Below are 72,089 nucleotides of genomic sequence, written 5' to 3' on the forward strand. Positions count from 1 at the left end.
GAGAAAGGTAATTACTTGGGATTTGTATCCACCAAAACAAGTGCGAAAACAGGATTTGTGATATTTTCTCATAATTTTAGTGGTGCGAACACCGAGGGCCACTCCTATTTTTTTGTTTTTTTTTTGTTTTTTGCAAGCAGATCCGTTCGATTACTCATTCACAGTTGCATGAACATTCATACAAATTCCTGTAAACAAATATAAATGAATGGTTTTCGTTCAAACTGAGCTACAATGGCAGCATGTAACGTTGGAGCATAGCAATACCTAAGATGAAGTTAACTCTCAGGACAATAAAATAAGTTAATAGTGTTTTTGAAAGAAGGAGGAGCAAGATTTATTTAACGAAAATGGGAAAGGTGATGGGGAGGGCGTGTAGATTGGAAAAGGGGATACTCTGTGAGACTAGTCAGGTTTTTTTTTTGTAATAATAATTGTGGGGATCAGCTTCTTTCTTCTAGCACCTGCTGATAGTCATCACAACCATGTGATTTTTTTCGTGAATGGACTCTTGAGTTACGCTTCGGCAAACTGGGCCGAATTCGTTTTTCTGATACGAAAATGTTATTGTTTAAGGCAATGGCCTTAGGTGTGTCGTCCGACTCTGATAACTGGTGCAAGCGTCAACATAAAAAGTAAGAACAAATTACCGAATAAGACAATAAGGCTCTATGAGGCAATGATTACGTGAAAGATCGTCAAAAAAATATAAGCCACTACTACTTCACTGTGACTTCACATAAAGTGGCATCATACCCATCAAATAAAAAGGCAAAAGCACCGACCACCAAAGAAAAATGTAATGACGTTTCGGCGCCCCTCTGCGGTGATCTGATGGCTAAGGTACTCGGCCGCTGACCCGCAGGTTGCGGGTTCAAATCCCGGCTGCGGCGGCTGCAATTCCAATGGAGGTGGAAATGTTGTAGGCCCATGTGCTCAGATTTGGGTGCACGTTAAAGAACCCTAGGTGGTAGAAATTTCCGGAACCTCCACTACAGCGTCTCTCATAATCATATGGCGGTTTTGGGACGCTAAACCTCACATATCAATCAATCAATGACGTTTCGGCACCCAGAACGGGAGCCATGTTCATAATGACCTTGTGAACATGGTCATTGGGAACAAGGCTCCCGTGAACAAGGCTCCCGTTCCGGGTGCCAAAACGTCATTACATTTTTCTTTTGTGGTCGGCGTTTTTGCATTTTCATTCAATGTTCCTTCCCGACCAGACGGGCATGCGTCGAAGCCTTGATTCCATCATGCCCATTTTAGCATGGCCCAAACTAGGTTCTATAACAGAGGCAGTGCAAAATTAGGTTAGGCACAGTTATTTTCGGGAAATATGGGGCAAACTGCAATACATAATTCGACAAGATTCTATCCCAGAGTAAACGACGAGTTTACAACGCAGCCTGTAGTGCCCCTTTACTTTATTTGAGAGTATTACTTCCAAATCAACAGAAAATATGGTGTGGTAGACATGTAGCATGCAGGCAATAAAACTGGCACCTCCCGCTTTCATTGCACTAAGCATTGTTCAAAATATGCCTTCCCCAGTACTTCTTAACACGATCTTTTACAAATGCCACAACCTTACTCACGCGCTTTAAAAACCACCATGCATGCAAACAATTAAAAATGTTAGCGCACATCTCAGCTTGCCAAATTTCATCTAATGGCCATAGGTAATTCAAAGACAGCTGGCTCAATGTTTAGCCGCAGCCACGCTTCATTACACGTACCAAGTAAGTAGCTTTGCTGCATAATCCATCAATCCCCGAGGAACTTTTGACTTGCGTGTATGTATACATCATTTGTGACTTATCCCACTGAATATCAGAATTGTATTTTATCATTGCCTGTTTCAGGTATCCTGTGAAAGTATTTTCTTTGACACGTGCGCGTGGAGAAAAACAGGATAACTATCTCGAACATCATAACCAATAGTTTTACATTACACTGGCCTAAAACAAAATACGTCAGTATGTCTTCAACATTGCCTCAATGGCTTAGAGACCAAAGTTCTTCTGTGTAAGACAAGAAAACATTCGCTTTGTTTTCTTGATAATTATTTAGCCCAACGTATAAGCATATTGAATTTTTCTTTCACATTGAATATTCCGCCTCTGCTTTCGCTCTTAGAATGATCTCACCAAATTTAAGTTTGTGTCTAATAACCGTCCAAACTCTCTCTTTTTTACCGAAAAAACTCTGCAGTTGATTTCTGTCCACGTTACGCGAGACCTAGAGTCTACACTTCAGTACTATAGGATATCGTACTCGTTATTCTATGCAGTGTAGTACCCTGTCTAAATATGTCAAACTTGAACACAATGACCATATAGCGACATGTGCTGCCTAATTGGACACCGGCCATGTCTTCTTCAGCTGCATGTAATGATATATTTGCGTAGGTGACAACTTAGGAACACGTCAGCCTAATGCGTTTTGGTTCGATACATATAAGTTCATTCGGGTTGACTTATGCACACTTGTAAGTGCGTGCGCTAAGTTGTGACTTTCACAACACGTGTCTTAAGCATACCTCGTGGTGGTGCTTATGTCCGATGAAAACTGTGCACGTCAGCGTGAGAATCACCTGAGGTATCCGCTGAAGGTGCGTAAAAATTTGAGTGCTTATTTCGCCGTGCTGAGGATGAATACAGCCTACGTGTTTTACGTCTGTGCTCCACAATATGCTTCCCTTTTTATTTGCCCGTATTAACAATGATTTACACTCTTTCATAATTGCTGTGCTCTGGCATTGCTCAATATATATATTTATGAGTTGGACTTGTGTTAGTCATATGTTACCTATGCGGAAATATTGTTGCGAATGTGTTTACTACAATATTTATGCTCAGCAAATTTTTGAAATTACGATTTTGGGTGTATAATACAAAAGAATAAATACATGTATGTTCATATTTCAATAGGCACTCTTGGATCAAATGCGATACAACGTGGCATTTGCGGCTGCTCTATGTTCAATGACACTTCTGTTGGCAAGCGGGGCGCCTTGTGCGTATATTTCTTCCTATTTATCTCGCACGTTTTCTGCAGATCTTTATTCGATGTGAGAGACACATTTACAGCTACTGTTCATGTTTCCTTCCGTCCATCAACGGCAAGCAAAGCGATAGAAAATATTCTTGCCACTACAGACTTGTCATAATGAGACGCAGCAGGGAGCATAAACAAAAACAGCAACGCATCCCGTAAACCACCGTGGCAAGATGTGAACATGGACCAGTCTTACCGCTTGCTAATCAGGACATCATAGTTAATGTTTTTTTTACGGTTGGCTTAGATGCAACGTTTCACAGGAGTATTACATATTGATGACTTGCCTTCTACCACCCCCTGAGTGATTTTTTGCCCGCCGTGGCAGCCTATGTGCCTATATACAGCAATCACATGGCTTGTACCGAATTACCTTATTCAGATTCTTAAGATTACTATCCGTCATTCCCACTAAGGATTTTTCATCCTATTCTTGCTTCTTTACGTCGAGATTGTTTTAAATACTCCTTGTATTACTTAGTATAATCGTATTGGTGCTTCCTTCTAATTGAGCTCGAGTAGTCATTGTATATCTCTGTTCTGGTCGTTAGAAGAAGTCAATATTCGGAATATGTATTGTTTGATTACTGTCTGTGTCTGCGTTTTCTTGTTTCTTTTTTTCCTAATACTTTCTTAGAATGGTTTGATACTTAATATTTCCTGGCACTTTCATTACTCAAAATCTGACTGTCGGCTCACGATTTCAACAAAGTTTTAGTGGATTCAAGATTCCCATAGTCACCTTCGCGTATCTTTAATTACTGGATTTCATAACAATGCCTTTACGCAACCGAACGTCTGGCAAGCATGCTGTCCTAAGTATTCTAAAAAAGAAGGTTTCCCTTGGTGTCCACCACGAACACCCACCACTCTAATAATATTTGTTATTTTGGGAGCTTACAGTCCCGAAACCACCATATGATAACGTGAGATGTCGTAGGGCAGGGCTTCGGAAATTTCGACTACTTATTCTTCTTTACCGTGTGCCTAATTAGCTTCCACAATTCAGGCAAAAATCTATACACAACGCTATTGCGATAAATACTGCTAAATTTAAAAGCAGGTCGCGGTGAACTGAGTCACTGTCGTCTAGTGGTAGGACGCTCTTATACTGTGCATATTTTAATTGTGAAACCATGAAGCTTGCCGTAATAGCTATGCCAGAAACATAATACTATTGTCATCGTGAACCGACTGCCCCTCTTTTTTTTGCCATATTTTGCTTCGCTCCAAGAACACGCGCATGTTGACTTTTCCGTCATTTAGCGAGGAAATCGGGCAAAAAGACAGAGACCAAATGAATCGATATAAATAAAAATATTTAAAGAAAACCGATTCCTCGCAAAGTGGTGGGATTCGAACACTCGTACTCAGAATCTGCTCACCGAAATCTCAACTACTCGGCTACCCAGGAATGCAAAACAGAGCATATCATAGACTTGTATGTTATCGATTTGGCAAGGCGGTGTCAAATGGGAATCGGGGGGGGGGGGGAGCAGGGTACAGAGAGGAACACACAGCAGATATCAAATGAGAAACGGATAGATGGAGAACAATAACTGCATAAAGATCTACTGAAAGCCAAAGAGAGATAAAAAGCAAAAGAATGGAGAGAGAAACAGAGAACCAAGAACTAACAATGAAACTTAAGAGGGAAATGAAAGCCAGCAAAAAGATGCCAAGGGGAAAAAGCAGGAGAGTAATACATAGTAAAGAAAGAAAATATAAATAAATAGAAAATGAAACGAAAGAGAACGAAATAAAAGTTAACAGAAGCAAGAAACATAGAGTTTCCTAATATCCAGTAGAGGGAACTCTGGCGCTAGTGCCTAAAGGAGCTGCAACGCACGGCGCTTCAGCGAGCATGGAAATGATGGGTAGTACGTACATTTGTCTAATTTTCGTACATCTGGCCTGCTTCTGGCTCCGTGAGTTTTTGCGTTGCTTAGAGCTGTTATTTCACGAAAATAAATTAGCAAATGTTCAGCGTATGCGCTTCACAACCTTATTTTTTTAAGCTTACCATTCTGAATCGGGTCGCAAAGTTCAAAAGGGTTGACTCGTTTTTTTTTTTCAAAACAATACCGAAACACAGCAATAAACGAAGCCGCAAGTACGATTGGTCACCCGCAACTAAGGAGAGTAGGCAAATGCGTGTACTACCTATCATTCCCATGGTCGCTGAACGATCACAGCGCCAGAGTCCCCTCTAGATAATTTTAGGAAACTATATGGCTAGAAAGACATAGAAGACGTGGGAAAAAAAAGAAAGAACCAAAAATAGAAAAAACAAGCGCCTAGCTCTGAACTTCCTTCAGGCTTAGGATCACTGGCACAAAGCTCCCCATAAGCTCCTCTCTCCCCTTATCATATCGCCTCTACAGTGAGCTACGCGACTTTTTTTTTAATGCGAAGCCCTTCCTAGGTGCTATAAAATTAACTTCTAAGTGACTTTGTTCTGCAACACATGCTAATTTTGACGCAAGGTACGCTGGCAACTATAGTGGCCAGCCTCTCGAAGGAGCACAACTAAGTAGTTCAGTATGCGCGTGCTCTGATTTTTTTCTCTTTATTCCAAGAATAAACGCCTGGTTTTGGGTCCACGTCCTTGGGTACCTGCGACATTTTTAGGTGGTAGTGCTGGCTACGGTAGATGATACAGTCCCCAAAGAGCACCTCAGACGAAAGTTCATCGAGCAGCTCAACCAAGCTTACCCTTGTGCACGTACGTTCTTGTCATCGTCTCCAGGGACTCGATCCACAGCATGGTTTGCTATCTGAACGACAGAGAGTTTGAACCAAACACCCCCTACTTCACCACGTCAGCACCACCGCACCTGGTTGTCAACCAACCCAAGATGCCGACGTCATTTCACGGAGCTGGTTTTGAAGATGCCGATGACTGGCCAGAGCATTCGACGGGGTCGTCGTCATCAACGACTTCACCCAAGAGCGTAAGCTATGCTGTGTGTACAGCTTTCTGGAGGACTCCACGAAAACGTGGTTTCAGAACCACGAAGCAACACGGGATGAGTTTCGCCGGCAGTTCCTCAGGGCCTCTGCCAGAGCGGACAGGAAGAAGATAGCGTAAGGCAAGGGTTCAAGACTCTAACGAAAAGATGACGACCTACGCGGAGGACATGGATCACCTTTTAAGGCATGCGGAGTCCTCTACGTCTGAATCAAAAAAGTTTCGCCGCCTAATGCGTGGTATCAAAGCAGTGCTTTTTGCCCGTTTGATTCGCAACCCACCTGTGACACTTGCGGAGCAACTGCCATGGAGAGGGTCCTTCAACCACGTGCTAGGCATCATAAACATGATTTCGTACATCCAAGTGAGGCCACTTCTGTCACTGTCGGCAGTGACATCATCGTGTTGCGAGAGCTCCTCAGAGCTGCCATGTAGGAGGAGCTATGAAAGATACAGGTGACTGCTTGACCTGTAGGTTAGCTCTTCGTTGCGGAGATGATACACCTCGAGCTACGACATGCCGTTCACGCTCAGCAACAGTACGAGGCGCCACAACAGCGGCACTACGTCGAAATGAGCTACGCGGAAGCAGTGTGACGGCTTCCATCGTGCATTTTGCCCATTGGGTGGTAAGCCAATGAGAATTCTTCTCGTAAAACCGAGGTAGGCTTTAGTCATCGCGCTCGGTGAATTGTGTTTCCCGCAAATTTTTATTTTCGCTGAAGTTCAAAGGCTTACTGATTTTTATCTATACCATTTCATGAGGCTGTCCGTCTAAACTTTCGAAGCATATTATTTGCTTCGTGTCGTGGAAGGCTAGCGCACGCAGTTCGCGCCACTTAAATCTGCCGCTTCAACATTTTAGCATCCCGGCTGTGGCGGCTGCGTTTCCGATGGAGGCGGAAACGTTGTAGGCCCATGTGCTCAGATTTAAGCGCACGTTAAAGAACCCCAGGTGATCAAAATTTCCGGAGCCCTCCATTACGGCGTCTCTCATAATCATATGGTGGTTTTGGGACGTGAAACCCCACATATTGATCGAACATTCCAGCATGACTGGTTTATTTACAGGGCCCAGAAAAAGAGAAACAGTGTGGCCGCTTCTCCTAGAGGAGCGAAGCGCCGGAGAGGAGCTGATTGTAATGGTTACGCGTGATATTGTGTTACGCCTCCAAAGGGCTTCTCCACTTGCAAAAAATGTTCGGGTTGTCCGCATGTTTGATGTGGCTAACCTTACTAGCCATGTGAGTATTGCTTCTTTTTGCTTTCTTCAAGGTAGCACGTGAGGTTTTGTGCGTGAGCTCTTCTAATTAGTGAGAAGTCATTGGGTGCGTCAGTGCAAAGTGCATTTCTCTTTCAATGTTTTTATTCCTGACATGAGATATTTTTACGGGTCGCTTTTTGTTTGTTTGTTGAAATCAGCCGGAAGACATTCAAATAGAGTCACGTGAAGTATACGAACATGCAGAGTCTTCAACTGTGCTACTAATAACGACAGAAAAGGGACTCCGGATTGTAAGTACACAATGTTTTTTGTTCGCCATCTACCTGTCATATTGATCTATTGTTTTTATTTGTGTATTGTATAGTGACTGCATGTCACTGGTAGAGAACGCCCATCACTGAGAACCCGGTGCTCTTTCGTTTATCGCAGGTTTCGTTATGGTGACTAAAGATCACTCACATAACTTCCACATCTGCTTAGAGGACAGAGTCACAACGTAACACAAGCCTTGAAAAAATTGTCTCATTACGTGTGACGCAATTCATAGAAGCAGTTTGACCCTTTTGCTAAGCAAAAATAGCACCACACTTGCCTAATTTTACCCGCACTTTCAAAACTTTATAACATTCAACATTAGCAGCGCAATTTCACGTAAGATCGAACAAAGCATGGCTGGTCGACCTCCTATTTTTTTTTTCATATATTTTTGCCTGACGATTGGAAATAAAGAATGCGCCGTTGGTTTTTCTGGAAAACAAATACTCTAAACATAGTAAATCAATCATGACGAACAGGCGGAGTGCCACGCTTATCTGCTCTGATGTTCTTTTTTTTCGCCAGGAAATACACAAAATGAATTGAAGCTACAAACTTGAAATTTCTTTAACTGATTATATGCGTATTTGTGCTTACCCTCAGTTACTTTTTTTCTTTTCTGGGTAGTTCAGATAATTTCAAAAATCTCAAAATTAACCCGAAAACTGTGTTTTTTTTTGCCTAGTTTCCAGGCCTCTAATTCAAAAGGGCTTATGACAGAGGGCTGAAAACTCTGCACTATTTTCTCAGCATCCTTATTCATAAAGCTATCAAAGCTTAAATTGCGCCTCTCATAATCATGTGGTAGTTTTGGGACGTTGAATCCCACATATCAATCAATCAAAGCTAAAAATATTAAAACTAGTCTCTAAAGAGTTGTAATCATGCTAGCTTCAAGAGCGTGCAAGCGAAACATACGACGATGAATAAAAATTATTTTTGATATGCTTCATTACCTCTCATCCCTAACTGGGATGACTTTCCCCACTTATTCTTCTGAACATAGGCTTTCACAATACTTAAAAAACAAGTTGAATATTACGATTTCACTTGCAGTTGCGGCCTGTCGGAAATGCCCTTGCGCAAGGGTAGGCAACTGTAGAGCAGACTTTCTGCCTGCTATAGCATGAAATGCAGGCCCAGCTATACTTCAGTTTCTTAAACGGCAAGCCGCACTGAAATAGCTGTCGACTGCACTGATAACCCCACTCTCTAAATTATTTCGTCACGGGAGTGGCCATCAGCGCAGACACTCTGAAGCCTCTGAAGTTTCTTATACACAAGAATATCACTGGCAATGTAGAAGGTGAAAAATGTCATAATTAAGTTTAACAAAAGGTTCAAGATGAAGGTGGTACAGGCCTACGCACATACATCGAGCCGTGATGAATACTTAATTGAACTTTTCTGTGAAGACGTAATATCAGCCAATAACAAAGCCAAGACACAGTATACTATTCTGATGAGCGACTTTAATGCGAAAGTATAAGCAAGAAGCAGATCAGAGGCCATGCAGTGGGGTAATATGGGAATATGACATCGGCTTTAGAAACACCAGCAGGAGATGATTAGAAAGCCTCACAGAATGGAATAATTTACAGATCTTGAATACCTCCTTCACAAAATGAGCTAGCCGACAGTGGACGTGGTAAAGACCTAATGGCGAAACTAAAAATAAAATAGACTTCATTCTGTGTGCACACCCAGGCATTGTAAACAGGATGTAGACGTAGTTGGCAAGATGCTATGCAATGACCATAGAATGGTAAGAGCTCATATTCACCTAGATCTAAAAAAGTAAAGAAAAAATCTGCTATGCAAAAAGCCAATAATGAACTAGCGGTGAGAGGAGAAGTATGGTAATGCAGAGTCTCTATTCAAAATAGATTCGAGGATCTAAACGAGGTAACCGACGTTAGCGCTGACACAATGAATGAAGATATGACTAGTATCATCAAAGAGTGTGCAATGGAAGCCGGAGGTACAGTTACTAAACAGGACACTGGCAAACTATCTCAGGAGACGAAAAATCTTATTAAGTGATCACAAAACATGCAAGCCTCAAATGCAACAGACAAAACAGAGCTAGTCGAGCCTTCGAATTTAATCAATAGGTGTAAGGTAGCCGATATCAGAAGGTATCACATAGAGAAAATTCAGCAGGCTGTAAAAAGCAGCGGAAGGCTGAAAGCTACGGTAAGAGACTTTTGCACGGGCAAAAATCAGATGTACGCAGTGGGAAACAAGGAAGGCAATGTTATAACCTATATGGATAGTCAAGTTGGCGGGGGAGTTCTACAGAGAGGTGTACCGAAGCCAAAATAACTAGGATGTTATCGTCAGAAACAATAATAGTCCAGAGAAATTCGACATCCTACCAGTGATGACAGGGGAAGTAAGAAAAGCCTATAAAAGAAATGCAAAGAGGCAAAGCCGCTGGTAAGGATAAAGCAACATTGAACTTCCTGAAAGATGGCGGGAAAATCATGTTAGGAAAATGGGCCACCTACCATACGAAGTGTCTTTTCATGGTAGGGGTACAAGAATTTCAGAGGAACGCCAACATCATCCTAATCTATAAAAAAGAAGACGTCGAGGACTTGCAAAATTACCGGTCAATAGGCTTCATTCTCTACAAACTGTTTACAAAAATATAGCTAATAAAGTTAGAGTGACATCAGAATACAATCAACCAAAGAATGAATCAAACTTTTTACATGCTACTCCACAATAGACCGTATTCATACTATCGATCAGGTGATAAAGTAATGCATGTTATACAACCGATTCCTATACATCGCCCTAATAGATTACGAGAAGAGGTTTACCTCAGTCAAGATAATAGCAGTAATGCAGGCACTGCGAAATCAGGGCTTCGAAGAACCTTATATAAACATACTGGAAGAAATCTACAGTGTATCCACAGCCACCATAGTTCTCCCCAAAGAAATTGACAGAATCCCAGTAAAGAGGGGTGTGAGGCAAGGAGACACGATCTGTCCAATGCTATTCACCGCCTGTTTACAGGAGGTTTTCGGGACTCTTAGAAAGAGTTAGGGATGAGAGGTAATGAAGCATATATAAATCCCTGCAATTCGCTGATGACATTCCTTCTATGAGTAACTTAGGGGATGAATTACAGCTCACGATTACTGAACTGGACACAAAAAGTAGAAAAGTAGGTCTGAAAATAATATGCATGAAACTAAATTTTTTTCAACAGTCTCGGCAGAAAAGAGCACTCTGCGATAGGTGGAGAAACGCTGAAAGTTCTAAAAGAATATTTCTAGATAGGACAGGTCATAACCACGGAGCGTAACCATGAGAGTGAAATAACTACAAGAATAAGGATGGGGTGGATCATTGTAAGCAAGCATTCTTAAATAATGAAGGATAATCTGCTGCTAACCTTCAAGAGGGAGGTATATAACAGCTGCCTCTTGCCAGTACTTGCCCACGGAGCAGAAACCCGGAGGTTTACAAAAAGGATTCAGCTGAAATTGAGGACGACGCAGCGAGCGATGAGGAAGAAAATTATAGGTGTAACCTTAAGAGACTAGAAGAGAACAGAGAGGGTCAGGGAACAAATCGGGGTTAAGGATATCATACTTTAAATCAAGAAGAAAAAATGGACATGGACCGGGCATGTGGCACGTACGCAGGATAACCGCTGATCATTAAAGGCAACTTACTGGATTCCTAGAGAATGCAAACGCAAGAAGTGGAGGCAGGAAGTTAGGTGGGTCGAGGTGAATTAAAAGCTCAGAGATATAATGCGGCAACGGAATTCACAAGACCGGGTTGATTGGTTGACCTTGGGAAAGGCCTTTGCCCTGCATTAGGTGTAGTTAGGCTGATGATTATAATGACGATGAGAATAGTGCTTGCCTGAGCTCGTTGGTTGTACACATCAAGGGGATTCCAGCCAACTACTTTGACAACGACATAACGGCAGACGACAAACTTCCAATGTCGCGTCTACAATGGGTATATATGGCATTTTTCTCGTTTCTCAAGATTTCTCAGACACATCAGTTTCAAGACCTAGTCTGCATACGAAAAGCCAGATGTTTACGTGAGAGGGCACCTTTGATACCTTCTTCTGCGAGCCATCGAATTGCCCATTCACTGGGACATATTACTGGCTATGCCTGTGGTGTTATATTTTTTTCTTGTCCATATGAAGAGTGGTCGGAACAAATTTGTGCAAACAATATTCATTCCTCTACACTCCAAAGCAACGATTTATGAACTGTTTTCTCAAAGCCATTATAATTCCGTTAAGCCACACCAAATTAGAGGAGGATTGAAAAAGGAAGGACAGGGAGGGCACCAAATTAGATTTGTACAATAAAGCAATTGGCATGTGCGTTATAGCGAATTCGTGAAAAACTGTACATCTGCATGTCCCTCGTCAGTTAGAGGACACATGGTTTAAATGAAATAAATTTCCCCGTTTTTTAGAAAGGAGTCATCAATAACAATATCAGAGTATCATACGACGATAACCAAGAAATAAAAAATGGTGAACCTGTACCTCATTTCCTGGATATCATTCATCATCTTGTGGGCAGCGCCACTTGGGTGAATGACGCATCCGGTATGTATTTTTTTCTTGTCTCTGTAATTAACAAAGCACATTCTATAGTACGAGAAAAAAGTGGTCGAGTTAATATTTTGCGAAACACATTGTGTAGACATATGCTCGCAATGCCAGCAGAAAAAAAAGGGGTGTCACTTTCAGTTTACCTATTTATCCCACGTAAAGTGCACGAACAAGGTGTGAGGTCATAAAAGCGGCGTAAGGAGCTGCTTCACTAGCCCTGCCAACTTTATAGCTCAGGTAAGTCGTAATAAGACGTTTTCATGCTTTTATGCAGCCCCAATTCACACAGTGACATAAGTCACCTTGCCGATACGCCAGCTCTATCACATTCCCTGTTTAGGAAACTTTTTAACTCTTCAAGCTTCTATCTTGCCTTGACTCCTGCCTTTTTGAGGTAGAACGAGTGATACACACGTCAATGGCTATGTCAAATTATCGATAAAGTATCAGGCAGCGTACAGCTGCCAATAACTCTTCAAAAAAAAAATCACACATTCACTAACACTGATGTTTTGGGGCCCAAATGCCCCAGCTCACGTTATTAGGCCGGCAGCAGTGGCTAAGTTCATTACAACTGCCTGGTCAAAATAAATGGGTCGCGAAACTTTGAACGAAAAGTGTCTATAAATATTGCCGCAGGTATTATCACCCACCGACCATTGAAGCACGGCTATGTCAGGAGGGGCAAATAAACAAAATCTAGTACTGCATGCAATTCTTTTTTTCAACCAGTGCTAATTTCTTATATGTCAAGCTTAACTATAAATTTGCTCAGTGGCTTATCGCACACTTGGCTAAGAGGTTGACTGGCTAATTGTTTGGTCGAGTGGCATGATTGGGGGGAGAGGGGGCATATGCAGGCCATATGCTATCAGGGCTTGTGTTTAGTTCGGTGCATGGCCGGGTCAACGATGCTTCACTCAATTTTGCGTAGTATTTTCGTGCGTACCCACTGTAGTTTATTTCTTTGCTGATGGGCTGTTCCCTGGCATGACATTTCAGAGCTTAACTAGCAACAGATTGGGTAGATAGCCGCTATTTCAAGTGCTGATTACCTTGGCTGGTGCACGGCCAGCGTGTCTTCGACTTTGGTGACGGTGAACGCGACACGCTAAGTAACGAGACGCTGTATTCTATGGTTGCCGCAGCGATATTCTCAAGGCTAGTGCCTTGCTGCACTGTTTTCCGCGATTGGGCAACGTGAGTTTTCAAACTGTTAAGCTGTTGTGCTCATGAAGGCTAATCGCGATTTCATCTGCAAGTTTTTCGGCGTATGTAGCAAGTACACTTTGCGGCATATATGACAACCTTGCTTCTTCAATCTTTCTTTTTGCTGATCCCTGTTTCTTGTGCACGCAAGTAGCAATGGAAATTTCAAGTCGTCATTGCTAGATGCCAGCATGATGGTTAGCTTGCCCAAAGCGCTTCAAAGCGGGAACTCTTGTCTTAAATGGTGCAGCTCAAATTACTTTTCAACGCTGCTGATTATTCAAGCGAAAAGAAGTGAAAACTCACATTTCGCGAGTGCAACCTAAAACGTCGTGCCAGTTCACAATCTGGTGCAACGATTCACACGCGAAAATAATGCATCCGCTCATGATAGTTATTTCACTTAATACTAAACGCATGATGCAGAATTCTACTTAGTACAAAATACCTTGTATTTTGCTGCAAACTAGAATCGTACATCTTCTTATTGCAGAGAAACATGACAACCTATAGAAAATTCTCGACAGATTTATTAGGAACTCTGAGAAGTTGCCGTGCGGTACGAAGTGGGAGAGCTTCGAGTATTCAGTCACAAGAAACGGTGCACTGGTATCATTTTGTGATGGACTGCATTGACGACAGCCTGGAAACAGTAACGCTGAACTCTTATATGCTTCCCTTAAAAAAACTGGCTCATGCACGTAATTGTCGAGCGCACTTCCCTAACATTGAAGCCGAAACAATGACATTTTACGATAAATATGGCATCAGTGCGTTATAGATGTAAATTTAGTTAAAGACGGTATTTTTGCGCATCGTTACCAAGTCACACGAACGAGGTGGAGTTTGCGAACATTACGACTTTGTTCCAATCCAAACTGATTACCGGCACTTTCTTTTTTCTATATATGTTCAAACGCACTTCGAGAATGTTGCTTGGGGTTCAGTTCAAGCCACATTGGAGTGCGGTGTGGCTTTCGCTTCCGACTGACTTCGAGACCTTGAATTTTGGAAGTTTCAAGGGAAAGGTAGAGGAGATAGGTGAAGCATGACATTTGCGTGTGCGTTGTAGTGCAACGAAAGGATGGAACGAAGAAATGAGGGTGAGGAGAAGGTAGAAGCAGAGGACAGGTGCGTAGTCATGCATAGTGCTGCATAATAAAAAGTGACAAAAGGAAGTAAGTGTAAGGAGGGTACAGAGGAGGAGGGCAACGCCACTAGCTTTGTTCTTTTCTCGGTTCCAGCAGCATAGTTTCTTAGGAATACACTAGCGGAAACTCGGGCGCTAATGTATATGGGAGCTGCAACGCTTCAGCGAGCGTGGGAATGATGGGTAGTGCATGAATTTGTCTAATCTTCGTAACTTCGGCTCCGTTTACTTCGCGTGGCTTGGCGCTACACTGTCACGGGACGGAAATCAGCGAAGGTTTAGCAGTTACACTCCCCCACCTCATTCATTTAGGTTTAGCAATTCAAATGTTGTCATAAAGTTCAGAATTGCCCACTCTTTTATTCGAAACAAAATCAAAACACTATAATAAGAAGGAAGCTGTATACAAGTACATTTGAAGCCTTCAAGCATGAAGACTAGCCAAATCCATATACTAACCATCATTCTCAAAGTGGCTGAACGGTCCTTGCGCCAGAGTCCCTTGTCGTTGGTTTTAAGAAGCTCTATGCCTAGCGTTACTAGTGCATAGGTGCTGCATTTTTTTATATTCATGCTAAGCGGCGTTCATTAAGTTTGATTATAATTGTGGTTTTACGTCCCAAAATTGTCTGCATGATATGATTATAAAAACGCCGTAGTGGAGGGTTACGGATTTTTCAACCAACTTGAGTTTTTTAACGCACATCTAAATCTAAGCACATGGGCTTCAAGCATTTTTGCTTCCATCGAAAATGTGGCAACCACGGCCGGCATATTATCGCGCGACCTGCGGCATCAGCAGCCAAGTGCTTTAGCCACAATTTCGGGTGGCCTCGTGTAAGTTTACCGTGCCGTGAACGCTAACAGACCAGTATGACATTGTTTTCAGGTGACTATGACTTGACTCACCCAATGAAGTGGAATGCGATATTACGAGAACGCAGCGATACTGGAGAAATTATTCACAAAGAACAAAACAGTAAGCTTGATATCCATATTCACAATTTTGTTTACCTTGCGAAATGAGCGGTTTTATCCCTGAATGCTGCTGCATATTCACTGGGTGGGAATCTGACAGCCCCATGCCGCATAATCTCTTCTCCCTCCCCCCCCCCCTTCCATGGTAAATTCGTGGCATGGAACCACCTGACCAAAAGTTAAGATGATGCTGTTTTTTCTCGCTATATTTCACGCGACTTGTGTAGGTTGCTAGACCCATTTTAGGAGATAAGTAACTGTTGATCATGCACTTTTCTTAGTGGTTCGCCGTGGGCGTACGTTATCCTCGTTTATGTGCTTCCGAGTGGCTTTATTGGAATAAGCAGAAGCTGGCGCAGCACGATGCTTATCTAGGTTTCCACTCTGAATGGGAACAGCATGGTCATTTCATTTGTTCACTTAAGGATTATAACGATTCTCCACTGAAATGTGGGACGAACATTTACTGCAATGAGAGCTCTCTCTGATTTGACGAACAATACTTCATCATATAAATACATTGGCTTTAAGCCAAAACTAAGGCTTTGTTTCGACGATCGCGAAAAGTGTAGCAGTTTGAGTATGACTATCGTAACCTCATTACATTAAGGATTGTTCGAAAATATGTAATCAAACGCTATATACTTCAAGCAGCCGTATCCCGGCCTGAATTATGGGAACGGAAATGTCCGTACCGAGAGCCAGCAATCTTCCCGTTATGCTATATGTCAATTGAACATTGAAAGTAAGGGCATTGCTACTACCAACAGCACTGCGTCAGAAATTTGCACAAACCAATGCCTGTTGTTTTACAAGCTCTACACGTTGCAACAATAACTCGCTTAGAGTCATGCTAGGGTCCACCACGGTTGAAAAATTGTTATGATGCTGGGATTCTCACCCGAAGGTCAGGGATTCTTCCATCCCGGTCATCCGAGTCAAATTTCAACGGACCCGTATTGGTAGAGGGTCATGCACTGTGCGAGATCATTGTGCGTGAAACAACACAAGATGGTGCGAATTTCCACATCTCTGCACCACGAAATTTCTCGCAATCATATCATGGTTTCGTGACGTGAAACCCGCAGTATTAGTGTTAGTTATGCTAGAAGCGCTGTTTTTAGCAAGCGGTAATGAATATTCCCTTGTGATGTTCAGTATCGGGCATATCCAGATGAACCGATGACCTTTTTTTTTTTCACAATAGATGTTTGTTTTTTTTTGTCAAAATAAAGTCATTTTCTTGATTGATTGCTTGAAATATTGCTTGATTGATTGATATTATGACGTATTGGTTGCAATAAGTGTTTCAGGAACCATATAGGCAAGCATCACCAACTTTACTGACAATCGCGAGCCCAGAAAAACTTGGAGTACACAGATTGCCCATGCCTGGGGATCGGTACTCGAAACATAGGTTTTTCAGGGCAGCAGAGGAGCTTTTAAGCAAGTGTCACTGTACATTCGAAATTAATCACTTTCGTTATGTGCTTACAAATACACTGCGTGCTGTATTTCGCCTTTGTTTCGCATACTGGAAAGAGTCGCCAATATTTTGCAAGCTTGTGACGCATCGAGCCACGAGCAGCACAGGGTGACATTGTTAGTTGATGAAACAATGTCGTCACAAAAAACAAAAAAAAAACATGTGTGTAAAATGGCGTGGATGGTCTGACAGGCCGGGGAGAGCAGAAAGTGGCATGCAAGGCAAAACGAAAAGCGTACGAAGGGTAATGCGTATTCCGTATAGCGTCATGCAAGCTATGCAAAAGCTGCCGCGAACAAGCCTACTTGTTACTGGAAAGATTTCTCATGGAGAAACCAGGGTAGAGGTGCGTTAACAAACCTTCCGTCACTCGGCACTCGCATGAATTCAGAAACCTTCGAACGTATATAAAATGAAAAATCTAGTTTCATTTTCATTTCTTGATTCGCTTTTTTTTTTGCTGAACGCACCAGCGCAAGTTCCGCAGGTATTGCATACAACCATCGTGAGAGAAAACCCGCGCAGACCGAGCTTGGAGATGTATGAAGAAGTGTGCCCGGGAGCTTGTATTGTGCTTTGAAATACAGAGCTACTGCGCAATAAATGTGTAAATACACATTCATTACACTGCTTGCATGTGGGCAGCACGGCTTGGAGAGATTGAGAACCTGGGCGTAAGTTCTGCAACTTCGTTAATAGAGTTACTCGATGGTTATCACATTAACAAAAAGAGCAGCTAGCATCAGCGGCAGTTGTGTATATGTATTCAATGGTCGGCTTCTCTTTTCTGATCTGATGCTTTGTTAGCTATGTCACTGTTTTACCCATGATCTTAAAGGGTCAACATACTTTAGGTTGTTTTTGAAAGGCAGTAACTTGTTTTGAAGCGATTGCCTTATACACTATTTTCTTTTTCTCTTTCTCAAGATGCATTTACTTTGCCTTCTTGCACTCAAAACAAAAAATATATAAATATCGTACGTAATTGACCACCTGTTCACGACGGAAAACAGTATGTTTACTCGTACTTGTATCAATAAGTTATCAAATACCTAATACTTGCAATTCTCTTAAAATTCTGCGTGATTTTACAATTGTTCCTTATTTCAGGCACAAGTCCGAAAAAGGTTACCGTGGAAACAACCGTTGTTGTAACAACAAAGTATGCAGCAGCATTCAAGGTGCATAACACACGGGGTTTGAAAGATATTGTGGACTATCTGCAGGTGTTTATCGCTCTAGTAAGTGAACTTTAGAGCATTTTTTTTCAACGTATACTTGGAAACGAATAGTTTTCATGAATTCACGCATGGAGTAGAGATTGTTTCACCGTACCTGTGCAGGACTAGTTAGCTCACCTAAACTGCGTGTGCCCCCCCAAAAAATTAAGGTATAATTGTGTTCTTCAACAGTCGTGCTGAAGATAAGAAAACATAAAGTAATTGTCTGGTGGTATTGTCCTATGTCTTGACCAAGTAACTGCATAAGCATCACTGCTTCCTCCTTCCTTTCTCTATCATCACCCCCCATCACTTCTTTTTTCTTTTCTACAGAATAGTAAGCTTGAACGCCCTATAGCTCACGCCCACCACTTTGCCTTCAGATTTATTATTTGGCCCTTGCTCTCTACCAATAAATTATTCTTGGCATCCTACTCCATTAACAAGCTTGTGAACTTGCGGCACAATTAGGGGAAACCAGTTGTAGTGCCCCACCTCAACTTCAACTTAGCTCTCAATCTCAAGCTCTCGCTGTATGTTCATCTTCTGTCTCACTCATCTATCTTGAAGGGGCCTTCCAAAACCTTTGAAATGCCTATTTCTTTATTGTGTTTTGCATAGTGTAACGGCTGGGAAAATTTTCAGCACAGGTCTGAGCGTAATCGTGAAATGACTTAGTATTGTAATTATGACATCATATCACTGCATTGATGCCGACTGCATCAGCGTGTAGTGGCGCACGCCAGAACTTGTGGGTGGAAGTAACAGAGGATTGCTGGAGGCCTATTATTGGAAAAATGTAACTCTAGGAGAGGTCGTGGCGTGCTATCAGAACTTTATTTACGAATGTGTTTCATTTGTCTCGATTGCACTTTTTTATGGAACCTCTAACACACACACACACACACACACACACACACACACACACACACACACACACACACACACACACACACACACACACACACGAAAGATGACTTCGACTACAAAGCAGGCTTGCGCGGATCAGATGCCCTCACGAAAGTCCTCTCTCTTTCTCCTCTCTGCTTGCTTGAGTGCATATGCGAGCTGACACTTTCTGCACGTGCCGTAGGTTATTGACGTTGAAGTGGTGCATGTACCCTTGTGGTTCAGCGGCTGGCTCATCGAATTAGCAAAGGGTCAACTGAATTTCGCCGCTCTGGTCGTTCGACAAATTTTCATCTCAAAATGAGAGTTACGAGTGACATGGAACATTTCAAAAAAAGGGTGATAATGCTTTGTTTTGAAATAATAGTGCCGCTCACGCTCTGCCTAGTCAGGCGTCAGGCACAACCTTTGTCTGCAGTACGCTGAAAAGGGCGAGCAAGAACGGTGCGTCAGCTGCCTCTACGAGAACCTTCGAACTGATTTCTTTCGGGTCAGCCATTCTACGTCTCTGGTCCAGTCAGACACAGTGAAATGTGGTTAGGTGACCCCGCAAAAATGAAATTGAGGGCACGCATTTTTTTCTTGTATTTTTACTTTTATAAGTCGATTATCTGTGCAAAGTGTGCCGTTATCACTGCCAATTTTGCCGTAATAATGTGTCTGTGCTTTAGTATACACAATCCACGAGAAGAAAAATTGAAGGTTGAATAGTGTTGAAGGGCCCCTTTAGGTCACATGCTTTACCCTAGATTGTAACAGACGTTTCTGAATCCGATCCTTTTTTATTTTACTCGCTGGCATTGCTACCGGGTTGCTTCAGTTCATGAGCTTCAATTCATTGATTGATATTTATTTATTTAAAATACCTTACAGGTCTTCGTTGAGGCATTGTGTAAGGGGGCAGTACAAAAAAGTGGACTTCCGTAGTAGTTACAAAAACACAAAGTTTATGGACAGCGCTCATGTAGCAGATCACATAAAAAGAAGAGCAGTACAAAATAAAAAAGAAATCGACAACACTAGCAAACATAAAACAGGATAATAAGGAAATATGTAAGCGGCACTACGGTGCAATACAATAAGAGACTGCAAAAAAGTTACAACGAAGAGAGCACACTGCGGTAATGGCAAACATTTTTACACTTCTTTGGCCAGATAACTGGTCAATGTGTCACGAAAAGCATTAATGTTTGTCAGACATGCGATGCTATCCGGCAGGCAATTCCAACATCGGACTGCACGTGGAACCGCAGAGCAAGCAGTTGAATGCACGTGATAAGCCGTAAATGCGGGTATAGCTAAGGTAATTATGAAGCCTGTGTGACGTGAAGTAGGGTCTTTTCAAGCATGCTAGTGTTCTTCGAGATGAATGAATGAATTTGTGAAACAGTGTCAGCAAGGCAATGTTACGTCGAGTACTCAATGATTCCAACGAAAGGTCAAGCTTGATTTGTGTGACGCTGGATTGATAGCTGTAATTCTTAGAAATGAAGCGCCTTGCCCTGTTCTGAATCCGTTCCAACATGTCAGAAAGGTATTTTTGGTGAGGGGATCAAATAGCGGCTCAAGGGTTTGACGCCCCAAAACCACCATATGGTTATGACAGACGCCGTAGAGGAGGGTTCCGAAATTTTAGACCACCTGGGGTTCTTTAACGTGCACCCAAATCTGAGAACACGGGCCTATAACATTTCCGCCTCCATCGGAAATGCAGCCGCCGCAGCCGAGATTCGATCCCGCGACCAGCGGGTCAGCAGCCGAGTACCTTAGTCACTAGACCACCACGGCGGGGCCATTAGCTTCGAGAAGCCCGCTGAGGATAGCTAGCTAATTCTGCCGCTGAGAGCTCATAACATCTTGGTTACGTGTGTTGCGATAAAGACACAACCAAGAGTTAACCGAAGATTGCTTATCGAACAGTACGGCATTCGGCGTAATCGCAAACAAACGCTGTCGCTGCAGAAGCAACGAAACTATGCACAAGCTTAGTACGTATGCACGGCTTTTCAGCATTGTTAGCTTGGAAATACATAACAAGGTTTGTTCAAGAGATGCAACGAGATTCTTGCCCATACGCATTTGAAAGTTTGATTAGGTACCTTTGCAAGATAGCTAGCTGCTTGAAAGCCACATGGGAAGAAAGGTCTGCGCAAAGCAGTCAGACAACGATGAAATAAACTGCTACGCCACTAAAGCGGACGGTGCTTATCGAGGTTGAATTTCGCACCAGATGGGAGGATCGCCTTCCGATATGACGTGAAATCTCGCTAAAAGCGATGTTCCCGAAAGTGACTTTCTATGGGTGTACTTAACACTCCCACTTTGATAGGTTACTATTTATTTTATTTAAGACATACTGCAGTCCGAAGACCAAGCAGGTGGGCAGGGATTAATTACATAGAAAGCAACAATCCGCATGGTAAATTGGTACACAATTCTGAAAACAGTCCAACAAGTGTGAAAAAAAAAATGATTTGTTCACTTCAGAAAAGAGTATCGGTACGGTGAATGCATTAGTACGTAACAAAAAAAGTCGAACGTTTTTTTCTTTTGTTTTTTGTAAGCGTTCACCACATAGGAAAAGAAAATGCGATAAGCTCATTTATACCCTTCCACTGGCTCCTCACTAAAGAGTCCTCTACAGTGTTTTAAGTTGTAAGAATAATTTTTAATTTATCAAGAAACTTCACAATTCTTGTGTCATTCGTTCTACGGGATACGCTTGTAAGAGCTTACCACAAGAATCGCCGCTATCGTTCACGCTGGGAACATATCTGTTCCTGGTGGACTTGATATTAATATAATTACGCTATCAAGAGTTTTACGTCCCAAAACCGCGATAAGATTCTGGTGGGTTCGCATTGGTGCATATTTCATAGGAGTCTACGATTATGCGACAAGACTGCTCTAATACCAGGAACCACTTCTGAAAAATACCTCAAAGGAAGCGTCGTGCCACGAGCGAAGTCACGCAATCAGGTGTGCAAGTACCATGTGGCAAATGTGCAGGATCTCGCCACATGTCACAGCCTGTTATTTGCGTCAGACAAAGGTAATCGAAGCTCTGAATCTATATGAAAATATTCAGCAATAATTAGAGTGTCAACAATAAATCCAGCTATGTAGGTGGCAGCAATTTCTCTCGACATGCTTGTCGGATACATTAAAACTTAGCGTTTAGGGTAAAGAAGGACATGTACTCGTATTTGACTTCTTTCTGTACATTTAATTACAGAGAGTAATGTTGTGACTTTCTTGTGAGCGAACAACTATTCCTTTTTTTTCATTTTCGTTCATTTGCATGGCTTCATCTCTGTTAAAGGTGAACTTGGCCTTTAAAACATTTAATACAAAAGTTCTCGACGTGCAATTGACCATCACGAGCGTTTTACTGCTCTCGGTAAGAAGCTATTTTTCTCCTTTAAATAGACCTTCTGATACTTTCATAAAAATTCACAACTCAACGTAACGTTTTCACAACCAGAAGATGATTTAAATGATTAATGCTGATTCCAATTAACAACAAGCAGTAAGACTATAAGTGGTGTAGTCATAAATATTATCTGCAACTGCTAGCATGTCTTGCACAAACAGAAAAAATGCCGCCTTTTAAAAAAGGCAATGTCTAAACACTTTGCACACCCAAACAAAAAACTGCGCTGTAAATTATCATTAAAGAGTGGTGACGAAATGCTAACAGCTTAAGCTTTTTCTTTCTTCAGAAATTGAAAGAAACCTTTCTACGAAAAATTCCTGGCCACGAAGATATCATTGACAGGTCTTCATACAATGAATTTTTAGTTTTCATGGCAAAAAAAGAAGTTTTATTTGGACACGCAGACGTTGTTCTTTTGATAACCAGGTAAACCAGCCTTAACATTTTGTCAAATAAAGCTCAATGTCTCGTTAGACACAATATTTTAGGGTGGAACAACTACGCCAAAGAACATCCTTTCTAACATACTGCTGAAGAAGCACTTGAGTTATGAGTTACTTTCACTCGTTGTTTTTCCTATCCACCTTTTGTATTGATTTGTTATTTAGCGCAAAATAATAAGTACTCGCTCAGATGTAATTGTAAAACTTCGAAAAACAGTCATGTTGTTTGTGTGAATAATTTTATGTTTTTTTACGTTTATAGGATAACAAAGTAATTATTCAGCAGTGATAACTGTGGTCAAGAGAGCTGTTCTGTGCGCACCACTTTCGTGGTGGCAATCTGTTCTTGCGTGTGACTAAGTGATGATTTATTTTTTTACACTTTATCTACATCACCGTAAGGCATTACGTAGGGAAGGTACACATGCGTAATTTCATTACGTAGTTTGTATTTGATACAATAGATAAAACAAATACAACAACACTGAAGATACTTTATGAGAAGAAACACTCGGATAATGGTGAGCGACACAAATCGCAAACAACTTCACAGTCATGCATTCGTAAACACCCACGCACTTCGAGACAACAAACCATTCTTCGTGACAGTGATATTGCAGACGTTGTTACAAGGCAGAAATAAAAACAACCTGTTTTCGAAAGGAGTAACGTTTATCAATTAAATAAACATTTTTCCAAACAAACCTCGGAGCACACCCAATATGATGGTCTTTAGCAACGGTGCTGAAATTGTTCAATACTGAATTCCCCCCTCTCCCTTCTCCCCCACAATAAAAATCGCAACGAACACTGTCTCGTGCAAGGCGGTGTCACAGATGAGCTAGGGCGCAGCTAGTTAGTTCTGGTTATGGGAGGCCTTTCCCTTTCACCTCTTTCCCAGATTGATCTAGTTGTTCATTGCTATGTGGGCTATGCTTGCATTTTAATGCGATTGCGTTAAGTAGCTCGTTTCGCAGAAATTTCGGCATCGGTGTCGGGGTCCTTGGTTGTGAGAAAAAAAGTCATCACGTTATGCGTGGCCGAGAAATTGATAACGATGCAAATATAGTATTTGAAAAAAGTATCGTGGGTCAGAGTGAGGACCGAACCAGGATTGTTTGGGGGCAAGTGGAAATTGAATCCTTGTCGTTTTTCTGGCAAGTGGATGCTCTTTTACCCTGCCACGCCTCTGCTTGTGAAAAGAGTGAAAAGAACGTCCCCTGCTTGGAAATGCAGTGAAAGTAGTTTTCACGCTTCACAAACACGTGCGCCCTGTATGCATGCTTCACAATGCAACACGAAATATTGCAGTAATAATGCGTGGCACCAGCGTCCATTGCCAGTGGGTGTCAGAACATGGGATTCTCATGATGGCTTCATGGCTTAAAGGCGGTAAGCCACTACAAGAGGCACACACGCTACTGCACCTAATTACTAAAGGCCACGTAGTGGGTGCATAGCGAGTTCGAAAAGGTTTCATAACCTATAAGCGTTTAAATATACGCACTACGAACACGAAATTGCTATCGCATTCAACTTCGGAAGAAGAATATTTAGGGTCCAGACGTTTTTTCGTTGTTCTCTACATGTTTTATCTCTTTCCATCTGTGTATGTTTCTTCCCTTTTCTGTATTTTCTTCTCTTCGTTCTATTTCTTTATATTTTTCTCTTTTACTTCATTTAAGTGGTTTTCGTCTATCAATCTTTGCAGTTACTCTTTCCTTACTTTTCTCCCTTTCCGAACACTTGCTGTGCCACTGTCCTCGATTCGCCTGAGAGAGAAAAGTACTTGCCAACAGATTGCGGGGACTGGAGGATCGGCCTCTTTCTGGGCAGATGCTATTACATCACCGTCTACATCCCTCGACAGCTCAAAAAGCAGTGAAAGCTCTCTTGTGTTTCATGAGGAATACTGGTTTGTGTGAACGCCTCTGACTTGCGTTGGATTTTTACACACTGCAGTGATTTTACTGTCTGTCTCTCCCCTATTTCTTTTCTTTCCCTTTCCCCTTTTTTATCTTTCTTGTCCCATTCGCTAATCCCCTTGTGTGGGGTAGCCAACCAGCTGTCTTTCTGATTAACCTCTCTGTCTTTCCCCCTTTTGTTCCTTCCTTCCTTTCTTCCTTCCTTCCTTCCTTCCTTCCTTCCTTCCTTCCTTCCTTCCTTCCTTCCTTCCTTGTCTCTTCGCTTCTCATTTTCATCCTCATCACCCTCACATTCTTTTTCCACCCTGTCATTATACGGTACTACAGAAGCCTATGCTGTATAGCCGAGTGCATGGTTAATGGGATACGGGACATATGACTCTGGGGGTGTAGTTTCATGCCAGAACACGAGTTTAACTGTTAAAAAATGACAACTAGAACAAAGTTATGAAAATATTATCGGACAATAAACTACCTTTTTTACCCCTTTTTGGTTGTTCCCAGCGGCCGCCGGTAACTGCAGTACTTCATGCATACTGCTGACACATGCGTTGATGGTTTCAAGGCTATGCTGTTGCAATACAAAGGCTGAGGACATAAATACCGGGGCATCCTGGTCGCATATGAGCGGGGGGGGGGGGGGGACACGCTCAAGCAAACACGTTGGCATGTGCGTGGTGAGGCCAATCTCGTCAAAAACTTGGTGGAGTATCCTACTGCTGTGGCCGTCATAGTAATGCCATGTGTTCAGCACTTTTAACCTCCGAGGTTTTTCGATCATCAGAATCTCCGAAAGTGCGTTTATTCCTCTTATCGTGAAGCCAGCGCTGCTGTGCAGTTGGCTACATTATTATATGTGCTTTTATGCCCACGATAACCTTGTTTGCTCATTTAAATTTTACCTAATACGACGAGTACGTAATTGTCAGCATACTTCAGGTTCAGCAATGATAGCTGTATTAGAGCACGTCTTAGCGCTATCTTTAGTATACAGTATTACGCTTATAAAGCGTAGTATCTTTCTTTCGTGAATATGGTAGTACAATTATTCTGCTTTCTTTCAGTGACTCTTTTGGTTCTTTATTACCGGATGGTAAAGTAATATCAGGACCTATTGGTGAGCTTGCCTGTGCTTTTGTCAACCTTTTATGTTTCAATTCTTTTAGCTTATCCGCATAAAACCACAAAAAAAACTTGACAACTCGCCATCATGGCTCGTTGGTTGCGGCTTTATCATGTGGGGATGCGGACGCAGGATTGACGCTTCCTTTTTTTGTTGTACTCTGCTCAAACTCTTTTAATGTTATTTCGCTACTTGACCGCAGCTAGGATTCATTAGAATGTCGGCTGTGAATATGCCGTCTTCACTGGATTTTCGAGCTTTAGCTATCCTAGACTTCAACTACTGATTGAAAAGAACAGAGCTGTTTTTTGAAATTTCCCTACCGTTTTCTAGATAACTTTATGGAAACTGAGCACAGTTTCGGGGTTTTACTTACTTCACAGGTTAAAGAAATTTCTTTTCGCCACAGGTCCAGCGGAGCTTAGATACCACAGAGATGATGCACTAGCCATAAGGCAGTTACTGTCTCTGATTTAAAGACCCTGTGTCATTTGTATCACCCAATAGGTATGCACAAGAAACCGAGTTTTTGGTGTATAAGACTTCCAGCGATACACCTTTTCCCTTTAAAATGCGTGAGACTCGAGTTCCAATCTCGGACGCGTAGGTCTATTTCGGTGAATGTGGAATATACGCACTCGTGTACTTAGATTTATGGACATGTGAAGTCGTCCCAGGCTGTCAAAAGTAACCCGCAGTGTGACACCCCCCCCCCCCCCCGCTTCCTAAGACATGCGTCACAATTATACGAAGCTTTTGGGACATAAAACGTTCTACCAATCACTTGTCCCAGTGCGTAGTATATGTATGATTCAAATTTTAGAATTTGTGGAACAGAGTTGAGATGCTGTGTGTTTATTTGTCGAGTTTGCGCATGAAACCTGCACGATTTCAGAGAAATGTGCATAGTATTGTGTAGTGAAGTGCAGGATGCCTCAAACTGTTGAAAGGTATACGTGAATTTCTCTTAGGTATGGCTGCAGCTGGCGGCGCCTGCACAACGTCACGAGCCGCCATGATTTCCGAGCAGCCATTAACACTGACTGGGGTCTTGACTGCAACTCACGAGATATCACATCTGTAAGCATAACACCGGTCTTGTTATTCTTTATTTTCATTTCCATGGAAAGAATATGTTGTCCTACTCCTAAAAGTAAGCTAGCAAATAAAATCGTGGTGACAAAAGGAACTGAGAGTCTAACAAATAAGAAAAGAAAACCACCAAATCGATCTCTGTTGGATGCAATTACTTCTCTGCACGTAAGCAATCAGAACCACTACTTTTCCTATTGCTCATCAATTATTTACGTTTACAGCTAGTCGATGTTACTGTGATGGTTTATGTACATAACGCTAATCTACTAATATCAGACAAGAATGAAAGTTTGTTATTTAGATGGCTAAGGCTGAACTGTGCCACCTTTACCGCTCTTGCACAAGAAAGGCCGTCACGCTTAAACCTACAATGATTGCATCGATTCTTCTTGACTCCGAAAGACGCCAACTTTTAGCAGAAAATAATATGAAGTCTACAACAGAATCAGCAGCCTGTTGCCCCCTGGGCAGTTTTATGCGGCCCCCTGCGCAATGTGGCAACGCCACTGCCCCTCCCCTTGTGACATCCTGCGTGAAGATGGAAACTTTTGATCTCGAAGAGGGTTTTTGCTATAACTGGTAATTCCAAGCTTGTAACCTGTCAGCACAAAGTGAACATAAATGTTATTCTATTTTTTCAAATATATAGTGAGTTCGCTAAATTATCTTCTCAAAGGTACATGTCCACACTTTTTTCAACTGAAAAACAATTTAATTTTTAATATGTATTGATTCATTCTCATTTAAACTCCGGCCATACAACATAGGGTTCCCTTTACAAATTGCGCTTAAATCTATACTGATTATTCTGAAAATACACCTTCGCAATGCATTGAAAAATATTGTAACTATTAAAGGCAATGATTTGTTTCATATGTTTAGTGTAGTTACAATATTGCTACTACACTATATTTTACAGTAATGTAAACTTACTGTCGGCGTTCCTTTATTTATCACGTCGAATTATCGACTGTTGCTTCTTAAATCAACTTGTACACACTATACAATAAATGCTACTTATGTTTGTTGGAATTTCGAATTACGAGAAAGTTTAGTTTCAAATAGCCTCGCTACTAATCTAAAGCCGGCCATATTCTTAACTGTTACCCCGCTTAAGTAAATAATTGCTCAATATCAATTTATGTTACCGTAGCGATTTGTAGTCATTATATTCATACGCATTGAAATTCATGCCTTACTGAAACCCTCTTGTATTGATTACTCAAAACTATCGTGCTATTTGTAAGTATGCTGTTTAGTAACGGTGACTATTGGGCACGAATTTACATTCTGCGTTAACATCTGTCTTTTCTTGCGTTGCTGATAGTAGTTACTAATTATGGTGTTCGCATGCTGATGCCATTTAAGGGTTTCTTTTAGTTATTGTGTTTTGATGGTCCTTTGACAATTTTATGGGGTTCCTGGCTGTGCAGCCCCACGTACATTGACAAAGACCTTCAAACTTAAAGCTTACAGCAAATGCTAAGTAACACAGCTGACAGGCTGAAAGGGTGAAAGCTAGGCGTGTGTAAATATTGGAAACATTATCATTAGGTGGTGTCAACTGTGCTCATCACGTAAAAGACCAAGTGGAACACAGATAGGGAGTTATACGAACGTAAATCAGAAGCTTCCTGCGTGAGACATCTGACATAGATCTTGAAAAAATCCAAATTCACGTAATGCCATTTTTGTCAAGTCATACAGGCTAATTTTCACGTACGAGACGCTGGCATCTTTTTTCTGAAGTCGAGAACCTCATTGAAAGTCTTGAATTACTGAACCTGTTTTTGACACATTACTCTTGACACGGTAAATAAGAACAAGCAATATTTTTAAGAGCTGGTTTACTGCTATTTTCTTTCATAGCACAAATCTCGACAACTTCGCCACTGTGTACGGTCCAGATAAAGGCGTGTGTTCTTTCAACAAAGGTTTAGGACATAACGAAAAGGCATTGATCGTGCATGAGGTCAATTTGTGCCTTCTAAATTGTTATTCTGCTGGCTTGCCCTTAAAATAATTATCGTGCTACTGTGTCAAACACGCACACTGACGCACTGCCACACCGTTTAATTCATGAAGAAAGTCTAAGTCAGGCTGTTAACCCTTACCCTACCGATATTATTCGCCGAAAACGGTGGAAATACACCTTTTTTTTTTTAACTTGCGCGTTTGAATCCTTGTCTCTTGAACCAACTAAAATTATTTAAAATCCACTTTTTTCGCAAGATGCAAGCAAAATATTTTTTCTGAAGACATTGGAAGGTTGTACCCACTATGCAGCACCATGGAAACTGCCCTATCTTTTCCAATCTTTGTTGAAAATTATCTCTAGTCTTGAACGCTCAAAAGTTCGACCATTTGGGGTTCTTTAGCGAGCACTTCAATATAAGTGTGGAGGCCTCAATAAAGTTCACCTCCATACAAATGCAGCCACCACATTCAGAATGCAATATGCCACCTTCGAATAAGCATACACTGCGAAATCATTGATATATCTTTGCACAAATCTCAGTTCTCTTAAGAAATTGTTGTATTTTTGTTATCGTGGGATTTTTGCACATTTTCTAGTGATCGTGGACGAGCTGTGATGGTAGCAAAGATAAACAATTGCAACATTTATCAGCGTTGTTTACATTTGGGTGAATATGTCTGGAATGATTGAACTGCTAAATTAACTAAAGCACATACGTGAAAGAAATGCTGTAAAATAGAATATAGTTATTTTGGTTATTTACTCTATAAGCAATGATTGATATTAGGTAATAATAATCTAATGTTTATTTTGAGTTTGTACTGCAAGCTTAAATGATATTTTGTAAGCGTTGGTCTGAACACGTCCTAGGCTCGTAGTTTTGAGCACTCTCGATGGATTCATATCATGGACCGGCTCTACAGACACGACCTGTCCTAAGCAGACGAGAGAAGCAGGTGTTAAGGAACTTTTAGTCGAGATTGGGAATAAATGGGCGTGGGCAGCAGGAGCCTAGATAACCAACGGTCATGAAGAGAAAAGTAATGGGTTCCAACTGAAGGCAAACGCACGAGAAGGAGAAAAAAGTTAGGTGGGCAGATGAGATCAAGAAGTTCAAGAGTAAAGCGTGGCAGCAGCAAGTTTAGGACCGGGTAGAGTAGCGTAACATGCGAGTGGCTTTTGCCCCGCAGTGGGCACAGTCAGGTGCGTGATTCAGGCGCCTTCATTACATTACCTCGAAGTTCATTTCTCCCGAGTGCGCCGACATCGATTATAAAGATAAATATATGTGAGAAGCAGCCTTATGTGAACATAAAGAACGAAATGTAATGCAACGGACACGTTTAACCTGTCTGTACATTCTTTTTGACCGTTTAGGCTAGGTTGTGTTCATGATGGCCAGCCTGCTCCACATTACCTTACGAGAAGTCCTGGCGCCCAAAGCTGTTCAAATAACGCACGGCACATAATGAGCACCTACAGAGAAAGCAAACTTGTGGCCACATTCTCCAGCTGTTCACAGGCGCAAGTGCTTGCATTTCTTGGGTAAGCATAATTGTTTCTATTTAACGGGAAGAGAGTAAAACTTATCTTGCGTTCTTGAAACAAATATCAGACAGAAGACAGTTCTATTTTGCACGTAAAGGGGCAACACCTTGGTACTTTGCTATACTGCGCAATTTTTTTCAATTATTTTAAATAATACGAGTATTTCTATGCGAGATTACATTAAAATCACAAGAGTTAGTTGCAGAAATTACAACGGCATACTCCTGTCAATAAGATGTTAGATTGCTGTGGTTATGAGACTTTACGTTATCGAGGCCTGAAGCTTGTTATCACTAAGTTAATTTGTATTTTCGGAAAGAAGAATGTAAATTGAGGAGGACTAATGCAGGTTTCTCATCGTTGAGTGCTTCAAGTAAGAATATTGGTGCATATTCATGAACATCCGTTCATTTTGCTGAAAAAAAAATTAACGTTCTGACGCCCGAATTCCTGCTGTTAAGGCAATTATCTTAGTTTTCTGGAAAAGAAAACGTAAGGCAAGCATGCATTAGTCCAGCAAACACGAATTTCTCTCGCTACTGAAACAGAACCGCTTTTTTTTTTCCTGCTGAGCGAAAATAAAAGTTTGATGAAGTCCCACAAAAAAGGTATAGCAGGTGTCAGTCTCAAAAGTTTTTTTTTTGACGTACTACGAGTACTGTATGTCAAAAACCTATTTTGGAAATTTATTGCCTCGCTTCAACGGCGACCATCACAAGTATGGCACATCGCTCTATAGTGTTAAAATTCATTTTTTTCCTCGACGACTTATCTGTCACGTGATCTTTACGTGGACAAAGGCAGCAAGCAACGTGTCGAGTGTGAAACTCTTTATTCGGCTGATGTTGTGGCTGGAAAACAAGAACTGAAACTGCCGCACTACACATCGTGTACACTAATAGCGGCAAAGAGGGCGTTGGCCATCAATAAACTGACTATCGCTGAAACGTGCTGCCTTTTATACAACACACATCACACTTTACAGCTTTATCAGAGGCTCTCGCGAAAGCTCCCGAATAGACTTGAATTTTCATGTTCTGCGTGTTATCTTAACCAAATAATCTGTAACAAGCCCAAAGCTTCCCAAACAATTCTACGTGGCCTGCACCAAGAGTATAACTAACCGCTCTTGCGGATAAAACACAAATATAGCAAAACTAAAACAAAAACATGATATGAAATATGGTAAACATTCATAAATTCGCATAATTGCAAATTTGAAATAATAATGTCAATATCCCGACTGTGAAACCGCCTGAACCAGAATTGTTCATCCTTTCTCGCGGCCTAATCATCTACCCAACAACTAGCGGTTACAATGTGACACATCTCAACTTGTGAAAGACATGGATGACCTTGCGCACAAGATGTGACTATAAAACTACTTTAACGATGGACCCATGTCAAATAACATGCCCTCTAATTGGCATTCGACACCACCTGCGCAGCTAGAAAAGTATTTTGATATGTATGTTTCCACCGTGCAACGCGACAATCTTAATGCCTCTAGTCAACGCGCTACTTTCAAGAATAACTTGTCCGCAGACGAGAGAGACTCTGTTGAGCATTGCTGAACTGTTCAAAAATCGTTATTAAGTGATATGTGAGGTTTAACGTCCCAAAACCGCCACATGATTATGAGAGACGCCGTAGTGAAGGGCTCAGGAAATTTTGACCACCTGGGGTTCTTTAACGTGCAGCCAAATCTGAGCACACGGGTATACAACATTTCCGCCTCCATGGGAAATGCAGCCGCCACAGCCGGGATTTGATCCCGCGACCTGCGGGTCAGCAGCCAAGTACCTTAGCCACTAGACCACCACGGCGGGGCTCAAATATTGTTATTAAGGCTGCTTACAATGGGGGCGCTGTTCTGAAAATGGATACTTCTGACTACATTGCCCAAGCTATGAGGCAGTTGTGTGACAATAGATACTACAAATGGCTAGATCATGACCGGACAAGTGAATCTAAACGCACGGTTGCAGACTCACTCGTGAAGTTTTTGTAAAATAGTTGCATAAATTAAAATATGAGGCTGTCACTGATTCCTCTCGGTCCTATAGCAGGAAGGATTTATATAGTCTTAAGGCAAACAACCCTAGTCGTTCTACAGTGTCTGCTATCGGCACTTTGACTGAACCACTGTATAGTTATGTTGATAGCCTCGATGAAACAATCCCTCATTCGTTTTATTCTTACCAACCATTTTTATCTGATATCTTGAACTTGACGTACCAGAAAACTTGATTCTCGTCACAGTAGACGTGGCTTACCTTTACACAAACGTTCCTCGCGTTGAGGGCATTCAGTCGGCAGTACACGCTAATGATGAATGAGCCATTGATAACCATTTTGACAGATTAACTCTTTCGAGTCTTCTTAAGCTAATCCTGCAACTAAACAACTTAGATTTTGATGGTATGCACTACATTCAGATGAGTGGTACCTCAATGGACACTAAGATTGAACCAAATTACGCTAACATATTTATGGGTCTACTAAAGAACAGGTTTATTCTCACGCGTGCACTAAAACAATGCTAGTATTAGCACTTCATAGATGACTTCTTTTTTTAGTATAAATGAGGTTCACCCATTAATGTTATTATTATTTTTTTGCCACATTCATATTGTACCCACCCCCTCTGTAACACCCTCTGGGTCTTGAGGGTATACTAATAAATAAATAAATAAATAAATAAATAAATAAATAAATAAATAAATAAATTACGTTATCGCCTGCACACTCACATTTTCTGATTACCGTTCTGGGCGTCACAGTTTCTTGGTTGCATAATAAAGTGATTACAACATAAAAAATCTTGACAGAAAAACAACGGACAATCACCGCTATCTGCATTTCGAAAGTAGCCATGTCAAGCGTAACAAAACGAGCATCCCATATAGTCAGGCACTCAGGCTTAAAAGATTGGGATCCACGCAATCGGACTTTCGCGATAACTGTGAGAAGCTGCCTAAAGCACTTACAGTTCAAATGTTCCCGCCCCAAATGATTGACGACGCCATGAATCGTGCCACGGCAGCAGACAGATGCGAGACTTTTAACTCGAAGAAGGAGACTGCATAGTGACCATCTACAAACCTAGTCATAACCTCGTCATAACGCATTTTGAATCAAGACCGAACGTGAGTTACATATTAGGAAATCCACACAACATCTTTATGCAGAGTCGTCGTCTGAAAAATATGTTTTTGTGAACCACCACGTGTAGCATACCACCGATAAAGGAACCTGCGCGACATGATGACGTCATCCAAAGCAACTCCTTCGTTCCTCCCGTTTATTATGGTTGCCATTCTTGCCATAAGCCGAGGTGCAAGATGTTCACTCACATCACTACCGTAGAATCACTTAGAGAAGTTCAGCCACTCACCAGAAACTCGGCACTAGTTTCGGCTTCAAGGAACATCCGTGCTCGTAGCGGAGGCTGGGCATATTAAGATTCGATTGAACTGAGTGAGGTTGATGTAAATGTTCGCATTTAATGGCCTTTACAAATTTTTACTAAGAAAGAAATTGATACCTATGTAAACAACTTCTTTTTTTGTTTATACGTGTTTTCATTCCCGATTTTGTTATTTTAAATCAGGCAAAGCGCGTGAAGTGATTGACTTGAGTTCGTAGCTTTGGCCTCCTCTCCTTCTCGCCCCTCGCTCAGCGATATTAGCAGTTAGACCACGCTCAGTTATCTCACTCGGTTGGCGCGCATGCCAACTGCGGGAAAGATAAAGACAGCAAGCAGTGACGGGCAGAGAACAGGAGCCACAGTGAGCGACGCCAAATAAGTGAACCGTGCATTTGCCGAACATAGCTTAATCGAGCAACACATGTTTTTCGTTGCTCTGCGGTGTGCTAACCCAGTCATGTCTAGTTCCGCGAAGGTTCCTTAGCGTTTCCTAAAGGCAAAGGGTGAGCACAAGAACTTGGACCCATTATTGGAGCAGGTATTGATTTTGCTTGAGTACATGAGTAAACCCAGTTCTCTACAAGTCTGGCTGGACTGACAGAAGAACGGTGTCGCTTGTTTAATTGGTGAAGACGGTAGCCAAGCTCCTGTCGGGAAAATGCGTTCATTTAAAGGCTTTAATTTCAGTTGTCTAAGCTGCATAGTTTTAGCTCCTTCTTACTTTTTTTCGTGTAGTTCAAATGATGTCAAATATTCATAGGCTGCATCCTGCTCGGAAAATTCTTGTAGCCGCTCTTTGGTTATTTGTGAGTCTTTACTTCTAATGCTGTCACTCAAGTACACGTGACGAACTAAATGCATCTAAATAATTTTAAAGATAATGTTGGTCGAGCCAAAGTTTTGACAAGTTAATTTGACAAAGACCAGTCAACTTGCCGAAACACTGTTTTCAGCGACGTTCTTTCTCAAAAAACTACTGGCCGCTGCGAGCCCCTTCGTGTCTAAGAACTTCAGTCTCGTTTGGTACCCAGGCTCTGTAGGAAATTTATGTACGTGGTCACAATAAAAATGATTCTGCCAAATACGACGTGTCCTACTCGCGAGTGTTCATAGTTTTAGCATTGGTTATGTTATTCTATGTTGAATGTTTGCTCATTATGTCCGTATGCCAGTTGTAAGTTAAAGCTGATTTTATAGATTGACACTTTCACACGACGTGTATGTGTGTCTTTTCTTAAATAAGACGTGTAATAAAAATGTTCATTTTAATTGTGCCGATAGAGTTTCGTCTAGCTGAGAAATCAGTCAGCTTAACTTTCGCCTCTTCAGAAAACACGAACAAAATTTTAAAGAAAACGAATAACAAAACTTTATGGCCACATCGTCCAAGCAGTCAGCGGACCTGAAAGAAGGCATGAGCGCATTCCGCTTGCATGCGAAGTGGGAAAGAAGGGCTTCCGCGGCAGCCCTCCTCCTTCCGATTTTTCATCCTTTCCCTCTATTTTAGGACGTTGCCTGTGACGTCGTGAAAAGAAAATATATTCTTGATTTATTTCTTGTGTGATGCCCGGACATCGCCAGTGGTAAACGCGGCGCTGCCGCTGCGTATCAGCATGCGAGAGCGAATGCATGTGAGGTATAGATAGTTTAGGCCCCTTGGTTCAGCGTCTGATGGTACAATGAAAAGAAAAGGAAGCTTTGACAGCAACACCAACCACTGCGTCTATTTGCTGGAATGCACATCTTCCAAATTTTAATATATAATTCACAATCAGGCGCCATTTGGATTATGTTTCAATAACCACATGGCACACGTGACCACATATCCTAACATGTCCCTTTCAAAGGTGTCATTTGCTTGGTCGACTAATATCAACGATATTGGAATCTTTTTTTTTTCGAACCACCACAAAGGAGACGTGCACGAATCCTTCGTTATATATATTTTAAGGGTCGTGTCATCTGGTAATAACGGAAGTGCTGGAAAGCTGAAGTTCCTGACGATGTATAGATCAGCCATTCTCGCGTAGATCTGTTAACCGACCATCACTTCTGTACTTGTGTTAGACTTGCTTCTGCCGGCTTTTGTGGCCCACCTTGTTGACAACGTTTTCCCGACTGTCACCATTATTATGTTTTGTATTTCACCTTTTACATTCTTTCTGATTTACCCTTGTTACCGTTACCAAAGTTCATTTTACAGAGAAGGCTGTTAAGAGATCACCACTCGGGTCACGTGCGCTGCCATAATTGTCCGCCGCGCCGCTGCCAGTGTCCGTAACCACTATCGCGTGAAACAAGGATAGAAAACACAGTAAGGGAAAAACGCTAATGACACGGTGTGGCTCGATCCCGGGTCCTCTGCGTGCCAGCCCAGTATTCTTCCACTTAGCAACGCCGATGCTTGGGACTTCTTCGCATACTTGCCTTGGGCAGGTTTGATGTTAAGGGATCCATACGCTTCGCGTTTGAAATACTGTCCCATGCACAGTTTCTTGCTACCTGACAATTACTGGCGCCGTTATAAAAATGGCATTTCAAATTTAGCGCCTAATAAAGAGTTGGTATGACTATATGTGTATAACGAGAACCTTTTTTTTTTTTCAGAGAGCCCTGGGCAGATTGCCTGTCAAATGAAGTGCGTAGACATCGCATCAACGTAGATGCATTGAAATTTGAATATTCCTTGCATGACCGAAACGGCCTTTGCAGGGAGCTTCATCCAAGAAGCAGCAACATTACTTTTCTACCCGTAAGTAAATTGCCAAAACTCCTAAACTGAACTGCTAGAGCGTTACCTTTGAATCACGGCGGAAGTGGACACACTGTTTTTGTTTCCCAGAGAGTTAATGGGTTAAGTATCTCATTTACATGGCCAACAGTCGTAAATTTACTTTTCGAATTTCGCGAATTTTCTGAGGAGACTTACCTAATGACATCGACCACGCTCAGCATCTGCTGGTGCAGTTCATTAGGCACCCTCGGCATATGAAGCACTTCTCCCGGCTGCTTTGCTCATCGCGCAGAAGAAAAGGGTGAGTACGACTGTGCGTCTAGAAAAGCAGCCCGGAAAAGGCGTACTGACAACGATGCCGTACAGCGTATACACATTTCACCTCCGCGATGTTGTTTCTAGCCCCGCAGGTTTGGCAAATGTCTTCGTATGTCCTGATCGCGAAACTCGTGCTATTTCGCTTTTATATAAAAACGAGGACAATTCAGTGGTCATTGATAGCTGTGAAAGCACTGAAAGTGACGGCGTCGAGTAAGATGCTGCAGCAGTGGTTTTCATAATATGCTTTGCTCCTTGACTGTCTGAATGGGCAGGATTTTCACAATCGTATGTCCACTGACTGTACTTGATGTGCAATAGTTTTCGCGTCAAAATAGATGCCTGAATTTTCTAATGCGATGAACGTAGCTTAACTTCTGTCACCGCATGCTTCCAACCAGCTCGACTATAGCGGACGTGCAACGCGCAATCGGGTCCACAAGCCGCGTCGCTAAATGGTCGGGTAAACTTTACCATTACCATCCCCACGTTCGTTGTTGTTCAGAAGTTCTTTGGCGCTGTTTTTTGGCGCTGTTGTGTGGTGAGCGATGCGGGGAGCGTCGCTCCCTATAAGTCGCTGCGTCATCATTAATTGTGTGGTGAGCTATGCGGGGAGCGTCATTCCCTAAAAGGGAACGACGCTCCCCGCATCGCTCACCACACAATTAATGATGACGCAGCGACTTATTTAGAAACCATCGTAGCGCTCTACATGCGGTCCTGTGCTGCAAAGATGGTGCTATTTGCTTGCAGCCTATTTCTAAGGCAAATCTAAGAGGCAGGCATTATAATTATTCTTAGAGCATTATTCTGTTCGAAAGTTTTCTGCCACGTGCACAGGATTTTACAAATCATCTGCACTCTAAGCCGAAAATGACTAAAGTGGGGTATGCCATTGGTTCTTTAGGGGTCTAAATGCGCTGCCACAGATTTTGAACCAATTTTGGACTAACTGCGGGAGCAACTGCAAGGGTTCAACTGTTACCTTAAGCACTTACTCCACTTGTTTTAGATGTTGGTCGCAGTAGAATGCTCCAGTGGGACTAACAGTTGAACCGTCTGGACCAATGGCAAAAAATGGCGACACTGCGTTTGTGGAGTATATTTTATGTTTATTCCATATTGATCAGCATTAGGAGACAGCGTGTTATTCATGCAACACACACACACACACACACACACACACACACACACACACACACATATATATATATATATATATATATATATATATATATATATATATATATATATATATATATATATATATATATATATATATATATATATACGCCCTATTATTTCATAGTAAAACACCGCAAACACTGACTGCCCGTGCTATACTACGAGAACAGACTATCGGGTATATATAGCACAGTACTTAGACCTCCCATATAGTGCCAGTGGGCAACTTTTACTCGGCTTAAAAAACAGTAAATATTGATACCGTAACGCTAAAATTTACCTGGGCTGATTCGTAGCACCGATGCGCACCGATCTTTTAATATGGATCCATCTAATCTTCAACATGCCTCCAGCCCGAGAATACGAATTATCAGCTGGCATTCGATCATGTTGGCCGAACCAGCATTCGCAGTGCTGGCGCACGAGTCCGCAAACACAAACATAGCAACGGCGCTTATGCGGGAAAGCCGGCGAATCAAGCAGGCGCCCCGCCGATGCCATACCGTGTCGGCTTGCCGACGGTGTCGCTAGGCTGACGACGAGTACGGCTAAACGACCACCGGCGATCCCAACATGCGGCTCGCGTGAAATTTTCGTCGTCGTTATTTTATTGTCACAAATGAACAATAGGTAAGTGTCCCATGTTTGCGGTGTCTTATCGGGTAATGTAGATATCTGTATACTTACAGCGACGAGACCGTTCGCAGGCACGGTTCTTTCATCGTGCTGGTAAGTCGCTCCCTGTGTATCGCCGGCCGCACGATTTGTCGTATCCGCGATCGCCTACACGCTGGATTTTTGATAACGATTGTCGCACGGAGAAAAAGACATAAGTTTGTCTGAGCTACATTTTCTGTGAATTTGTACGCGACGTTTCCTTCGCTTGTGCCGGCAATGCACTCACACCAGCAGCCAGCTTGATACCGATGACGTACGAAGCCTACTTTTTCTATACATCGCTTTGAAGTTGTGGTCACTGTGTGGGTACACCACCGCTGATGAACAGCTTACTTTTATTAGCGGTGCCAGTGTTCTTCGTAGTTCGAACTAACTCACCACATTGAAGCGAGTTATCCGCGTTGCCCGTGTTCGGCAATTTTCACTTGGTTTCGGCCCGCCCGTGCCGGCATGGTGAAAACGCAAGGGCGCTTGTTGTGTGCACTGACTGCGTGCTGTACTACTTGCCTCTCATAACATCTTCTATTCGTTTCAGATTGCTTCACTTTCACAGTGGCGTATAGCCTATATAACATGTTTTCATGATCGCTGACCATGCCGAGCATTGCAGTGCAGCATCGACAGGAGGCGATCGCGGCGCAGTTGCCCTCCCCGTTGGTCTCTTCATTGCCGGGCGTTTGTGCACGACACGCACTGTCACGCATTTAGTCCCCGTGGGACGAACCGTTCGTCTGTTGCTTTAACGACTGCAGTTAGTCCAACTTTACCGAATTTCGGCTTAGAGTGTGTGATTGGCAGACGGTAACGGGACAGAAATATAACAAAACACACCTCGATAAATATTGAGGTAGCGATCATTACATACGTTTCGGGGTTTGGGTTGGTATTCTGACCAGATATCCACATCGGTGCAGTTCATAATGTCCTCCCTGTGGTAGTGTCCCGGTTCACACATATGCAAGTCCTGTTTGTTCCAACGCTAACAAATCGGTTTACCCTCCTCTGGGCGCCAACTTGATTAGCGCAACGTGCCACCTGCGTTTGGTGGGCATTGCGAATTTTTCCTGCTTCCGGGGGCCTTCCTTGGAACGTCATTTCTGAGTTGCATTGGCAATATACTTGCGCTTGTAGGATCCAGCAACGAGTTGGCGTATTTCGTTGCTCTGTGTCAGGAGTCTGGGCGGGAAAGTTTTTCGGAGGGTGATGGGAAGATGGGGATTGCACGACTTTACCTTACGTGTGGGCAAGGCATGTAGGTGTGATGAGTGTCCTTTTGTGCTCTGTCTGCATAAACGTTTGGGGTGTGGGGGAGCATGGGTCCAGTTTTCCAGCCCCTGGCTACGCCATGGCAATGCACACTTCTTGATTTGTTCATTAAAAGGTGCTAACAACAAAGAATGCGTTCAACAGTCACGGTGTAGCCTGTACTGGCGAGTGCAATTGTGATTTTCAAATAATGCCTAACGTTAGTCTATACACCTACAATGAAAAAGCGTACGTCGCATGAATTGTTTAGTACGTAATTTTTGCAATGCCGTCAGTTTAGTGATGCCTAGATTTCTTGTCGGCTTTACTTAGTGTCCTAGGTGAAGTTTTTTTCAGGCATCAGAAAAGTTCCAACGAAATCACCGAAGTAATTGTTTTTCTTTCCCATTTTCGTTATATTCTCATAAGACGGAACGTTATGTTTAGTACAGTAGTTTCTTCGAGGAGGAGTGTTGATCCCAGTTGGTAAAACATTCGAGTTTTGAGCGTTTTCTGGTTCTAACTTTACAGCACTTACCTTCCGTTTGTTTGAACATGGCTTTTTTTATGCATTTCTTTCTATTTCCCTGTTCCTTTGCTCTCTTTCATCCTGCCTCATTCTAACTATTCACTACGCTAGGCATGAGGACGAAACAAAACTCTCGGATGAGCGCAGTGAAATTGCAGTGAACTGCGCAGTGAATTCTAGGCCGCCAACTTGCCTCGCCGCTGACGCTACTAAACCAGTTGTACTTACGCCGTCACACTTCCTAACCACTAGAAAGTCCGCCACACTACATAGTGTCAACATTGCTGGAGTAGCCAGAAGTCGCTCTGATATTTCAAAGCTTTGGAAGTGCACACAGGAGTAAGCAAGTATTGTTTGGAAGCAGAGGTATAGGAAAACACCAGGCCTGCGTGGAAGGCGCAGCGCAGTCACAACGAAAGCTACATGAGCAGCCTTTCAGAGCCTTCTCAAAACACTCATTAGGTGACCACTGCAATCACACTTGCTTGATACACACTAGGGCATTAATAATAATTTTTTGGCGTAGTAGGCCGGCACTCTCTATGCTATTTTTTGTCATTCGTCGGAAAAGCGTGGTTTCCGCTACACACTTGCAAGCAATTTTGTGCCAATTGTCCATGCAGTGGCTGACGACGATGAGGAATTAAGGCTGAAGTGAATATGAGCCACAATTATTAGGGAAACAATAACAAGCTTTTGTAATGGGTTGGAGCATTGGACGGCCCATTCGTTACGCTATTCGCATTGTGCGATGACTGGTTGTTCTTTCGCTGTTTTAAAACGCTTTATAAGTCGTATTGGGGCGATTGCTTTCCCAACATCAAGCCTGCCTTAGGCAAGTTTGCCAACAAGTCACAAGCACCCGCGCAGCTCTGTGGTAGAATATTGGGCTGGCACGCAGCAGACCCGGTTCGGTTATGGTACCGCTTTGGTTATGGTTAGATGTGGTTACGGACACTGGCGGCAGCGGCGGCGGACAACTGCACGTGACCCGAGTTGTGATCCCATAACAGCTTTTGCTGTAAAATATCTTTAGTGTTTTAGAAGTGCGCACAATAGGGAAATGCGGCCCAGCAACCAGCTTAAGGAAAACAATTTAGTCGTCAATAAAAATGAGGTGCCCATAACTTTGAAATTGGTAGAGGGACTGCTGTGCACTTATCAAATATGTTTGAGCTTGCAAGATCCTCTTGGAAGGAGCTATACGGAAGTTCTAAGGCCAGTACAACTGTTGTACCCGTTCGAGTTGGTTTACTGAACTTTGTCGTGCACGGATGACGTGATTTGCTTGAACCTGCCGCGGGAGTAGCACGTGCATAGAATAATTTTGAAAACTAAGAGGGAGAGAACGCTGAGCAAAAATAGAATACGCTCATTGGAATGGATGCTTGGATTTGCGCCTTTTCTTCCTTGGAGTTTTTAGACGCCGTGGTGCAGTTTTCTCCCAAGCAGCTCCGCGAAATTTGCGAACCCCGACTAGCTCAGGAAAATAAGGGCAACTAAAGCCTATAGTGCGTGCTCGTCTGACATTTTCTTTCTTTGTTCATTTATTCGTTCCGTCTTCATGTCTACGGCATTCACTCTGTCTAAATACGTGATACCTTAATTATGTTGCTTCAGTACTTCCTGCCGGGAATTCGGCCTTCATCCACGTCCGGGCTGTATGCAGTGATGACGCTCATGCGTTGATATCCATGCATCAGTAAAATTTGTCAACGTGAAATGACTGGTCACCTCGTATAGGGTCATTTTTTTTAACATGCAACCTGTTCAGTTCTGTGTATACTGAGCAGGTTGGATGTACTGAAGAAACAATGTCTAAATTGGGCACAAAGATGAAAACAGAATACCAGTGGGTTGCGCATTGAATAATAGGAAACTTGTAAGCTCGTTTCGCCGTTCTGGGCTCTGAAAGGCTGTTCCTGGGAAATACCCGATGCGTGCGCAGTCCATCAGCTTGTTCGAGATGTTGAGATGCCAAAACGAGTCCCTGGGACACATCGGCGTCAGTCTCCTGCTGTAATCTAAACTCTGTTTAGTCTAAGTCAGTAGGTTGGATGAACGTTGGATTATTCGGTAGAGATAGCCGTTTTGTACGAAACACTGGGAAGTGTTTCCGGTGCTTTGCCATAACTAGAAGGTAGAAACTGTTGGTCTGATGCGTGGGGCTAACACCTAAAGCGGAATAATGTACTGCTGCTTTCTGGCAAATTATGGTTCATTCCACTCATTCACATCAGTGAAACAACGAGTTTTCAGGAAAGGCTGCACTGAAGAAGTAGCAAGGAAAGTCCAGGACGTCGTCTGGATGACAGAGCACTTCCTTTGTTTCATCCTTGTCACCTCGTGCAGTTCTCACATCTCGTTTTAGTATTGTCTCTGTAAACGGGCTTCGTGTATATTCGTAGTTTCCCCCTCTTTCTGAAGAGGCAGCAGCGCAAAGCTTACAGCACTGTTTGTCCAACAGGGCTGCTAGACGATCCGCTTGAGCAGAGACTTCGCTCCCGTGGCACGAGTATTTTGCGGCGCTCTCAGGTTAAATGAGCAGGTGTCTTCAGTGATCGGCGCACTATTCAAGCAATAATGTGAAATTTCCAATATTCATTTATTCGAAAGCGCGTTTATTCTTCTCTATATTTCTCCAACTTTTCTAATCGATTATGCACCGCAAGTATGATGATTCATGTGTTCATCTTTGGTTGGTTTGTTCGTTGATCCATGTGCGCTACGTGCCTTTGTTTTATATTCAGCAGCATTCCACAGTTGGTCACGATTTCTATGTCAGGTTGCCTGTGCACGTTATCTGCTGTGTTGTCGTAAGAACACACTCATTGCCTCACAAATTGGTATGTCTCTATGAGCTTGTAGATTAACGCTTCCCTAAACCTCAACCCCTCCCAAAAAATCGGTCATATCGAACGTTTAAGGTCTGTTTAAGTGACAAAGATTGAGGGGAGGTCTCCTGTAATAGTCTGAGAATATGTGACATATTTTAGACATTTCCACTATAGACTGCATGGAGCTAAAAGCCCCACCATGGTGGTTTAGTGGCTAAGGTACTCGGCTGCTTACCCGTAGGTCGCGGGATCAAATACCGGCTGCGGAGGCTGTACTTTTGATAGAAGCGAAAATGCTGTAAGCCCGTGTGCTCAGATTTGGGTGCACGTTGCAGAACCCCAGGTGGTCGAAATTTCTGGAGCCCTCCACTACGACGTCTCTCATAATCATATGGTGGTTTTAGGACGTCAAACCCCACACATCAATCATGATTACCATAAAGCTAAGTTACTAAGTCGGTTGAATTTCACAAAAATACTACATTTTACACTTCCATTACACGTGGTAGTATTTTCAAACTTTTAAAAATGCATTCTGTATTTTTTCATTAACATGGACTTGATTTTTTTAGGCATACAATGGTTACGATATCACAAAATGCGATCTCCTGTGCGAAGAGACAACAGGTGAAAAGAAGATATATCGCCACGATGCTCCTGAGTTTACCCTGTGCGACAAATCCGAGAATGGCTCGCCGATGGTGAGTTTTAGTAGCGTCACCAAGGCGCAGGGGGCTCTGTTCCAGTCGCTTCGAACATTATTTTTTTTTGCGCATATATGCACATATTCCCCCCTCCTTCTTGAAAAAAAAATTGTGCTGGTGGCCCTGGTCAGTTATTACAATAATCTTGGATGAACCCGTGTCTATGCCTTGTAATATAGAAAAAAAGCTAATGCGCGGACTTGCAGTGCTCAAGAACTGTTTTTTAAATGTGCGTTTACATATTCTCAATAACGGCTTTTATAGGGTAGAACTGCAGAATGTTAGGCTTACGTAGCACTAGGCGTACTCGAATACATCTATTGTCACCTCTTGTAGTCCTTAATTATTAATAAAATAGTTATAGTTAATAATATGAATAGCTGCCTTGCTGGGAAAGCACTAGGAAGTTGAGTTCAGCTGTATTCAAAATTCTTAACTTGCTCGTATAATCACATGAACACGAAATAATCGAAAAAAGCAGAGCTAACGCTAAGGTTGTTGCTTTCTGATAAAGTTGCTAATAATGCGACAATATTAAAAAAAGTAACGCAATTGAAAAGTCACTGATTTACGCAATGCAGTAGCGGTTATTATGTGGTACAAAAGCAGGGAATCTTTTCGTTGTAAGATTGCATGGAAGGCGAGCACAACTTTGACCAGGTTATTTCTACACGGAGTTTCTACTATGAAGCTTGGTTGATTGAGTAGGTGGATATTACAATACCAAGTCGGTAAAGGTAAAGCAAATCATCATTCGTAAGTAACGCTGGGAATTTGCATTGCCAATTTTACTACAATGAGTTTTAGGCCTATTTAACATTCAGTATTATGGTGGTCAGTGTTGTATGCATCACCAAAAAACGCAACTAAGCAAGTTACTCGTTGCTCTTAAAAAAAAGGAACGCGATGCCGGCCTACTTTACCTCCAAACAAAAGAAAGTTGCACGTTACCGTTACCGAAAGAAAGTTACAGAAGTTACCTGTGTGGTTACTTTTAATCATAAGTTTTATGAATGCGCCCTTGCTCCAGGGTACTACAATAATTTTTTCAACATCTTAGGCTTGTGTTCCACATGAAGCTAATAACTTCTACAAGGATTCTATAAGTAAAAGTCTCATTTACTGAAAGGTATTTGCACAAATGTGCTGGACATTAGCAGCGTTACAGTAGCTCAAAGACACCTGCAGCCACATGCGATGGCTTCTGAATCTGTGCCACATGGTGAAGCCATTTTTGTCAATGTGACCTTGCGCCTATTATGTAGTTCAATCATATGCGCTATCTGCACTGAAAGTATTATAAGCAATAAAAAAATTACATGGTAACAGATTTATTTAAACAGGCTATCCGCAAAGACAGAATCACTAGACTGGTCATCCTTGGCATTGGCTTTCTTTTTTTTTGATGGGGCGTTGTTTGCACGATTATGACACCATATGTATCTTAGTCCGCTTCTGCCATGACGTTTCGACTACCGAAAATTGTGCCTTGTGCCTTATTTACGCCGACGCGCCAACTACTTATGTGGAAAAGGCCAATTCTGCCAGCATCATTGTACTAGCAAAAATAGACGCGCAACATTTACAGTAATGAACAAATGCTTTAATGGCCAATTAAAAAAAAAGTATTGCACACAAATTTTTTGTTCGACGCAGCAATTCGCAAGCGTTTGTGTGGGATGTTCGAGATCATCCTCGCTTATTTAGGAGTTCAACAACCAGAAAGGTAGCCGCCATTTCAGTAAGAAAGAAGCAAGATATGTCTTTCATAAGAAAGTTGATGAAGTCCTATCATGTTTTTAGCAAATATTATGTACCAGTTATCTAGATATGTAGCAAACTTAGGCATTCTCCAGAGGTACTTTTCTTCGCTCTTCAAGTTTCAGAAAAAATTACTCTGCATTAGGCACCCATTTCCTTCTCAAAATGTATTTTTTGTTACGGTAAAAATGCTGTTAAGTAATCGTAATAAACTTTCGAGAGCTAAGGGTAATGAAATTGATTCCTACGCATAGAACATATTCGATATTTTTGTCTCGCAAGTTATGCACCTCGAAAAAATTAATTCATTTTTGGGCTACTGGGTGGTGCAGATATTATAAAATAAAGATAATATATATATATAAATTGATAAATTGATAAATTGATAAATTGATAATATAAATATATAAATATATATATAGATAATATGTAAATTGTATAAAATAAACTTTTCCTCAGCATTCGTGTTGTGTGATCGCTCTTACTTTGTTTTGTTTTGAGGCTATTTCTCCCTAAAAAACTGAAGTATTCGTTTATCGATCCGTGTCAATTTGTCGTGAAATCTCCTCTTCGTGATAGCCATAGTTGGAACACTAACTAACTGCGCGTATGTCTGCCATGCCGTGTAGCACCTTTAAAAGAGCTTACTAAACTCATGGAGCTGTCCGCTATGAAGACAAGTATGCATTTCGTGTAAGGAAGAAAAGGTCTGCGGACTATGCTTGCATACATTAGCTGATTTTTGACATTTCGCTAAAGCAGAATAGAGTATATGAAGTGAGCTACGTGGCATGTGCGGGGCGATGATACTTATGATCATTCTGATGCTAGTGGTGCTGCATGCACCATGTCATCCTTTGTAAAATGCTGTCACTCTGGGTTTGGGCGATTATGCAAAATCTATACGTAAATAACTTCGTCAGCATTGCTGTTTTATCTGCATACTCAGGGCACAGGGAATGTCGGTTTTAGATTGTTCTGTTATCTGCACTTACGAGAGAAGTTGGTGATGCTTCATACCAGTAGTGCAGCCCGTGTTCAGCGATGCCTAGAGAGTGATACCTTTTTCGTGCTCGTGTTTATCTTTCCTCTCTCTCTCAAGGGTTTGCTCTAATTTTCTATCTTTATTACTAGCTCTTTCTCTTCCCGTTTCTAATTTGCTTTGTTTCACTTTGTGTTTCGTTTTCTTTGGCTTTTTGTATAATTCTCTTTTCCCGCTTTTTCATTCCATGTATTTTTTGTCATAAGATGTTATGCCTCTCTCTCGATTTGTCTCGTTTTTTGCATTGCTATCATTCTATTTCTCTATCCCTCTCTCTCTATTTTCTATTTTCCTTTCTATCTTTTTTCTTCTCTCTTTCTTTCCACGTCTTTCACGTGCGGTGCTTCTTCAAGTAGAGCTTCTTTTAACGCTCCCGCCCGCTGTATTCGTTTGTTGGGATTACCCTACTCCCGGTTCACCTGTGGAGACTCGCGCCACAGAGCACAAGTTCTCTGAATCCCCCATAGATTTGTTTTATTTGGCGAAACACTTGTGACTTCAACTGCAAAGGAGGCGGTCGAAATTGCCACAAAAATCATCTTTTGTTGCTGCTTTACAACCACAATACGTTGTTAAAAAATTACGCCAGCTCCGGCTGAATGGAACCAGGTGTTAATGGGAAGCAGAGGGGAAATGAGGAACAACACTCACAGAACCTCTTCTACGTCTCCTTGAGCAGGTGCACCAACACTCAGAACCACTACCTCACTAATGCTGCCGGTGACCAACGGTTGCGCTGACCGAGAGTATAGTTCTGCTAAACAGCCGGTCCGTAAGCACACGCGCCAGAGACATCGAACGTGGTGCCGCGCTAACCAATGCAGACGCGCTTCGTCTCATGGAAACGTGAAAGCCGGCAAGACCGACGATCAACGGCAACGAAGTGATAATGTGTACTCGGGAAGCATTTTGTTTTCATCGCTGCCTTTTCTGGAGAGAGAGCGGGGGAGGGTAGGAGAGGAGAAAGAGGAAGGAGAATGCGCATGCGCAGTGAAATAGCTCACGCATGAGACATGGATAGACACAGCCGTGAGCAAAAGCTGCTTCGCATCTAAGCATCGAACACTAAATTGTCAAGGTAGAAATTATAGTCATATATTAAGTGGTCATTCGTATTGGGTGGGAGGAGAGCACGTTTAGTGTATTGTCAATTTCTATATTCTATATTCTATTTCTACATTTCTATAAACAGTGAAAGCTCTGCTGTGTTTCTTGAAAAAGACGGGTTTGTGTGAACGCCTCTGGCTTGCGGTGAACTTCTACACGCTGCAGTGAAATAACTGTCAGTCTCTCCTTTTTTTCCCTCTCTTCCCTCTTTCTCATCTTTCTTGTCCTCTTTCCTAATCCCCCAGTGTAGGGTAGCCAACCGGATGTCTTTCTGGTTAACCTCCCTGCCTTCTTACTTTTTTTGCTTCCTTCCTTCCTTCCTTCCTTCCTCCCTTCCATCCATCTTTCCTTCCTTCCTTCCTTCTATCCTTCCTCCCTTCCATCCATCTTTCCTTCCTTCCTTCCTTCCTTCCTTCCTTCCTTCCTTCCTTCCTAAGATTCTGCTTATCACATCAATGGTCGGAGGCTCAAAACCGACGCTTGTCACACAACTTCAGTGGATTTGGCTGCTAAAGATTAAGAATTGCTTTAAAACGATGTACCATTTAAATAAATGAACTCGCTTTCCCCTCACCTCTATATTCGAGTACCACGCAATGTTTTTAAAGTGTCGCTAATAGTTCTATAGGGAAGCTGTAAACGGCTAGATGAGACCATTCTTCGTTCGTCCTATATGTATGCATTGACTCCTTGAGCATATTTCTCAAAGATGATGCACAGGTGTCAGTATTAGGCGATGGAGCTGTAACAAAGATTGCTATTTTGGTATAGCAATAATTAATTATTGAAGAATGCATCAATGGGCATTACCTGAGTGAAAAACATCGGGCCCACACGTCGCAGTTTTGTCAGTTAACTACACAAAATGATTGAACGGTGATTTTCAATGCTGCATTGTGGAAAACGTTTGACCCCAATCCTTTATATAAGTCACCCCCGGACTGTGTGTAAAATGCTTTGATAAAGTGTTTCAATGCACAATGTTGTAAAGGTAAGTAAATTACGTTTTTGAGTTTCTAAAACCTTTGATACGCTGCATTTACTGTGAAATCGCATCAACTGTTCAATCGTAGCTGACATCTATAGAAATGTTGCTCTGCCTACGGTTTCTGTATTGCAACACATTCTCTTCGACCTGACAGGTGTGTCTGCAAAAGAAGTGCACAAGTTCTGTATCAAAACTGAGGACATTTCAAAAGAGCAAACTAACAAGGTCAAAATAAAGATGAGTGTCATTGATCTTTTTTGATTTTCATTCTTTTTATGGACTTAATTTTATTGCATGGAAACTATAGGCAATAAAATGTTTTATGATGATAAAAATTGTGTTGGCACTCAGGGGCATTTTTCCACTAGCGTTGCCGTTCGGTGTACAGCGGTCGTGCCATCTTGTTTGAAGCAAGACTTACAAAACAACCAAGCGCTCTAGAAAAGCCCTATCTGCTGTATAGTACTCGTGGTCGTGCCTGCATAAACCTATATGTTTTTAGTTACTAGGTGCTCATGGATTAATAACCTTATTTGTTGAACTTTTTCACACTTGGCAGAATGACTAATAAAGTAAATTTATTTTGTAGCTCGCCTCAAATAACCTCAGAAAAAAACATTTTTTGCTGAAATCCATCGTTCTTTTATTGCGACAGAAATTTGTGAACACTCTCGGCTAATTTTTACACTGGTGCCGCCGTCACTCACCGTATATGTATAAGTATCTATATATTGATATACAACGGTTCAGCTGACGCTTTATTCATGCAACGGCAAAATGGCGCCGACGATGAAGAGGAACGGGGCGAAGACTGATGATGGTCATTGACAGATGAGGAAGATGACGTCCAATGAATTCTTACACTAATTTCCCCCTTGGACGGAAGCGGCCAGCCTGGCAGCGAATAACGCTGGGGAACGCATACGATAGGGCTTGAGACGCGAAACGTGCACAATCTCTGTCCCGCGGCAGCGTTGGTCAGTGGGGACATGAACAGGTGTGACAAGCTAGTTCACCAGTGAGGTCTGTTCGACAACTTTGTTGGTGCCAAGATAGCGTGACTCAAGCTTCTCGCTTAAGCCATGCGTTCGCGTAGGAGTTCACAAAAGTACATTGTCGCCAGGGCGGTAGAGAACGACGCGGTGAGTGGCATCGTAACGATGTTTACGATCTTCCTGGCTAGCTTCGGTGTTTACACGGGCAAGACGACGGCATCGAGCAACACGGGACAGAAACTGGTCGCAAACGAATGGTGAAGAGTTGACGGGGCCAGAAAAGAATGAAACGTCGAGTGGTGATGTCGGTCGGCGTCCGTATGCTAGGAAAAACGGAGAATAGCCTGCGGTTCGTTGAACTGACATATATGCATACGTGACAAAGGAAAGTATGGCATCCCAATTGCAATGGTCCGGTCGGATATACATGGACAGCATGTCACACAGCGTGCGATGAAATCTTTCCGTTAAGCCATTGGTTTGCGGGTGATAGCTAGATGTTGTTTTATGAACTGTTTTTGATGCTTGAAGAACTTCACTGAGCGTGCTTGAAAGAAATGTCTTGCCCCGGTCGCTCAAAAGAACACGAGGGGCTCCGTGACGTAGGTAAATAGCATTCAAGAAGAAAGTTGCTACTTCCGAAGCAGTTTCTAAAGTGATCGAGGCCGTCTCAGCGTACCGGGTCAAGTGATCAATGGCGGTGACGATCCATCTCTTGCCGTCTGATGTAGTTGGGAGGGGCCCGAAAAGGTCGATTCCGACGACAAAAACGGCTCTGATGGACAAGGAAGTGGTTGTAGGGTCCCGACTGGAGCTGTTGTGGGCCGCTTGCGGTGTTGGCAAAGTGCGCACGAGGCAATATATTTAGCTACCATCGTGGAAAGACCTGGCCAGAAGAATCGACTGCGTATGCGCTAGTATGTTTTGTAGTGACCCAAGTGTCCTGACGTCGGGTCGTCGTGGGAAGCGCGCAGAACTTCAGTGCGTAGTGCGCGTGGTACGACGGGAACCCATCGGTGGCCTTCCGGGTGGAAAATGTATCGATATAGCACATCGTTCTCACACTTGAATAGTCGGAGTTGTTTCCGGAGCCTGGCATTAGGGGAAGATGAAGCGCCGGTAAGCCGACCGATGATGTCAGTGCAGTAATAATCGGCTCGCTGGTGAGTAGTAAGTACTGACGGACGGGTGGGTGAAGGTAGGGAAGAAATGGCTGATATTGACGAGGCGTCCTCCGTTAGCCAATTTGACAAGGGGATGTGACGTGCACCGAAAACTGCGGCAAAGGGCATCGTGACAAAGCGTCGGCATCTTGATGTTGTCTTCCAGTCTTGTAGATACGTCAAAGTCATAATATTGTAATCGGAGAATCCAGCGGCCAAGTCGTCCCGACAAGTTTTTGATTGTGGACAACCAGCAAAGAGCATGGTAGTCTGTCACAACAGTAAAATGTCGACCATGTAGGTACGGACGAAATTTTGGATGGACCAGACAACAGCCAAGCACTCTTGTTTGGTTATCGAGTACCTCTTCTCTGCAGAGGTCAGAGTGCGGCTTGCATACGCGACAACTTTCTCGCCAAAGGCATGGTCGCGCTGGAGGAGTACGGTGCCGATTCCTTGTCCACTAGCGTCAGTGTGTAATATCGTAGGTGCCCTGTCATCGAAATAACGAAGCATCGGTGGGGATGTCAGTGCCTGCTTAAGTTCTTGAAATGAGGCTTCGCATTGATCATTCCAATAGAAGGAACCGGTTCTGGCAAGGAGCTTGTGGAGAGGAGCGGCAATAGTGGCAAAGTTGCGAATGATGCAGTGAAAGTACGATGCGAGTCCAAGGAAACTGCGTAGTTCTTTGGAGCGAAAGGGTCGTGAAAGTGGAGGACTGTGGAAATTTTGTCAGGATCGGGCGGGATGCCATCTTTACTAACGAGATGTCCTAGAACTTTTATAGCTGTGTTGCCAAAATGGCACTTATTTGTGTTTAGTTGAAGTCCAGCACTGGAGAGACATGTGAGCACTTGATCTAGGCGTTGCAGATGACCAGCAAAAGTGCAAGAAAACATGACGATATCATCAAGGTAGCATAGATAAGTTTTCCACTTGAGGCCACGAAGAACAGTGTCGATCATCCTTTCAAATGTGGCGGGAGCATCACATAGGCCGAATGGCATTACGTTAAACTCGTAAAGACCGTCCGGCGTAGAAAAGGCTGTCTCTTTGTCTTCTTCGTCCATTGGTATTTCCCAATACCCGGACCGAAGGTCAAGGGTAGAGAAGTATTGGGCGCCTTGCAATGAGTCAAGTGCATCATCTATACGGGGCATCGGATATACATCCTTTCGGGTAATCATGTTGAGCACGTGGTAATCAACACAAAATCGTACCGATTCATCCTTATTTTGTACCAACACAACGGGTGATGACCAAGAACTGATAGAGGGTCGTATGATGTTTCTTTTTAGCATATCGGTGACGTTCTCCTCGATGATTTTGCGCTCCGCCAAGGAGACTCGGTAGGGACGATGGCGTACAACAGTCTGACCATCAGTGTCGATGCGATGATGCGCAACTGTGGTCTGTCCTAGTGCCGAAGCATTGGCGTCGAAGGAGGCCTGGTGTTTCTTTAGCAAATTTAGCAACGCCTCACGTTGAGAACCAGAAAGGTCAGGATTTATCCCGGGAGCAATGGAAGAGGAAGTAACAGACTGGGCCTGTTGTGGCTGAGCTGTCAAGGCATCAAGAGAGACCAAAGATACCGGTTGGGTATCCACATAACATGACACTGCAGAACCTTGGGGTAGGAGGACAGGCTCTGGGGTAGAGTTCAGGCCAAGGATTATCGCAGCACTGTCTTTGAACCGCACCAGGCTGGAGGGGACTACAACGCCGCGAGCTAGACAGCTGCTGGAAGGGGTGATAAGGACGTCACCATTGGAATATTCGGAGAACTGATGGTGATGAGTTGCTTCTGACCCGGGAGCTGTATGAATTCGGAAGCTGTGAAGAAACGCAATGGTTTTTTTGTCAACGCGTTTGCTGCAGGGATCGGTCTCGGTCATTTCGACAACACGTTGACGGCAAGAAATTAATGCAGATGCTGATGAGAGAAAGTCCCAACCTAAAATTAGTTCATGAGCACATGAAATTAAGACAGCGAAGGTGATGTGATGACGAATACCATCAATGAAGACACGCGCTGTACATTGGGCCGATGGTCTAATTATTGCTCCCTTGGCCCCTATCAAGGATGATGCAAGGTAGGGTGTCTTCACTTTCCGCAATCGAGAACACAAGTCGGCACGCACAACTGAAATAGTTGCTCCCGTGTCCACCAAAGCCAACACCCGCACACCTTGCACAGTTACCAACTGTGCACAGTTACCAATTCCGATGGAGGCGGAAATGGTGTAGGCCCGTGTACTCAGATTTGGGTGCACGTTAAAGAACCCCAGGTGGTCGAAATTTCTGGAGCCCTCCACTACGGCGTCTCTCATAATCATATGGTGGTTTTAGGACGTTAAACCCCACAAATCAATCAATCAATTGCACAGGTACCAATAAGATGTTCTTGGGTCATGTCGCTGCGATGCAGTTTTCCCTCCAAAAACTGCACTGTTTAGTTTTCCGATCGCTGAGCAGCCAGTTGAGAGAGAGGCCGAAGTGGTGAAACAGAGCGTCGGAGTGGCGAAGGGGAGCGTGATCGGGATGCACGTATATTGTTGGTCATGTTGGAAATGCGCACAGGAGACGGTGATCGGTGGTTGGAACGACTGTCGGCATAACCATAGTAACCTCGAGCACATGTGTCGTCTCGTTCAAAAGCGGCATAACCACGACGTTCATCTTGCTGCCGACGTCGACATACCCGGGAAATGTATCCTCGAACTCCACAGTAGTAGCAAATAGGCCGTGGGGCCCGCCAGGAAGAATGGTAGGTTGAGTTCGCTGGACGGGTGACTAGAGGTGCGAGATGTTCATAAATCAGGCAAAGGTGATGGTACTTGAGACGGCGAGGGTTGCATTGAAGCGATCTGCGCATACGAAGCGGGTTGGGGGCATGGTGGAACACGGTGGTTGCTTTGAAACACTTACATTTCTTCCCTAATAATGCCACGCAGATCGCTAGAGGCGGGTTGAGCGGAAACGTTGTTAGAAGGAGGTAAACTCTAGGCTTGCGATTCCTCACGAATTATGGCTCGAATGATGGATTGGAGCTTCATACTGTTTGCCAGGGGGTTCTCAGAGAAGTCGGGTCGCAGTCGGATTGACTGCAAGGTATCAAGACGCTGGCATACAGAGACGACGTCAGAAACCGTTGAAGGGATGTGCGCGACGACAGCGTTGAAAGCGGTAGGTCCGATTCCCTTCAGAAGGTGCCGGACACGATCACCTTCTGGCATGGTGTCGTCGATACGGCGGCATAGTGCAAGCGCGTTCTCAATATAGAAAGTGTAAGACTCACCGCAATGTTGAACGCGTTCTGCCAGTTTCTTGCGAGGAACTTCTGAATGGACGGTCGGTGTGCCGAAAATGCGTCGTAACTGGTCTTTGAAGGAAGACCAATCGCGGAAGTCGCTCTCATGATTCAGGAACCACATCTTGGCAACTTGAGAGGCATAAAACTGGACGCGTGCTAATTTCGATGCCTCGTTCCAGTTGTTGTAGACACCTACATGGTCATAGTTGTCGAGCTAGTCTTCGACATCTTTGCAAGGCAGACCGGAGAAGATTGGAGACTCCTGAAGGGGTTTGTTGACCGGGCTAGGGTTAGCGGCTGGTGGTTGCGCCGGCGGGTGGTTCTGTTGGGCTTCCTCTTGTGCCGTGGTGCTCTGCTTGCGTAAGCGATGTCCAGAACGGAGCTCCAGGAGCTGGCTTTGGATGGAGATAGGTCGAAGAGATCGGGAAGCACCTTCCCCCACTTGAAATACAACGATTCAGCTGACTTTATTCAAGCAAAAGCAAAATGGTGCCGATGATGAAGAGGAACGGGGGGCGAAGACTGATGATGGTTATGCACAGATGAGGAAGATGACGTCCAATGAATTCTTACAATATGTGAAAGAGCAAGAAAAAAAATATTCAGTAAAAGTAAAAGGAGTCGCCCGCTGCGTGCTCACGCGCGCCTTGCAGGACCTCAATAAAGTTTCGCAACCAAACAGTAAAAGACTCTGCCGTGTGGAATCGAACGTCAGACCTCTGAATTTTGAGTGCGAGGAGTTTGCCACTGAGCCACGAAGGTGCACTTCGTTCAACGTTCAAATGGCAAGTTATTTATATCTACCACTTACCGCTGTGGATGGGCATCTCGCGAAAAACTATCGCGTTTTTCGGCGTTACCAGCAAGATGGCACAATTACCTCCCTTCGCCACATCGCCATGACGCGGTGGCCCGTGCTCTCATCTCCCCCGCGTACTTTGCCCCACGCAGAGGGGGCAGGGTGGACCTCACACGTGCGTTTATCTTGCAGTGGGGACAATCGTACGCCTTGGCTGACCTCGGGCTTTCACCGAAACAATTCTTTTGTAGTTACCAGGCGCGCAAAAGTCATTGCAATTGTCGCACAATCTCCGTTTGCGAAAAAGGCGCGCTTTTCAGACACAGCAAAGTAACAACTGAGACCCTTATTCGCGTTCATCTCTACAGTGAGTACGTTTTGGGTGTCATTTGTGCGTGAGAAACGCGGGACACATTAAGATCTGCTTGCCATTCTGCGTGTGACCTTCCCTTTCGTTGCTATCACGTTCAATGCCTCGCTTTTGCGGCAAAGCTGTTATTTAAAAAAAACGAAAAGCACGTAGAACATCCCAAATACCAAGTAGACACGTGGTTGGGCAGCTACTCAAGCTCTTCTATGCGCTCTTTGTCTGCACACAGTTGCGGTCATTAATAACATCATTGTACAGGGTGTCACGCTCAAATTGGACGCGTCAGCAGAGTGTGCGGGATGCACTAAATAGTGTGCAGCCCAGCACAATGAGCTAACGCGGCCGCATATCAATCAAAGTACTCTTGAAACGGCCCCAGCAGCGGTGTGTGAAGGGAAAGAAAGAGAGAGAGAGAAAAGACAATTATTTGGTCCGAAAAGAAGAGGATGAGATGCGTATACATCCAACTCCTGACTGGACCCATGTCGGGACGGGGAGGCCGAGCCTTCCCACCCTTTCACGGGCTCTTCCAGGCAGCCAGGAGTGGGACGTCGTAGCTGGGGTCATTGATGGCAGTGGTCTAGCAGGCTTCTAGAAAGCAGTCCTGCCACGCAGGGCATCGCCAGAGCATGTGTTTTAAAGGACTTACTTCTCCGCAGTCTGGACATGTTGGGTCCATTTCCGCATGTATCATACTCAAGAAGCTCTTTGAGGGGTAAGAGTCTGTTTGGAGCATTCTCAGCGGGCTAGATTGAGCTCTATTAGGTTTATGGTCGGGGGATGGGAACGCTCGTGTAATGCCCCTGTAGTGCGATGCGAGACTATTTACTATTCGACGTATTTCGCGCGCATTTGTCTTCTTATATGCGAAGCATTTCTTTGCGTACTGCAACCACTTTGCGTCTGTCTGTCTGTCTGTCTGTCTGTCTGTCTGTCTGTCTGTCCGTCCGTCCGTCCGTCCGTCCGTCCGTCCGTCCGTCCGTCTGTCCGTCTCTCTGTCTGTCTTTGTCTGTGTGTCGGTCTGTCTTTCTTTCTGTCTGTCTGTGTCTGTCTGTCTGTGTCTGTGTCTGTGTCTGTCTGTCTGTCTGCGTCTGTCTGTCTGTCTGTCTGTCTGTCTGTCTGTCTGTCTGTCTGTCTATCTATCTATCTATCTATCTATCTATCTATCTATCTATCTATCTATCTATCTATCTATCTATCTATCTATCTATCTATCTATCTATCTATCTATCTATCTATCGTTGTTCTTATTTTTGAATGCTCGGGAAAGGTTTTGAAACAATCGCTCAACCGCTCACTGACCTGAAGAGAGACGTGACATTTGCGTGGGGTTTTACTAAAGCTTCTGCTTTTTCTGGCCTTTCTTATTTTAGCTTAATATATTAAATCACTAGGAAGGCATGCAAGTAATTCAAGTGCTTTAGAGTTCAGTTGATCTAGTATTGAGCAAGTACTGCAACATTTCATCAATATTCTGCAACAAACCAGCAAACACTCATTGCGTATGTACGGCCCTTTGAAAATGCAATTTCTTGTCACCTGCAGCGGCCTTTGCTTAAGGCCAGACTGTGATTTCGGGCCTCAAAAGCGATAGTTTGAGCTGTGTATACACGTCTCCACACATGGCTGTGTCTTGAGGCTGGATGGGGGGCTACTCGCAAGAGTACCGATTACAAGGTGATGGCACCCAGCTCATCCACCGTTGTGGCGTGTTCTAAGGCACAAGGGGCTTTGTTCAGAAAACAATCATTGACCATTACTATACTGCGTAATATTATTTCCGTGTATGACTTTGTGTTGGGGCAAAGCCAAGTGTGTTCATATGCGGCTGATGACGATGACAAAATACTGCTGAGCATATATCAGTCAGTGAAAGCATTACACCACAGACGTGGCGCAGTTCGTATTGCGTAATACCTGGCTCTTAATTTACTCTTCTGCCTCGTTATTTTACATAAACTAACGCTATTCGTTTTCCGACATCACTGAGCATAAATAAATAATCAGTCCACAGCACATGTTGTGCAATATTTGGTGGCAGCAGTAATATTGCTGATATGACTTGTGTGATAAGCCCTGACATTGGCGATGCGCACACCTTGCGCGCAGGCTTGCTGCCAGATCCCTATTTTGTTAAACGATTGACCGCCTTCATCTGAAACGCTGAAACTTGCAATTTTGCATAAAAAGTATGACGAAATCGATCATATTGATTTACCATGGCCCCTCAATGGCAGAAAGCCCTGGCTATTTACGTACAGCAGAGTGCGTCGGCTGGGGATTTATGGGCAGGAAAGCCAATAAAACTCGACATTTCAAACAAAAAAAAATAGGCAGACCGCACGTACGTGCGAATCCACGTTATGCGAAGCATGCGGAGGGAAAGTGACCATGGCCCTGCCGTGGTGGTCTAGTGGTTAAGGTACTCGGCTGCTGACCCGCAGGTCGTGGGATCGTATCCCGGCTGCGGCGGCTGCATTTCTGATGGAGGCTGAAATGCTGTAGGCCCATGTGCTCAGATTTGAATGCACGTTAAAGAACCCCAGGTGGTCGATATTTCCGGAGCCCTCCACTACAACGTCTCTCATAATCATATGGTGGTGGTTTTGGGACGTTAAACCCCACATATCAATCAAAAGTGATCGTGTTGAAATTTCTTTATTGAGTGACACGTCATGAAATCACGCTAAATAAATGTACAAATGTTGCGCGCACAGACATATGTTGAAGATTTGCAGATATTTATATAACCAGCTGTTTGCACTTGCCTAACGATGCCAACTAGAACATGCGTATCAGCAACACCAGAAGCTGATATGAGGCGCTGGTGCTCACGGGGATGCTGGCCCTGGACACTGCTACATAAATCAAATTCAGCGAATGGCAACTAACCACATCTGACGGGACGGCTGTATAGAAACCCGAAGGGTCGGCTGTATAGAAAAAAGTACATATGTAATGTTTATAAATTTGGGTAGGCAGCACTGCAGCCAATATTGACGTTTCACGAAGATTAGCGCTATTTGAAAAGTTGTTTCGAGACCTGGCTTAGCTTTGTGGTAAAATGCTTCATTGGCGCCCAGAATGCTTGGGTTCGATCCCAGCTGGGACTCGTCGTAACCGACGTCGGGTATTTCTTTACACTCGCGCGTTAAAATTGCCCATGTGTGTTCTCGTCGTTCCTGAGCAGATAGCAAGTGTCAATCACCGGTGGCACATACCCGCATACTAATGGCACATACCCGCCGGTGGGTATGTGCCACTGTCTGGCGGGACGTGTTTGACGACGTATGCGACGAGATTGTGACATTATTCATGTCTTGACAAGCGCGTCATATTTCTGCGGAAAAGCGAACTACTCACCACACACTGTAAAGTATCAAGTGCTCTTTGTTGATGCCGCATGCTGCTGATGACGATGAAAAAATACGGCTGAGCATATAGCTGTCGGTGCGAAGCATTACACTACAGACGTTGCGCAGTTCATATTGGGTAACTTGCAATTTTGCATAAAAATTATGACGAAATCGATCATATTGATTTACCATGGCCCCGCAATGGGAGGAAGCCTTGGCTATTTATGCACAGCTGAGTGCGTCGGCTGAAAATTTTTGGGCAGGAAAGCCAATAAAACTCGACATTTCAAACAAAAAAAAATCGGCAAAATTCGTAAAACCATTTTAACCTCTCATGTTAATTTTAGTTCACGCCAAGTAAATGGGGTGACCACGAGAGCACCAAAACTTAAGCAGCGAGATAGAAAGATAGACAGATACATAGATAGATATGCTCAAAGTCACCGAAGTTCGCTAACAAATGGTTCCCATTTCAATAGTTATAGCGCGAGAGCAAAACGACGACACAGAGACAAGAAGGACACGAAAGACATGAGCGCTGCAAGAAACCAGCAAACACTCATTACGTATGTGCGGCCCTTTGAAAATGCAATTTCTTGTCACCACCAGCGGCTTTTGCTAAAGGCCAGGCTCTGATTTCGGGTCTCGAAAGCGATGGTTTCAGCTGTGTATAGACGTCTCCACACATGTCTGTGTCTTGAGGCTGGCTGGGGGGCTACTCGCAAAAGTACCGATTACAAGGTGATAACACCCAGCTCCTCCAACGAGCACAAGCTGCCACAATTCCCATTTAAAAGCTGTGTATGAAGTAACTGATGTATCCGTACTTCGTGCGAAGGATCGCGTTGGTAACTTTGTTCCCGATTGAACAGCGCCCGGACAAAGCTTTTGAGTTTCAATATTTATTTTGCCCATGTTGAATGTAATTGATTGCAAAAACACTTACTTCTAATAAAGTATACTAGAGTTGAGGGCAAGAGTTCAGCTTCGTAAACACGTGTTTAGTGCTAGCTAAGAGCGTGTAATCGAGGATACAGTTACTTTAAGTCTCCACTAGCCGAGGCCCTACCCTAGACGAATTACAGAGCTTAGACAATTCACTGACTAAATAGAGGGTTTGTTGTTATTTCACATAATAAATAGACTTCTAACGCATCAAAGCGGTTCTAACAACCGGATAAGTGGTTCCATCATGGGAACTACTTATCACACCATTGCGTCGAAATTGCATACTGAAGTACGTGTTGCGAATACAACCACGAAACCGGTATACTCGAATCCTTTATGTCTTTAGAATACGGTGAGCCAAACAGTACTAATTTTGCCATGAGCCTCGAATGTCTGCAGACATGCAACCGTAAGTGAGCGTGTGCAAAGATATCGCGATCGCTCCGCCGCGGTGTTCTAGTGACTAAGGTACTGACCCGCACACAGGTCGAGGGATCAAATCCCGGCTGTGGCTGCTGTATTTTTGATGGAATCGAGAATTCTGTAGGCCTGTGTGCTCAGATTTGGGTGCACAGCAAAGAATATCAGGTGGTCAAAACTTCCGCAGACCTCCACTACAGCGTCTCTCATAATCATATGGTGGCTTTGATAAGTTAAACCCCACATATCAATCAATATATCATGATTGAAACTACAAAGTACTCACACAGTCACAGACGGCTCAAAGTTTTTCTTGCAGGTATAGCAATAAATGGCGCTGTCTTTGTCCACCGTTCGTAACAACTATGATGAGAGCACACCCCGTCATGCTCTATTCAAGTAGCAACACGCCAGCTGCAGTTAAAAGAGACCTGAACAAAGGAGACCTCAAACCTTAACAATGACACCGACAAACGTTAAACTGGTTTTATTTATATGTTTGTTTATTTACACATACTGCAGCGCTAAGTGCGCTATGGCAGGAGTGGGTGTACAAAATACGCGGAATTTTAACAGACAGGAATGAAAATTAAGTAAACAGGTAACATAATACAGATGTGTGGTTATACAAGGTCAAAAGTGCACAAACATGTGATTAACGTGAATGAAAATAGAATAAAGAAACAATGCAACTCAAGAGCTAACACCAATGGCAAATAGATGAGGGTATGTTACAGACGCATGTCATGGATGTCGGCTTGAAAATTGGATGATGGGCGTGAACGAATAGTACCAGGTAACGAATTCCAGTCTTCAATAGAACGGGGGGAAAACTGAATTTGAACATGTTAGTTCGAGCATAGTAACGCGTGAAGTTTAAGTTGTGATAGCTTCTTGTCGTTGACTGAGGTGCAAAGTTTATGTAGTCCTTGTCATTTGAAAGTTTAACCGAAGACGTCGCAATGCTATGCAAGAATTTTAATGACTCTATTCGGCGACGCGAAGAGAACGAAGTTAAGTTCAGTGAAGAAAGAGTAGAAGAGGGTGAAAAGTCGTGGTCGTAGTGATGAAATATGAATCTTACAGCTTTTTCTGAATTGCTTCTAACCTATGAATCTCGCACTGCTTGTACGGGTTCCAAAGAACAGATGCGTAGTCTACTATTGGGCGAATGAGTGATTTAAGTAAGAGAAGCTTAGTTTCCTTCGGATATTTAGATAGAGTGCGACGTAGATAGCCTAGTTTTTTTAATGTTTTGTTACATACGTAGTCAATGTGCTTAAACCATGTCATATTATGAGTAAAAATGACCCCTAAATAGTTATAATCAAGAACCCTATTTACTGCACGGTTATCGAAAGAGTAATCAAAAGCAGAAGGAGATTTACTACAAAAGGACATAAGTACGGTTTTTTTAAAGTTAATGTTCATTTGCCAGGTTCTGCACCAATCGCAAAAACCAGCGAATGACACTTGCAAGCGGTAATGGTCAGCGTGTGTTTTAATGACCTCATATAAAACGCAATCATCGGCGTAAAAACGAATGGAAGAGGAGATGCAAACAGGCAAATAATTTAAGTAAATTAAAAAAAGAAGAGGCCCAAGAACGGACCCTTGAGGCACTCTAGATGTTACATCAATAGCAGTAGAGTTGGTTGACCTGTAAGAAACGAACTGAGAGCGAGATGACAAAAAGCTAGAGATACATTTAACCAATTGAGGATTGCTTAATATGACATCGAGTTTAGCGAGAAGTTTAGAATGTAGTACTGTATCGAAGGCCTTTGAGAAGTCAATAAATATAGCGTCAAGCTGGTTGCCAAGATCAAGGTTCAAAAAAATATCATGCGTGAATTCGACTAATTGTGTTGTGGTACTGAAACCACGCCTAAACCCATGCCGCATGTTTGATAGTAGTTGGTGCGATTCCAAGAAGAGCATAATGTGTTTATGAATGATATGTTCTAACATCTTGCATGTTTGAGAAGTCAGTGATGTCGGTCTATAATTCAATAGAGACTCCTTGTTGCCAGATTTATAAAGAGGGAGTACCTTTGCTATCTTCCATGAGGATGGAACAGTGCCAGAAGATAAAGATTTGTTGAATATGATCGTCAGATATCTGGATGACCAAATGTAGTAGCGAACTAAGAATGCACTATGTATCCCGTCACGACCAGTGCATTTTTTTACGTCTAATTTTGAGATAAGGTTCAGAATGCCTTCACTCGTTGTTTCAATGTCACTGATTGGTTCAGAACGAGTTATGCTTGTCAGAGAAGGAATGGAGTTATTGTCAGAAACAAACACAGACTGGAAATAGTTATTAAAAGCCTTCGATATTGCTGACGGGTCACTAATAACATCATTATTAATTCTGAAAGAAGAAGGTGAGGCATCATGAGGCAAAATCGAATACCAAAATTTGCGTGCGTTCGTGCTTAACATGTCCGGAAACTGGACGCGAAAAAAGAAATCTTTCGCCGTTCTCATTTTAGAATTAAGTTCACTTTTCGCCTTCTGAAATTTGTCTAGGCTAACGGGATCGTGAGTTCTTCTGGAGCGCCTAAGTCGACAGACACGGCGAGACAAATGTAAGATGTCACGAGTGATCCAAGGAAGATTAGTATTGCTTTTCTTTTTCTTAAGTGGCACAAATCTTCGGACACGTGACTTAACAAAATCCTCTGAAAGTGCTGTTGAGTTTATTCATCTTTTTTTAGGTAGGGGACGATTTGTAGTGTTGCAGGTGCGTCACCGGAATTTTTTTTTTAAAGGGGGAGAGGGCACCACCTAGATTTCGGGAGGAACATCCTCGTGAAATGGCCATTTTTCGCTCTTTATACCCTAGCGAAAAACATTTCATGGGGGGGGGGGGGGGGGGGGGGCAGGCACGTGCCTGGTGTGTCACTCCCTGGCTACGCTCCTCCAGTGTTGGTGCCATTTTAAGCGCAGACAGCGTGTTGCAGCTCATACATAGTAAGGGTGAATGTACTATCATGCAGCGTCAAATGAAACCCGAACAGCAGCAAGTCTTCGCGATAGTATAGTGCGCACTGTCCACTTATACCAACGAACAGGCACGCATATATTCGTAAAGCTGCCGAACAGGATACGCCCGCCTGTCATTGGTGATCACTGGATGGCACGCACTACACGATCGCAAAGGCTTGCCGCTGTTCGGGTTTCATTTGACGCTGATAGTACATTTTAACACGTGAAATGTTGAGGTAGAACCACATATATGCACATTAAAACGCCCTGACTGAGCAAAACACTCGATCAAGCAAACACTGTACAGTGCCAAACGAGGAATCGTGAACAAAAATATTTCGTTTCCTCGGTAATCAAGCCTCACGTCACTGGAAATGTTATCTGAATTTTTAATTGGTGATATTGGTGCTGTTATGTGAGATGCCGTAAGCTTTCTACATCAGTCGATAAAATGAAGTGAGTGAATGAGAAATGCTGAAGTTTCCGCAGTTAGCTTCCCCACAGAGAGCTATTGACATGATCGAAAAAAGCGTTGCGGGGCTAGTTGGTTCATAATCTTAAATTTTGGTGCCACAGAATTGATGAGGACAGAGAGGAACACGGCCGCAGGTCAGGGCTTGAATCCCGGCTGCAGCGGCTGCATTTCCTATGGAGGCGGAAATGTTGTAGGCCCGTCTGCTCAGATTTGGGTGCACGTGAATGAGCCCCATGTGGTCGAAACTTCCGGAGCCCATCACTAAGGCATCTCTCATAATCATATACTGGTTTCAGGACGTCAACTCCCACGTATCAATCAATCAATCAATCAATCAGGAAGAAACATGGAAATTCAGGACAGAGCGCTAACTCGCATCAGAGCTTTATTGAGAAGTTTTCCTAAATACACACACAGGCAAGTAGCGCACGCAGGCGCAATGCACATCACAAGCTACAACACTAGTCAGGCTCCGCAGAGCAATCTATAATTGGTATCACAACCAACTGTGTATGAACAGTTTTTCTTTACTGCGCAGCACAACAAAAGTGTAACTATTACAATCACCTCCCTTCTTTTTATTGCGATAAGCCTCCATTAGCACTCTCGTCAGCGAATTTCCCAAGATTAGATTGCTAGACAGCTCTGGTTCAAATGCATAGTTCTTGCAATGCATAGGCAGATGAAACATTGATTTATTTTCAGCAGATCGCTCGTGTTCCCGTGCTCCATGGTGTACACAGCTACTCCAATGTAAACCTTCCCACAAGTGAGCGGGATTTCGTACACAACACATGAGATGTGGGGTCGCACGTGCTTTTTTTTCTGCACGGCATTTTCTTTCAGTGGGCCCGAGATGTACAGTGTCAATTTTTATAAAAGGGAAAACGGGAACGCGTGGCCCTAGTGCTCGCGCGGCTGCTTGTAGCGCTTTCAAGCGGGAGTGATAGCAACCACAGCCTCCACTCCCGCCATCTAGTAGCGACCAAGACAACCGGTCATTTTGGTGATAAAGAATCAGCGGCAATATGGCAACCACCTCCCCTTCAAGGCAATCTGCGTGAGAGGCCGGGCGTTATCGCCTTGAAAGGGGACGGAGCTGTTGCGCTCCTGCTTGAACGCGCTACAAGCAGCCGCCGGAGGGGTCCGGCCACGCGTTCGCGTGTTCCCTTTCATAAAAATTGACGCTGTACTTGTAGTTTTTTTTCTGCACTCCATAAACCTGCTGGCCTATATGCACTCTCATTGCAGCGTGAGCACCAATAAATGCCTCAGAGAATTGCAAGCGCCTATCTCAGGCAACAATTTTGAAATATATGTGTATTGAAAATGTGCGAAAAATGAAAACAGGGGTGGGTGGACCTTTAGATTAATTCACTGTGAAACTTTAATGATGCTTTGTAGCACAACCTAATGTCGGCATTCAAAATCGACCGCAAAAAACCATTTCATCGAGATTATATGTCACAAGCTGATGAGTATTTCATAAGTGTAATTTCTTGGCGAATTGCGACGTGGTCAAACTAGGCTTTACCTCAAGCTGGAGACTCGAAGGAACAAGTATACACAATTTTTATATTTAGCTGTGTTTCTATTACACCGGATAGCCAGTACCAGGCCACTGACCCCAACTTCAGCGAAACGTAATTGACAGTTGGTGGGTACAACATTGTGCTAGTCTTATTCAGAGAAAAAAACTAACACACACTTTAACTTCACCAACAACTAGTGGCCCCTAGCCAACACTAGCGGGCACTAGTGTACGTTATCCAACAACAACCGAAAGTGAACCATCAGCCATCGCTAAAGATGATTATCGAGCATCAGCCAACAAGTAGTTAAAATAACCTTACATTATTTAGTGCAACTTAGCTAAGTACGCTTCAGAGCAAACGGCAGAGGAAACTATACAGCAGACGCATCTACACAACACAGAAAGCGTGCATCGTGTGCCTTACATGAGGCGTTCCGCAAGTGCACCACTGCCAAAGTATGTTGGAAGCCCCTTAAGCTTCTCCTTGTGGGAATCACACCCATCAAGCAGCTGGCGTGACATGTGCTGCACACCAGTGATGCGCATGAACTACTCACAGGCTTTAAAAGCAGCCGCCCTGGCGTGGCCTGGTGAATCAGCAACGGACCGCTGTGCGCGCGGGGTGTGCCTCGTCGGGGTGAGGGTTAGTGGCAGTGCGAGTGGCCGCATGGTTGTATCAAGTAGCTTTTGCGTTTGTTTTTTTTTAACAAAAGTTTAAATTTGGAGTTCAACCGGCTGGCATCATTTCCTTGGCAGGAGAAGACGGCGTGAACCCTTCATTCTTTGAAGGGCACGTAAACCACCCAAAGATTAAAATGCAGTTGTGGTGGGGAAATCGTGCACGAGTGCACGTCGAACACGGAACCGTGAGAATTTTTCGAAACTGTGCAGAAATAGCACTTTCTTTTCCGCTTCCCTCCACTGGTAACCTCTCCCACGCCACTTTACCCGCTCGCCGAGTGCCCCTGCCATGCCCCTCCCGATCTCGCATGATATACGGCATTGCTTCAAACACCGTCTACATCCGCTGCCATGACTCCACCCATTGACTTTGTGAATTTTATTGTTTCTGTGTGTTTGTTGGTGAACTGTGGCTGCCTTAGTAATTGTGCTGGTATGGAACCTTCGTTTCGGCTGCGCGCACGCCTTCAAATGATCGCCAACGCGATTTGGCCAGTATGAGGACACGCCGGGCCCCGCACGTGTTGCACGTACGCGGGGAGCGCGGCGAACAGCAACAAGCAGCGTGAACAGCTGCTTGCAGGTTGACTGGAGTTCATAGGCTCTTGCTTGACCAATCACAGCATATTTGGCTTGGCGCGTCAGAGATGTGGCACAGCGCGTCACGCGGAGGCTCGAAAGACCCGGAATGAAGAAGGTCTTGTTTCTTGGAATTTGTGGCCTGCCGACGGCTCGTAGTGCGGCCACGTGTAGAATCGTTGATTGTGACGGCAGTCTGCCCACCATGCGCGCATTTACTTGAAATGATTGAAAGATACCGGAGGGGGTTTGAGTACCATTTAAGTGTTGAACTCGATATCAGTATATATACTGATATCGAGTATAGTGTCCTTAATGCTTACTCCATCCACTTTTTGCATACATTTCATTTTATGACGTTTCTCGGGATGTGTAAATTGATGGACAAAATTGAGAGTGACTTATACGTGTCAGTGACAGCCAGTTCAGTGCAAGTCTGTGTTTTTTGCAGTCTTTCTTCTCGTTCCTTTGCGCAGCAAGTACGCAGTATATGAAAAAAACTTTTCGCATATGGCTCTACGCTGTTTATAGCATAAGGCCTTGGCAGGTTCTAAACAACGAACGATTATATGCGTGAAATGCTTTGGAACTTGCTATGCCCCAACTACGTGGTCTTAGAGTCTACGTGCAGTATCGTGTGGGCATTTTGTAAAGGCTTACTGGCTTAAAGCCAGGAAGTAGTTATGATAATCGCATGTTCTGACGCCCGATGAGAATGTGCCCTTTTGTCACGCAATATTACTGCGCCATTACATGTTGTATTGTGAAACCTGTATAGAGGACGCGTTTGTTTGTACAGTATAAACGTCAATTTCACTGCATTTTCAAGCAGAGGAAGGTATTTTCACTGTATTGCCCTGCAGACACATGGCCTAGGGCTAGAAGACCTGCTTGACACGCAAATTGCCAAGGTTCGATTCACATTTAGACACATAAGTTTTTATTATTTATTTCATTTGCGTCTTTTGTATTTCTCAGTTACGCAAAAAATGATTGTTCGTTCAAAAACAAAGATACCGACGCCGACGCAAGTAGTTCTCCAAAAAAGCTCTTAAACGCTATCACGTTGATTTCGTGGGCTTCGCAGCGCCCATGTAGCCAAGGTGGTCATTCACCAACCGGACTCTCAAGTCTTTTTTTCTCCCGGCACCATCAATGCTGACGTGGCACTCTTCTCTGTTGAGCAACCTCCTGATCCGTGAAGTGTTGCCAGCTGCCGGCTGCAAGATGTCGCCTGCAGTGAATGAGGTAGACCTTCTTGCTTGACCATAACGAGGAGTAAACGTTCCTTTTTAGGGCCGAAAATCCTTTATGCCGAGCTCTGTTGTCTGCATCCGTCATGCTGCGCAAAACTGAAAACCGAAAGTGAACACCTGCACAAGGAAACATCAAAACGTTGGTGTAAAGAAACCGACTTTGTGTCGACATCAGTCGAGTATATTACCACACAATACATGGTCACTTGCGCAGTCTGTTCATCCAAGCATGCTTCCGTGCGTTGGATCAATCGTACGTCTATCTGACCAACCATCCATGCATCCATCTCTCCATCCATCCGTAAGTCCACCTGTTCATCCTTTCCATGAATACATTATGTACCTTAAGACTTTCCACCATCCAGTCATCATTCAGTAAGTGGAGATGCGTGTATTTTCTTGGTAGAGAAGCTTCTCAGGCTCGCACTTCGTCGTAGCTGCTCCCAGCACCGGGCAGGTGTGCAGGTGCGGCGCAGAGGGCGCGCGCCGCACGCGCACTCGCTCAGTCATTCGTGCCACCAACTGCAGCAGACGCTTTCCTCACCCACTCCACTTTACCGCCTTCATGAAAGCCAGCAGCAAAATCAGGTGCATTGTCGTTTTCTTCCCATTTCTAAAGAGCTTCGCTCATCATGCAGTTGTATTCGTAAACGGATTAACAGCTAGTTTTTTGATGAGGGGGAGCGAGCAGTATACAGGCATGGTGGAGCGTAAAGTAAACACAAAGAGGTGGATCTCTGGGCCCACGCATACTTGGGCTCTTAATCTTCCGGCGCTGCGATCACAATAGAGATTCAATCTTCGAACAGTATGTTTCTGTGGTTCGCTACCTGTGGAGCCGGCACAACCAAACATGTTTATGTATCCAATCATCGATAAAACTTATTTTGCCAAAAGCAGCGCCGTGGCACTTCACTGCCTAGTATAATAAATAGTTCTAAGTACCATGCTAACAAATTCTAAGTCATGAAATTTGCAACTTACAATAAATGGATCATAATAAGTCAGGCAATGATAAAGCAACACCGTGAAGAACATTGGCAAAGGGACACACACATCCTGGCCGCCCTTTCTTCGTGTCACCCTACCTTCAGCCTTTACGAGTCTGCCCTCCTAGCTCTTAAGTAATGAATGTCATCAATGTTGCCCAAACCAGCGTTATTCTTCAAGGTTTTTATCATCGGAATCTTTCTCACCAGCAAAATTTGTTACATTGTTCCACGGCTGCTTATGCTAGCGTTAGGCGTAAGGCAACCCCGACCACGCATTCTACACCGGTCTTAGGCTTAGTGGTAATGTTTGTTTTTTTCGCAAAACGACAGCAGCATTACCCTGCTGCTGCGAAAAAAAAGACGGCGCAGCTAATAATAATGAATTCTGTTAGTAACTGCAGAAAGAATGTATTCCGAAATTCTCACACGACGTGCGAATGAAATAATACTTTCATCTTCAGTTTACAATGCTAATTAGGGTAAGGTCCCTTCATGTGATTTTCAATATATTTTGACGTTGTCGACAGCTATCATTTTTTTGAAAACAGGTTGCAGGCCCAGCGCGAATAGTTGGGCGCGGCATAAAAATTATGCCAGCCCCAGCAGTACCTATCGTAATTACGATACTCGGTGTTTAGAAGGCGACAAATTTTACGCAAGGGCCATATTATGGATTCACCAAGATTTGGGTAGTATAAAAGCAATTTTTTAATTGAAGTTCGGCATGTCGCTTAATTGAAAATCTACTCTACTCTTCCATAAGCAACTAAGGACTGCGCTAGCCACTGGCACTGTATTATTAGTGGTTTTTGTTGCCATAAGTAGTTCATTGCTCATCTACAACGATGCGCTAGTTGGTCGCGCATCGTTAGTTTCGTTTTTAGTGACGTAAGCAATCGCGGGTGACCCAGTCAATGCGTATTTGTCATTGATGCCTAAGTTGTTACGTACGCGTTGTATAAGACGCTCGCAAGTGAGAAGCAAGCCTGACAGTTTAGCACCTTGGACAAGGAAGCTTCACTTTGCGCATGCGTGGAAATAATATTTAATAAATATAGGCTTATGTGAATGCTCAGACCAACCTATAGAGATGCTCTCAGTAGTATATTACTAATTTTATGTATTTACTGTTCCGAAGCCACCGTCTGATTACGAGAGACGCTGTGGTGGAGGGTTCCGTAAATTTCGTCCACCTGTGGTTCTTTGACGTGCACCGAATGCCACGCACATGGACCTCAAGCATTTTAACCTCTATAAAAAATTCAGCCACCGTGGCCATGATTCGATGAATTCAATTCTGCGACCGGCGGGTCAGCAGCCGAGGACTTTAGCCACTAGACTACCGTGGCGGGTAGAGGCGCTCAGTAAAACTTCTGCCATAGCTGCTGGGCTGCGAGAGATTCACAAGACCGATCATCTCACAACTAAAAACGAAGCACTGGTATGAGTAAATAATGGAAACATCAACAAGACGGGCGCTTGCATGATTCATGTTCAAGTGCTTGAGAGCTAACACGCCGCCAAAATTTTTATTGCAGAATATGTTATGAGCCCCCAGCTGCAGCGACTAAAAGTAAGATTGCATACTAGAAGGACGGCTCAGGTACCAGGTAAGAATTCAATAGCAAAGCACAACGTAAACAAATAAATTGGTCCGAGCAAACCATGTCCAACGAAAGTGAGCAAAGCGATACACAGCCGATTATGATTTCCTGATAACTGTCGCACATTCTGCACATTTTATATTAAATGGGTCATCACGCCCAATTTTCAACCATAATCTGTGTTGTGAGGGCTGGTCGTTGTTCGTTCGCAAACAAGCTGGCGAAATTTGAACGCAGCAGGTCGTGCCGTTAATTTATTGTTGAATACCTTTAGAAAAGAGTGAGCGGCCTAGTGGTTGGGTAACACTGGCACGCTCGCTATCCTTGACGTCACGATCGGTTTGCTCCGCGAGCTTCTGCATGATGTGAAGTCAAGGAGGTTTAAGAAAACTGCCGTAGTCAAATTTTTTGCCCACGCGTGAAGCCGTGCCAAATGTGAGATGGGCCTGATGAGCTGTTGGCGTTCGGCGATCGAGAAAGGGAACTTTATTGTACACGAAACTTGTACATACACAAACGAAACATCCAAAACAAGTAAGAAGAAGCTTTTTAGGGGCGAAGCTCTCTACAGCGCCCCCCGTTCGTCCGCCGTAGTATGTAACAAGTATAACATCTTGACCTCCAAGGTGGTGCCGGTGAGAGACTTCTTCTGTGCGTTGTTGAACAATAAAAAATAGTGCTCAATGTGCATGTGAATGGCTGCTAATGGGGAATGAGAGACAGTAACATTCGACTTTTACTTAATGTGCGAGCTGCGATCACCATTAGCAGCCATTGGCATGTACATTGAGCACTATCTGACAAGAAAGGGTTGCTACGTTATACTCGCTGGGTGTAACCTCCTTAGTTTTAGAAAGGTTTAGCGAGCGTTGAGCCGCAGTGCCATGAATACAGTGAACTTGTATATACCATGAATGAACTCGAGGTGGTTAAAAAAATTGCCCGCAGCTTCCCTCGGGGGAACACTGAGGAGGATGCGGAGCATATAAATGGTTAACGGGGTGTTAAAGTGTGACTTACTTGGGTCGATGGCTAAATTGGTTAACGTGGTTGTGAAATGGGGTGTTAAATTGCGACTTACTTGGGTCGATGGCTAAATTGGTTAACGTGGTTGTAGGAGGGGGTGTTAAATGAGTGAACACGTACACACGTATGCGAAAGGGCGGCGCTGGTCGAAGGGACGTCGATCATTGTGTTTGTGGATTCGTTGGAATTCATTTCACCGCGACCTTGGACGTCGACGCGCCGTACAAACCAACCGACGAGCGGCAACTGAGCGAGCGAGCGCCGACCTTGAGTATATATACAGCACGACGGCGCATGCACTGTCAGCTGTTGAATGTTCTCGAAGCGCGACGCCACATGCGCGTCC

At 43.5% G+C, this 72,089-nt stretch overlaps 1 protein-coding gene across 3 annotated transcripts; it reads left to right on the forward strand.

The window, feature by feature from the left end:
• The first annotated feature begins 1,649 nt into the window (after positions 1 to 1,649).
• On the forward strand, positions 1,650 to 49,489 carry LOC119186090 (venom metalloproteinase BumaMPs1). 3 transcript variants are annotated; one of them, XM_075870723.1, is made up of 15 exons: positions 1,650 to 1,745; positions 2,937 to 3,021; positions 7,106 to 7,278; positions 7,457 to 7,549; positions 12,039 to 12,174; positions 15,429 to 15,518; positions 18,114 to 18,244; positions 22,455 to 22,532; positions 22,855 to 22,994; positions 26,001 to 26,053; positions 27,031 to 27,139; positions 30,510 to 30,677; positions 36,718 to 36,862; positions 44,209 to 44,337; positions 49,393 to 49,489. In XM_075870723.1, exons 2-15 carry the CDS (start codon positions 2,952 to 2,954, stop codon positions 49,471 to 49,473), a joined length of 1,596 nt encoding a protein of 531 aa, XP_075726838.1. In that variant the 5' UTR covers positions 1,650 to 1,745; positions 2,937 to 2,951; the 3' UTR covers positions 49,474 to 49,489. The 3 variants fall into 3 exon arrangements, with proteins under 3 accessions (XP_075726838.1, XP_075726837.1, XP_075726839.1); XM_075870722.1 differs by lacking the exon at positions 1,650 to 1,745 and adding an exon at positions 2,482 to 2,617; XM_075870724.1 differs by lacking the exons at positions 1,650 to 1,745; positions 22,455 to 22,532 and adding an exon at positions 2,482 to 2,617.
• The last annotated feature ends 22,600 nt before the right edge of the window (positions 49,490 to 72,089 follow it).

The sequence above is a fragment of the Rhipicephalus microplus genome, chromosome 8, assembly GCF_043290135.1.
Source record: "Rhipicephalus microplus isolate Deutch F79 chromosome 8, USDA_Rmic, whole genome shotgun sequence".
NCBI classification, from domain to species: domain Eukaryota; kingdom Metazoa; phylum Arthropoda; class Arachnida; order Ixodida; family Ixodidae; genus Rhipicephalus; species Rhipicephalus microplus.

Coding starts and splice junctions, on each gene's coding strand:
- LOC119186090 (XM_075870722.1), top strand. CDS start 2,561: ATGTCCGATGAAAACTGTGCACGTCAGCGTGAGAATCACCTGAGGTAT. Junction 18,245..22,454: donor TGCAGGTGTTTATCGCTCTA/GTAAGTGAACTT, acceptor TCTCTGTTAAAG/GTGAACTTGGCCTTTAAAAC. Junction 36,863..44,208: donor GCAACATTACTTTTCTACCC/GTAAGTAAATTG, acceptor TGATTTTTTTAG/GCATACAATGGTTACGATAT.